Source organism: Molothrus ater, chromosome 4 (assembly GCF_012460135.2).
Source record: "Molothrus ater isolate BHLD 08-10-18 breed brown headed cowbird chromosome 4, BPBGC_Mater_1.1, whole genome shotgun sequence".
Classification (NCBI taxonomy): domain Eukaryota; kingdom Metazoa; phylum Chordata; class Aves; order Passeriformes; family Icteridae; genus Molothrus; species Molothrus ater.
In genome coordinates, this window is record NC_050481.2 from 45,586,486 (window position 1) to 45,658,574 (window position 72,089).

Sequence of the window (72,089 nt, forward strand, 5' to 3'; positions counted from 1 at the left end):
GTGGTGTCTGTCTGTGCAGGGCTACAGGATAAAGACTCCTTTCAGCAAGGACACACAAAGGAGACACAACCTACTGTAACCCATATCCAAGGCAAGGGCCCAGGATGCTGCAACCCATTTGAATGAGGAGGGGGATATGTTAGATGGAGAGTTCATCTCCCAGCAAGTTCCCAGCAGGAACAGTGACCACCCCAAGGACAGAAGGTTCCTAACCTACCTATTCACAGGGCATTCCCACAGCCAGCCTTGCCTGGCTCCCACTGGAAAACCAAGACAGCCTTTCGTGCAGGAAGTGCAGCTGCCAAGTTTAACTCTGATTTCAGGTTGAAATCTTGCAAATCTTCTCAAATTCACATTCAGTTACATATGCTGTGTAAAACTGATTCTGTGGGAGCACAGAACCATACTAAAACTTTAGTGTGATTCACAATGGTGGTGAGTTCAGCACAAGATCAGTGTTCAAAAACCCTGTAGCCAGGGGCCTCTCCTAAGTGTGGGCAGAGCAGCAGGCATCAACCCCCCAGCACACATGGTGCCAAGGCCAAGGGTTTCATGTTGGGCTGGGAGCCCAGTGCCCACCCACTCACCCACCCATACCTGCTGTGTTTTGGGCAATAATATGGCTGCCCACAGATGTCACTTGGTATCCTGGTCATTTGCTGCCAGCACTACCTCACTGTGGAAGAGCTCGGAGACAGGGTTGTCATTACTGATTGATGGCTTCACAGACAGCTCAAGGACCTCTTGAGGGAAAAAATCCCTGAGCAAGACTGATGCTTTTTAACCATCTTTCAATAAGTGAGTATAGACCCCTCACATATCCTTAAATTATATATCATTTATTGAAATATAAAGATCTTCATTTACAAGATTTTTTCAAAGACAAAATATCAACAGGGGCATTTTTGAAATACATTTTGTGCCTATCATCACTCAGGCCAGTTTGCCCTTCTTCAAACATTTCACAACAGCCATCATTTTGGAAACACTTCCTTTTTTATTATTCTAAAATATAACTTTTGGACATTCAAAGTGCAACAGTTAACGTGCCTGTGGAATATATCACAGTAAAAAAAATATAAACAAAGGCAGTGATATAGCTGTCATAAATGTTTTGGCAGTATTCTAGAAGTCTATATAAAAATACTTATATACATATTGATGTATAACATCATCATATCTCACGTCCTTCATCATGTAATAGGACCATTTTGTACAAGTTGCAGACCACGCTGTAAGGAATTGGTTGGCCATTCCAAATCAAAAGCTGCATTTTGTAGGATAACACTGATTGTCGTTATACAATTACTGTAGCAAAAGGTTTGGGAGTATCTCTTCCAGTGGCTTCTCAATAAGTAAGCCATAAAAAAAAAAAAAGTCTGTAATACTGATAATATTGTGAAACTAAACAATTCATTCTCATCCTTTCACACTTCTCCCTCTCTAGTAAATCCTTTCTCTTCCTCTTCTTCTCATTCCAGTTTCCAGGACAGCTTGTCTGATTCCAAGCCTGCCGTGAGCTGCGTTTGGCTAGACCCCTGCCAGGGATGCAATTGATCTGTACAATACTCATGACAAGATGGAGAATTAACATTACCATGTACCAGAAAGTGAGCCAGCTCTGGTTCATTGGCTGAGTCTAGCCTGAGATGCACTGTGAGATACAGAATGAGGCTGGTGAGGGGAAGGCAAAGCTGCACAAAAATGTCCTTAGATTCCAGTAACTGATATAATAAAACATGCTGGGGCTGATTTTCAAACCCTGAAGAACACTAGGCCATGTGCAAAAATGCAGGTGAAATTGCTTGCCTAATTTGAATGTGTAGTTGTAAAGACTACACATGCAAATTAAGGCACGTGTCATCTCAAGTGGCCATTCAGATATCTGGGATATCCATAGACAATTTGCGTTTCCTCAATTCATAGTTTGTAACTGGAGGGAGATTTCACACCATCCCATCTGTCCTGGCTGTATCAAGAGTCTATGTTTCACAGTTGTCCCCGTACAGAGCTCAGTGACATGTTTGGCAAAAGCATGGTCCCAGGAAGACACTTGTTCTTGATCTGTCGAATGCAAGAAGTAGAGGATGCACCATCAATCACCATTCCTTCTGATTGTCAGCTTCCATCGAGGTTGAAAATGTGGGGGCTCGCTTCAGGTCCTGTTTTCACATTTGCTGTGATCTTGTGCATGGCCTCTGCCAGGTGACAGCTTGAAACCCAGACCCAGAATGATTTGCCTGTGCAGTGTCCCACGCTGGAACACTGCCAAAATTGCATTTTCTTTTGTTTGATCTGTAGCTGTCCACAAGTGAAGTCAAGGGGACTTACGAAACTTTTTGTAGGGCTATTTGAAGGTAAACTGTAGTTTAACATGGGAGCATGTTCTGTCAGTCACTCTTTCACACTTCCTAGGAAACTACTTCAACACAGGAATGAGTTTGCACCACATTTGCATTGATTGTATCGTAACAGAGGCTGGGCATATCCTACGAGGTGCTCATTGCACTGAATTAAGGCAAAGTGTGAAAGCTGAGTACCAGAAAGGATGGGGCCCTTGGCAGTGACATAATTTTTTTACATGTAAGTCTTCCAAAGTATCATATCTCAATAACACATTGTATAGTGATAGCAGTAATCATAATACTTTGTTCATATAAGGGGTGTCAAAAATCAACAATTGCAGGCTGAAAGCAGATTCATTTTCATGCACTTTTTTCCAAAAAACACTCCTAGAAGTATTTACCTTTTGTAGTTACAGTCTGCAAAGATAGTAGATATTTCTGCTCCTGTTTAAACTTGAAAACTAAGACAAGAATATTTTCTGCATATTTATTTCTGCTTATTTGAAGTTGCATTTCAGGCTAGGAGAAATGTTTTTGTTTCTTGAACAGTTTAAATATCAAGTCAATTCTTCACAGCTAACCTCAGGATAAGATTTCTTTTGAGTACCATGAAACACTAATAATGGGGTATTGCTGGTGGTTTGTCATAATCTTCCATTCTCCAGCATCTTGGAAATCTGGTATAATTTTTTTAATTGAAATTTTTAGGACCTCACTTAATCAGAGGAAAACTAATTGCTTCTAGTACATCTGATTAGAAAAGCTACTCAGCTCATGAAAGAAAAAAATCTTAATTTTTTTCTCCATGTTAAAGTAGTTTTAGCTAACCAGAACAATTACCATTCTGTGTAGATCAAAAAAAAAATTCATAAAATTTTTTGGGCTGGAAATTTCTCCCCTGCACTTAAAAAAGTGTTTTGAAATTGTGCTTTTACTGAAGGACAATGGATTGTAAAATATACATTTAGTGTTACTGAAAACAGTAGTAGTATTATTTTGAAAACAGCTACCTTCTATAGTTAATAAAGACTTACTAGGTTTCTAACACCTATTATAGACTGAATTTTAATTATCATTATTATTATCATTATTATTCCCCTTTACTTGCATTAATGGTGGAAAGTAACATGTTTTATAGTACCGGTCAGTCCCTTGTGGTTTTAGACCTTTTTGGTCCAAAAGTGGTTTTTGCATGTTCTTCAATTCACATGATAGTTCAACAGCAGCTGACATTGAGATTGAGGGAGGAAGTACACAGAATTCATGAATGACCTCTTCTAAAATCCATGGCATTTGTTCAATGTGCACCTCAAAAGATCCTTGAGTAGTCAGTTATTTACATAATTACAATGGTGAAGTATTGCTGCAGTGGAAATATGATCCATCAAAGTCATATGAATGCCCTTGAAACACAAAACCGGTCTGTTTGTGGCCTTTCCCTTCATCCTCCTACCAGTTGGAATGGCAAACAACACTGAGATGCTACTGAAGTACTGCAAGAAGCAACACTAAAATATCCATCTTCAACATGTCTCTTTCATTTATACTCAGGCTGAGTCCTCTGCCCATTTCTGGGCGTTCCTTTCTACAAATCCACCTCCTCTTCACATCCTTGACGTTGCAATAAAGTGGTTTTCTCTGTGGAGCAGAAGTCTGTAGGCAGCTGGGGAAGCTTCCCTGTGTGCAGAGCTGGCAGGTGTCCGTGGCTTACAGGAAGCTGTCCTCCACCAGGTCTGAGGAGTCGATCCCAATGTCGTCCATCATGTCAATGTCCTCAATGGTCTCGTCCTCTCTCTTGATGAAGGTAGAGCTACTGGAACCAGTTTCAATGGCACTTTCTTCAGATGTCTGTGAACTGGAAGAGACAGATATTTCAGAGAGAAGGTATGTGGTGACTGTGGCTGGGTAAACACTCCAGTCTCTAGCAGAACTGAACGCTACCTCCCCAGATGCTTTCTGACCCACAGGGCAATCTTAGGTGACTATGACCACCAGTTTCTTAGGACATGACATATCTTGTATATCAAAAGTAGTGAACCACCTTGGAATTCAAAGGAGCGTGCTGGCACTCTCAGCCAGATACTTGTTGGAGAAGTAGTTTTATGACACTACTGTGACTACAGGTCACTTAGGTAAATCTGGGGAGGTCAGGTGAAAATAAGATGGTAATAACAGGCAGTAAGATAAGAATAACAGACAGAGATAATATGTCTTAATTTTTGGTAGTACTTTTAGGGACTTCTTTCTTCCCTCACTTGAATAAAGCACAAAAATACAAAAAAAAAAAAAAAAAAAAAAAAGAAAAAAGGCATTTCTAGGTTGCTGAACCTATACACTGTGAATTAAGGGCTGAATTAAACCTCCACCTATCACAATTAGGGTCAGGCAGTGCTGTGTTGTAGTGGCATTGGTCATGCAAATTGACAAGAAAGAAGTAAAAAGTTCTGGACACCCCACTTTCATAGAAAACCAGGAGATATATAGACATAGAACATAGAAGATATTATGAACAACTTCTCCCAGGTTTTAGAATTTGTCTCATACAAACAAATCAATCCTTTGAGATCTCATATGAAGCTCAAAGGAGGCAAGATGTGATGGAAATTCTGCCCACAGATCCACAAGACAACCACTGTGACTTGACCAAGCTATTAAAGGAGTCCCAAAAAACACACGGAAGCCCCCTACTAGCAGTCACCTTACCCTGGCAACCAGAAAACAGGCAAAATTAACTTCTTCCCATTGAGAACACTGTGGGCAGTCATACTACCATATTTATATGTGACTCCCCCAGTAAGTAGTTTGAACAGAGCTAAGGAAACCATTTGCAGAGTACTGTGCTGGAAAGTGGAAATGGACATTGCCAAACATGACCCCAAGTGGTGACTATGGGCTAAGGGATCTGTAAACTGCACCTACCTGTGTCTGTTTCTTTTGCCAAGCTCATCTTCAGAAACAGGGTCAATGTCAGGCAGGGGAATGATGTATCCACTGTCAGCACTCAGCCTCTGCTCGTCAAATCCACTCTCCCTGTCCTTTAGCTTGTCTTCATTCTTGTAAGTTACGCCAATGTAAGCATTGTCACAGTCCCCTCTCATGCGTGTGACAGCTGGGTGATCACTTTTCAGGAAGTCCAGATGAATCTTCTCATAGCTCTGAAAAAATTCATTTCAACCCTTCATTAGATGCTACTCACTAAGGCTGCCTTTCTTCAGATGGGCAGCTGTGATTCATTAGCCTAGCAAATATTCTGTCCTATGAGACAGCAATACTGGATAGAGAAGTCCAGAAGGTTCAATTGCTTTGAAGGGAGAAGTGACATGTAAGTTTTAGATGATGCAGGAGCAAAGATTTGTGGCAGCACAAAGCAGACACGTAGATGTGAAAGAAGGGTAAGGAAAAGGGAGTTAAGGTAGGTCGGAAAAATGAAACACTGAATGATGGGGAAGGCACAAATAGTCAAGAGCTATCAGAAGTGTGAGGGGAAAACTTGCTGGTGTCAGGATCGGAAGAAGGAGACAGGGTGATTATACACATGGGCCAAGAAGTCCCTTTTATATAATTATTTCACAGCCTACAAAATCCCATGAAAATATATAGAACTAGTTCTCCAGTAGAAAAATTGAGTTGTTAGGATTTAATTAGACGTAAAGGGCTCTGCTTCCCAGTTAATACTGCAGAACTGCTTCTGTCAGCAAGTTTGACTGAAGAAACCATGCAATGTCCCCGTGCTAATCACATAATTCACATAGCTTAGAATGTGCCAGTTCAGTGCTCATGGCTCTCATGGCTGGAACAATGCTTGTAATTCCCTCTGAAGCAGTATACAGAAAACACAGAGAAAATTACAAACCTTTTTGTACTCTCCAGGCAACAAGCTCTCCACAATTTCACTCAAATGGTAGAAAGAAGGTCTTTTCTCCGGTTCACTGTTCCAGCACTTCACCATAATCTCATACCTGCAGATAAGAAGGAAACCAGTTTAACCAGCTGGTAGAGGAACATAACAGATCAAACAGAAACTACAGCCAGAATTCTCTGGAGACTGGGCGGGTGTGGAAAAGCCAAATGCACACATACACTTCATTGGTGGCATGATCAGGTTTGGCCATTCGGTATCCACTCTTGATCTTATTGTAGAAAGTAGAATCAACCATCATGCCAGGATAAGGTGTGCCACCTGCAGAAAAAAGAGAAACAAAAGTACTACTCTATACTTAAATATCCATGCAGAGTTCCCAAATACTATCTTCTTGTTGATGTTAACACTACAATTTAACATGACATCAGAATGATTCTTTCCTAGCCAGTGTTTCACATCAGAGCTATTGTCTTGGTGATGTTAAACCCTAATGTGAAACACTGGGAAAGTTTGAAGTAGATGCTAGTTAGGAAAAAATACCTTTTCAGTGTTTATAGAATGTATTGGGGACAGAGACTGGATGATACCTGGATCAGGTCATCAGCCTGCTTTGGCATGGGTTGTCAAAAAGTTTGGGCTTGGCCCAAGCTAACACAGCTAACTGATAATTTGGGGCTGCAGCGCAGAGACATCATTGCCCTCATGCTCAGATGTTGCTGATGTGTAAAAGAGTAATTCAAGCTGAAGTCAACATGGTAGCAAGATATAATTGACCTTTTTAACAAACACTGCTGAGGATATATTTTGCTTTCCAAAAAGGAACAACTTTCTCAGATGGAGGAGGCGTACTATAATATTACTTCAAAAATCTCTGCCCTTTCAAAAGTAGGATTTTCACCTAAAAATGAGCTTCAGAACCTTCTTTACAGGTAGAGCAGTGAAGTTTAGTGCTTCAGTTCCTGAGCTGTCCAATGCCTCCCAGGGATATCAGGGAATGGCTATTTACAGGAGCCTGTGATGCCCAGAGATTACAGGAATCAATACCATAAATAGTGGTGCAACTGTTGTTTTCTGAGAAGCAGTTATGTGACAACTTGTTCTAGCAAATAACATTAGGCTTGGGGTTGCCGTGGGGCAGCAGTAGGCACCACACAGGCATGAGTAATTCTGCTGGCAGTAAATCTGGGCAATGCAGGCTCGCTGGAGCGGGCCATGCACCCGTCCAGGAGGCTAATTAATTAATGAGGCTGAGGAGAGAGCCAGGCTGCTCCCAGCTGGGAGCTGTGCATTGTCTGGAACTGCTATATATTGTCATAACCACTTTACACTGCCATAGACCAACTGTGTGAACAGTGTTGACCTGGAAATGAGAAATCAGTGTCCCAGAAGATTGACATTTATTTTCATTCTCTAATGGGACTAAGACAGCCTCTTTTCAAATGTGTATGAAGAGACTGTTCCAAAGCAGCTGCTGAGCTGGGCTGCAGCACCAGGCACTCCGTTGCAAAGGAGAAACATGTTCCTTCTCATATTAGACAGAAAATCAATCCTGTTGTGGCACACCAATATTTTTCCACAGAAGATTTTCACACAGTTCTTTTAGTTTTACAGCAAAAAAAGGTATATCTCAAAAACAAACAAACAAAACCAAAAAAGCAAAACCCTCAAACAAAGGAACAAAAAAAAATCCATACCAAAACTAAAGAGAACTTTGGGAGAGTATGGACATTTCACTTCACACTTAACACTGGAATCTGAAATGCCATACAGAAGAACAACTAACACTGGATTTCACGCATATATATTTTATATGCAGAATTTTAAATATTTCATGTAGAACAGTTTGAATTGAAAAAACTTAATCACTACATATAGGAAAATATTCACAGTACATACCAAGAGAAAATATTTCCCACAGCAGAATGCCGTAAGACCAGACATCACTTAATGTTGTGTACAGGTTGTCAAAAATACTTTCAGGTGCCATCCATTTTACTGGGAGGAAAGTCTGTAATAAAAAGAAAGAAAGCCCAAACACACAGATTAGTCATTAAATAAATTATTACTATTGCAATTGTTGTTTGATAGCCAGGAATAACATCTCTCTATAAGAAAATTTATGTTAACCTTGCTAGTGTTTATTTTTAATTCAATTTAATACAGAGGTACCAGGATTATAAGCAATGCTACTTGTTAGCTCCCCACAAAAACTAGTTAAACCATAGCTGTATTCATTTCAGTACTGGCAAATGAACAGGTAGTAAATGATTGAAAGTATGACGCAAAATCTGGCACTGCTGAACTAGGTCTGATATGTCATTGTTTGACAGTTCCTTAGTAATTTATCCAGTCACAAAACCTGCCAGTTAAAAATGTCAGACTGTGAAGTACTGAATGTGTACTTTTTCACTTTAAAACAGAGTTAGAAAAGTTACAGAAATTAATGATCTGAAGATAAATTGTTCTGAGGCACATTCATCCCAATGGTCAATTACTGTAACCAATACTGAATGGCAAGAACATGAAATAGCAGTTAAAACTGACAATTTTCATTTCAGTTATAGCAGAGCTCCAGAGATTAAGTACATACACTGCCCTTGGAGACATAGTTGGAATCATGCATGATGTCTCTAGCCAGCCCAAAGTCACAGATCTTCACAATTTTTCCTTGAGCCAGGAGGACATTACGAGCGGCCAAGTCACGGTGCACACACTGTGTGGAGAAAAATGAAGTTGTTCAAGGACATGCTTTTTCCATGAGGGCCACTGCCCTTACAAAAGGGTTGGCTTTCTAGGTGCAGTAGTAACAAGATCCTCTACTGAACAAGCACCTGCTAGCAGGGGCAGGGAGGCACCAGGCCTCAGGGCCGGCAAGGTCTCACATGGATGCATTTTAGGAGGGAGGAGGCAAAAGTGAGGTCACCCTTTCCCATTCTACCCCTCATGCACTAATGATACACCTGTGCTTCTCACCATGCTGATTTGTGACTGTATGGACCCTTCACCCAGACCCTGCTTTGATCCTCCACCATCTCTGGTACCCTGACTCCATCAATGTCACAGGATGAAGCAGGGGAAGACAAGTGACTGCTGCTTTGATTTTTTCCCACCATGGTGATCTCCATTTCCAGGTAAGTGAGAAAGCTATCTACATCTCCAAAAATAATACTATATTGTGTCATATGCTCAAAATCTAAATTTAAAACCATAGCTGCAGAAGACATTTTTACACCTTATTCCATTTCGCTTACTTTTTTATTTACTTACATTTTTAGAAGCCAAGAATTCCATTCCCCGTGCAACCTGGTAAGTGAAGCTCAGCAAATCCAATAGGCTGAGGCCTTCTGAACTGTCATCTGAAAGAAGGTTTTTGACTTCTGATTCTATCAAAAAAGAAGAAAGATGTGATTTTGCTGTGGAGTGTGAAAGTAGAATCCATCTTCCCCTACCTATCATGATTCCGAGCTGATAATTTTAGCAGAGTACCATGACCAAAACAGGCTTTTCATAGTAACTATTGCCACTTCTAATGTCTGCATCAGTCACTGACACATACTGCATTTTTAAAAACAGCCAGTATTAAAAAGCAGGTCAGGGTTTTCTCCTGTCTGTAATTTTTTTCCCCTGGGAACAGCAGGAAAAGTGAGAAAGAATTGTTGATGGGCATTACTGGACTGTCACACAGGTTGTTTACTCATTGTGTGGTACAGAAATATTTATTTAGAGGTGATGCCTTCATTAGGGTTTTGTGCATGCATGTACATTCTTATCCATTTACTTTTGCTGAGCACTGTTGTTTCCCAGGCAGTATTCACTGGGACTAATCCAATACCAGCAAAAAGGGTCAGGAATTCATGGCAACAGTTCTTATTTATTTTATGAAAAATGCCGGAAAAAACCCAGTCAAAATTCAGTGATTCATTTTCCCTGACTGTCCTGGAGCATGAGTACATAAGCCTGCCATGTAAATCTGGGACTGGATATGGTTCCATTTCTGAGGCCTGCAGGCAGAAGTGGCGGTGTCTGATTTTAAACAAAAGCATATTTGGGTTCTGAGAACAGGGACAGGGAATAGGATGCATTCATTATCTTCATTACATAATCCAGGAAAATATTTGGGAGTGTTCTGCATTTGGTAAGTGTCAGTTAATGTGAAATGTAAGTGGAAACAGTACAATATAAACTACTATTAGTATTGGTCATTGCTATTGCTCAAAATCCTTCAAACTACAAGACTGATAAAATCACTGCCTCCAAAGAGTGCCTACAGCCCCATTGCAGAGCACAACTGCCCAGTGCTTCAGCACAGAAACAAACACACAATGAGACCCCTTCTGCCCCAGCAACATGCTCTCCTGCCCCCAGAGCAGAATGGAAGAACACAACCACAAGCTTTTAGCTTACAGCTTATGCTCACACTCTTGCTGAACAGAGCTAAACAGTTTTTGTGCATTTAGAGGACAAAAATCAGATACCTGTTTACACAAGAGTGATTTGTATCAATGATACATGCAGAAGGGACAGTTACATTACCTGACATGGATTTCTTCTTGTACGAAGCAGGGCGATCATACACAGATCTCTGGATATCAGAGTATTTAGAGCCCTCCTTCCTTTCCAGCATTGGCACGTACTGAGTGGTATCAGCTTGTTTCATGTCCATGTATTCTCCAGTGTTTTCAAACGATAGTATCACATAGCTGAAATTGGGAAAAAACACAAGTGTATCAGGTAGTGACTTCCCTGTCAGAGCATGCGCATGTCTAATCATTCACTTAAGGTGTACTATTGTATTGAGGTGAAATTCAACAGCTGGCTTCTTGTTAGGAAATATACATATATAAAGATCATTACCAGATATCATATGTATTACATAACCATCACTTATTAGTACATGTTACTGTGTATTACTGTAGTCAAACACAAGCGCCCCAAACTTAGGCTTTTGCCAGCAGTCAGGTATGTAACCATGCTTATTTCCCAAAATCCCACTGAACTCAAGTATCGTTATCTAGGGCTTTTAACTCAAGGCATTCCAAATGATAGGTGTAATTTATTCACACAGACAGTTTGCATCAAATCCAGTCCTGCTTAACAAACCCATGCCCTGATGAATGGTACTGGCTTTACTCAGCTACCAAGGCAGTTGATCTACTTCTCTGAGTGATTTTTTGAATGAATCTCTGTTCACTTTTTAAATCCTAGCTCATTTTATGGCATTACATTATTGCTGAATATATGATGACAAGCTTCCTCAACCATCATCTGGAAAAAGTTCTGGGATGGGATGAACATTAACAATTAGGACACTATTGAGACTGGCTAAGCCATTGGAAGATTAAGGAGAGAACTTGAGTTTGGAGAACAAGCCCTGCCAGGTTGTTTGAAGGGAAGGAGTTTTAGACACTGGAAATTCCCCAAGCATAGAAACAAGGAGGCAGGTAGGTGCACTTGGATATCTATGGAGAAACCACCGGGGTCCTCAGACTGCAGGCATGTCTACATGCAGGAAACACAGATCTAGGACACATCAGGGAGATTGAATAGAAACTGTTGAAACCTTCCCAGACCTATGAAATGTGACAAATAAAAGTCTAACGAGAAAAATTAGGGAGGAGTTTAAACCAATGGATGAGAGTAATGCAATAAGGGTTTATAATGGCTTAAGTCCTTAAGTTGCAGGTCACTGATTTCTTTTTTTCATTTTTTTCCCACCTTCTTGTGCTTTCATCAGCGGGGTTCATCCCAAAGATATCCAAGTCTTTTTTAGGCTTTTCGGGGTGTCGGTTCAGGAAATTGTCCCTATTCTTATGCAGGTAGTTCACCAGATCACCATAAAAACAGTATTCAGTAATGATGTAAATAGGACCTGTTAAAATAAAGTAAAATTGTGCATTGATGAGTTGGGGTTTTGAAAAACAGAAACAAATACAAAAAGCCTCTAAAAGTATTAGAAAATAGAGTTGTGAGTTAATGCATTTTTATCTACTAAGTTATGACTGCAATTATTACCAAATACCAAGAGGTTTTCTGAAAACCTATATTTGGTTATATTTATTGGTAAGTCCTCTACTTGAAACCTGTGTCGATGCCTGAAAATAGAACACAAACTTTTCCAAATAACATAAGAATGATAATATAAAAACCTTCAAATACGCAGTATGGCAAAAAAAAAAAAGTGCTCAGAATAAAATTTGTACAGTTTTATAAAATAGGGCAATTAGAATATCTAGCCAATATTGTCCAATTTGAGGAGCAGTTGATTAGGTAACCTCCATCCTGGGTTCTGCCCCATTGGACCTCTCCCCCCAGTCTCCTACCCTATCTTTCTTGTGTCTATGATTCATGGTGCAAAATAAAAGGTCCTCAGTAAATTAACAGGCAAGACTAGATAAAATTGAAGGAATGCATCAATAAACATTTGTTCATTGCAGGAAGAAAGGCTGGAAAAGTACTAGAAGTTATACCTAGGCATTTAACAGTCTACAAAGCTACAAATATATGAAGATTACATAAAAATCTAAAAATCTTTAGGCACCAATGTGCTTGTTAAACACTGAATGATGATCCCACAGCAAACCTTTATTTTGTCAGCCAAACTCACCTGATTTTGTACAAGCTCCAAGCAGATTCACAATATTCAGGTGGGGGCCAAGATGTGTCATTATCTTCAATTCAGACATGAGTGCCTGTTTTTCACTGGATCTAGCTGTAGCTGTAGAGAAAAAACATATTAGTCACCTGGTGGGAGCAGTCACCTTTTTCATATTTACAAAAAAATTCTCCTTGCTTGCCTCATTGAAGCATTGCTGCCCCCATGTCCCTTACTTGATACATGTTTTTCTTAAGACTTGGAGAGGGCCACAAATGATTAGTAAGGGACTCCCTTGATGCAGCTCAGTAGCTGACTGAGTCTGTCCCTCTCCAGAGGGCAGTGGATTGCCACATGGCAAGAAGCACTCTACAAGCTGCTCATTCAACACAAGCAAGCTCCCCATGGCTCCTACAGAATCACTGCATCAGATTCTCAGTTCTCATGAAGCAGGAAATCTTCAGTGAATTTATACAAGACCTGCCTATTTCCCCTTGTAGTATAGCCCTCATTTGTTCACAGGTATTCATGGTTACTTTATCTTTCTCAGTATTTGTTGAGTTATTGTAGCTGTTCAGCTAAACCTAAACTTTGGATGTTTTCAAAAGCCTGGGTACCTTCAGGCTTGAAATGCCATCAAGCAATCTAACATATAATTTGAAAATCCCATCATTTCACCATTCATTTTCAACTTCAGATACAAAGAATTATAACAAGAAATGTTTGAATAACCCTGTGGGAACCTGTTATCTGGCTTGGGAAATGGAACCATGACAACTTACGTTTCAGCATTTTCACAGCTACTTTCATCACAGGTTGAGAGCGACTCAATCCATATGCAGTCCCTTCAACTACTTTTCCAAATGCACCCGAACCAAGGATCCGACCTGAACACAAGGGAGAGCATTATTAATTTCAGAAAGTAACAGCAATTCAGCTCCTTTCCTATCTCCATTCCTCTACAAGTTGATTCTTGTGTGGAAAGGGCACATTCCCTTCACCAGAGCACCGGTATTATTGCTATTATTGTTGTTTTAAGCAGAAAAAGCAGATATGAAGTGCTATATTAAGTACAATTCTTAAAAAGATGCCAGCAAACATCAAGAACACACCTGCACCTGGAAGCTCAGCTCATTCAAATTCACCCCTTCCTGTGCTCTGCCATCTTCACTTTATCCTCTCACATCATGGATTGTCCTAGGCTTAAGCTGACCTCTTTGCCTCAGCCAACCCCTGTTTAAAATACAGGTGTGTTCCTGACTTACAGATCTTAATTGGGTCCCTCAGCTGTAGTTTTGGTCTTTTATATAATGCTGGATACATCCAACATTAAAATGGACTAAAGCACATCAACAGCCCATTCAGAAACAGACAGGCAGCACCATTTCAGATCTGCAAGATGATGAAATACATGTTGATCACATATGAGGGGAAATTTCTCTGAAGTCTAATGTACAAGTGCGTTTCATCTGCTGGAATAAATTGTATCACAAATTTCCAAGTGCTGTAATAAAACAGCTAATGTTTATATACCCTTTTGCTACAAATCAATTTAGACAAAAATTTGGGATTAATATATCCTGTTTTCTAATATGGAAAGAGTCTCTAGAAGAATTTTGTACAGATAGAGATTTTAGAGAAATATGAACTGCACAAACATTCTCCAAAATGCTGTATTTCATAGCTCCTGCATTGAAAGCCAAGTTCATCAAGGGAACACTTAGTGAACAAACCTGTGTATGAGGTCCAGATGCCCGAATATAATCACATGCCTGACAAGCTGTTGCTTTGTTTTTTTGTTACTTTTTAACTTGAAGCACAGAAAGAATGAGTAGTAACTTTAACTATGGAGATACACAGCATTTTGTCTTTGACGTTTGTTTGCAGTTTGAACTTGTCACCTTTTACACTTCTGAAGGTGTTATCTGGCATGCAATGCCATATGTTTCTGTTATCCTCCAGCTACTGCCCCCACTTTTATTGTGCACATGCTTTCAAAAGAAAATATCCAACCAAACAATATCTACATCATTAACAAGCATAAGAAATGGTTAAAGAATGCTTAGCTGAGTTAACACTGGTGAACCTCTCCAAGATTATGACAGCATAGTTTGTCATGCACACAGAAGCTATGTGATTTCTTTTCAAGATTCCCGTGCTCCAAAGGTTATCCTTCCCAATCAGGATGTGAGAAAGCTTCACACTAAATTTTAGACTAATTCAAACAACCTGAGTTTGAAATTTGGCCCCTGAAACTTTTCAAGCTTAAGGTCTGGGAGCCATATGGCAGGATGCAGCCCTTCAGAATGTGATGGCATCTGCCGATGCTCCTTGATCTTCTTGTCTTCACAAGCCAATTCCTCCCCAAAACCATATTGTCAGCTGAGCACAAGGCACACATATCCCTCTCCATCACCTCTGCTGGGCTGGGGTGCATGTGGAGGCAGTGAGAGCACTTCCAGAATGGCAGGGAGCCACCACTGCTATTTCCCCTTCTCAACCCTCTCTGCAGATGTAGCCCAAGCCCCATGTCTTTTGCATTTGAAATTTGGAGCCAGGTGGGAGCTAACTGCCCAAGAACTGGGAGCATCTGTAATGCCATCATATTCTTGGTGAGTGCTTCATTGAGGCTCAAAATTACAGTGTGAGTTTACTTTTCACTATAAAGGCACTGCTGTGATCTGCTCACTGGAGGAGCAGTGCTGCTTCACCACCACAGAGGGACTGTGCAGACACAAGATTCCTCAAACTAGTGGAGGAACAGCAGCTAATTCAGCCTCTGTACCCATCCACAGAGCTTATCTGCTGTGCCTGCCAGAGAGGTGCTGCTTTTCTGCTCAGAGGATACAAGGGTGGGGTGTGTGAATTTGTTCCAGATGCAGCCATCTCAGCTGGATGCTTCTTTCTCTAAAATTGGCCTGGGATAATCAACCCACCCCAAATGAAACCATAAGTCTCTTGGGCTATATTAAAAGCCAAACAAGTGTCAAGCCTTATAATCTACACCCAGTTTCTAGACTCATTAAATTAGATACCACATCTCTGACTGTTGTGTGACCTGAATCTTAACTTGTCTTTTTCAAATAGGCAAGGGTCAGATTCTGTGTCAGACCAGCATTTCATTTAATTAAGGTCACCAGGACAAATAAGTGGCTTGCTGGGAAGTGATGAGAGCAATTCTGCTGTCTCTGTACAGCCGCCCTGGTATCCTGAGCAGCAGCACTCTGACCCCATGCCTCAAGAGGTGCTGCTCTCAGCACTGTCAGCCAGATGAGGAGGTCCAGGTCCTGCTGGGACCTCACCAGTTCTCAGAAGAGCCAGGAGATGGCAGTGGTGTTCAAACAGCTCGTGGCATTACTGCATTGTTCCTTCTGGTACACATCACCTGGACTTGCACTGGTTCAGGAGCCCTTTAAAGAGCAGTGCACTGCATATACTGTGGATCAGTGATTGCAAAGGGAAATGTGCAGTGTAACCCAAATTTATCAATTGAAGCTCCATCCAGCCAATGCTCAGAGTTGGCCTTTAACACAGCACTGCACTCCAGGCACTACTGGCTAGAAAAAAACAAATAAATGCCAGCTGGCTTACACAGCTAGGATGGAAAATGCTCATCTGGCAGGGCCAAAATGGGTTTGTGACCTGCTTCAGAGCCTCTCTGAACTAAAGGTATAATTGCTTTGCTGTCATCTCCCAGTTAGATAAGAGAAAATCCATACAAATCAGAATTGTCATCCCTAGAAACAAAAGAAGCTCCCCCCTCACCAGCAAGCATTTAATACCTCAAAAGCACCAGCAGGTGAATGTGCCAAGTAGAGCAGTTGTGCAACCCAGATTGACAAAAGGATATGGAGCACTGGGTTTGAAAGTTACTGACACCTCTGAACACACTTGTAAACAAGAAGGCATTGAAGCAGGCTGTGCTCATGAGTCAGAGGGAGACAAAGTCACAGTGGTGGTCTTTAGCAACTCAGATCTGACAAATCCTATTTAGGCATATAATTAAAGTCTGGGTTGTAATAAAATAATTCCATAAAACATTCACCCTCCTCTAGTCTTCAATTAGCAACATGAATTTAATTAAAGGATATTGTTCCTGAACTGGAAATTTTTCTCTTGCTTCTTTCAAGAATTAACTCTTTCTTAGTGATGGTGAAGAAGTACACCAGGGGAGTATGTTTGTTGAAATACATCAAACAAAAGACACATTTCATCTTCTTCTCCTGTGTTTTGCAATACAAATTTGGTTCACAGATATCTCCAAGAAAGGGAAGCCTTGTGTGTTTAAAGCACTATCTTGATTGAGCATTAAAATTTTCTATAGTCATTACACTTTCAATTGATATAAATGAGAGGTTGGGCCAGCCTTGAGGAAATAATTACGACTGAATTGTGCATGAATTCCAATGAGGAACAGCAAAGCAAGAAAGCAGAAGGGGAAGGAAGAAGAAAGAAGGACAGTAGCCACAAAAATATGCAGTTACTCAGCGCTGATATGTGCATGGCATAGATTAATAATTTTTAAAATATTTTTAATAAAACTACGTAACTAGTTGCAGATTTTCTTGGTCTCTGCACGTAACTATATAAATGTCTTGCAAACAAAAAATAATTATGTCCTTCTTGTGGATGCCTTAGCAGAAATGAGGGTTGAAAAGGGTGTTTAACACTGAGAGACTCCCCTAAGCCACATAAAGGTGGACACTGCACACAGGAGGAGAAAAGGAGTGCAGGCACAGGAGACACTAACACAGGTACCTCAGGGCTGATGCCACTGTAGAAGAGGATCAGGTAGGAGAACTGATGAGAAACAGACAGACAGAGACTCTGGACTTTGTGGCCATAACTTCCATTGCAAATCCTGCAGACACCTCAGAATGGTCACTGAATGTCTTTCTCCCCAAAGAAGGGTGGGGCCAGTCCCTCACAGAAAACTTACCAAGCACTAACCCATCTCGAGGAAACTCCCATCTGGAGTCATAAGGCAGTTGCATTGGGTCCACATAAATGTACTCGTGGCCATCAGGGCTGATAGACTCAATGACTCTCCATCTAATCTCATACCTGGGCTTCTGCAGAGCACATTGAATGCAAAACCAAGCATTAGTCCTGGACCTGACTTTAGAGCAGATCAAAACCCAGCAGGGCTCAGCACCCAAATTGAAATACTTCTCTACATACCTGTTTCCATATGATGACCAGGACAATCAGTGAAATTATCACAATCACTAACAGCACTAAGACAGCAGCAGCCACAGTTAGCTCTGATCTCAAGGCTGTGGAGTAAAAAGATAGACCATATTTTCTTCCTGAGCCATGAGGAACATCACACACATAAGACACCCACCTCCCCTCTCATTGCAGTTCCTGTGTGCTGCAGAAGTGGCAGGAGCAGTTCCTGAGGCTGGTGACTATAAAGTCTTTCCAAGCCCAGAGCTGCTCTGCCATCATGTTCCAAAACCAAATGCAGATTGTCTAGAAGAATGTCCCAAAGCCAGTACTAATAAAATGATAAAATGAATTATGGAACCACATAATAAGCAAAAAGCAGATGCACCATAAAGACCTGTAAAAGGCATCATCTTCAGAAATACTGGGGTGAAAAAAAAAAATCCTGTTTAATTTATTATCTACAACAATTCATATTTTTATCCATTAGGACTGAACTGGGGGGAGTTAGAGCAGGGCCAGACTGGCTGTTGTAATTGCACAGAAGGACAAAGCAAACTCACTGGGAGCCACAAGCTTCAGTTCTCGAGTAACGGCACCGAGGTCATTCCTTGCCACACATCGCACAGCCAGGGTTTCCTCTACCTTCTGGAAGGTCACCTGGCTTTCCACCATATTTTTCTCATCCAGGTGGGCTTCCATGTGTATATCAGAGATATTGTTAGTCAAAAGGGTCCATGAGGTGTCATTGTTGCACCTGCAGGGAAGAATAATGGAGGAAATGAGCACTGGGTGTACATATGGATAAATAAGAGTGAACAGAACAAGAATTACCTTTCCCTGCAAATTTCTTCTGGCAACAACATATTTAAGGGCCAGAAGGGTCTTTAGATTGCATCTCTGAAAAACCTGTACCTTTCTTCCTTCAAAATAAAAATACTCCCTGAATGGAGGGACAGCTACTTCTCAAAATCCTTACTCAAATCTGGACGGTGAAATCCTTACTGAACAGAAAGCTTTTATGAGAGAAAGCTGAATTGATGCATTGTTTTGTGTCCTGTACGATGTAAAAAGAAGGGCACTGACAACCTCTCTTGAAATACAAACAACATGCCTCTAAAAATAACTAAGAATTATCTGAAACTTACTGGCTCTTGATGAGCAAAACATGGTACAGTAACTAATTATGTTCAGATAATTGAGGATATAGGTCATATTTCAGGTAAGAAAACACCCACTCCTCTTACTTTTTAATGTCCTTGCAAACCAGCCATTCCACATCGGGAAGTGGGGTCCCCTCTGCCAAGCATCTCACAGTCTGCCCACCTGCAGAGCCATGGTGATCATCCACGAGGGCTGAGATCAGAGCTGGAACTGGGAACGAGTCAGGAGTTTGTTAAAATATTTGTCAGTGATTACAAAAAAAAACAGCTTCAAATTTCAAAGCAGGAGAGGTGTCGTTTGGCCAACACCTTAGCAATAGCTACAGACACAGACTCAAGCAGGAGGTGCTTATCTCCTGTAGCACGGAGGGGATTCTAGGCTAGAGCAATGAGAAGGAAGTGCTGCAGTTGTGCCACGTCTTCATGTCATGTTAAATGAGCTATCATCCTACTGTCAGCTGGAATCACTTAGCTGGGTGGATAAAGTTTCTTTCTGGCTCAAGGCCAGTGCAGAAGTGAAAGCCAGGATCAGGCTAGAGAAGCTCCAGAGACCAACACACACTCCTCTGCTCAGCCTGGTTCATGCCTTTCATGTATCCATGCTCCAGGCAATGCAGTGTGTCAGTGGATCAAGTCTTTGCTGTGTGCCAGGAGTTCTGGTGGGCAAGGCTTTGAGGCTGCTTACCTTGTATTAGCAATGAGAAGGTGTATCTTCTAATCTCGTCTTCATTTTCAGCAACCAAAGTATAGTATCCACTGTCTTCCTCCTTGGCCCGTATCAATTTTAAAATACTCTGAAACCTGCAGAAATGCAAGTTTTGTTTGTATTTTTAAAGCAGGCATAAAAAAAAATCATTTTGGGGCAACACATAATCTGGGTATATTGCAATTATAACATAGTGACATTTAGCATTTCTAGCATGCCTTTAACTAAGTCATTACTCAAGTGGTAAATAACTATCAACATACAACTGAGAAAGAAGTGGCCTTAGTTACTTTCTGCAGGGACCTGACAAAGCCCTGATTTTACTGGAAATAGCCAGAAATTATTGGTGTGGGACATGTTAAAGGGAGTGAAGAAGTTTCTTGCTCAAGAACCTCGAAGAAGTTGATTTTATGAAGATAGTAAAAAGAAGCAAATTAGGCATTGCCCTTTAGAACAGAAAACAAATAAACTATTTTTAAATGCCACTGAGGAAGAAGCAACAAACTGAGGTGTAAAGAGTGAGCAGGAGTAGTGCCCAGTTTCCTGGGGGAGGAACTCAAGTCAGCATGGCAAAGTAAGGGTCAGAAGGTTTTTTACCTTGTTTCCTGGACTCTTCCTGAAGTAGTAACAATCTCTGTAAGATTTTCAATCAGAGTCACATTATCCTTCAACCAGTACATTTTTGGTGCTGGGTAAGCCTGCACATCAACAACAAAGTTTTTGACTTCATGCAGATTGACAGCTTCCAGAGGGCTGAACTGAGGCTCCAGGTGAACAAAGCCTTTGTCTGCAAATGAAAAAGCCTTGTGTAAACAGCACTACGCAAGATTTTTCAAGAATGATGTTTTCCAATGTGTTGATAATTTTAGACACTGAAATCAGACCATACCATGAACTGTAATGGCTACTTTCTTATTTTCCTTAACCTCCTTGGTTGCATGCCGAGCAGTACATTCATAATCCCCTGTGTCTTTCACCGATGCCTCAGGAATGGTCAAGGTGTAAACCAGCTTCTGTGATGGCACTTTGATATCATCAAGTTTTATCTGACCTTTTTCTTTCTGTAGTTTGGAGAAGGAAAAAAACCTTGCTTAAGTAACTGAGTTGAAAGCACATTACCGAGGATCTTTGATTCCCCTGAAGTGAGAGCAAACATCTAAATCCTGTATGGCAGAAACTTGTTTATTCAGATAAGGATGCCTTTTTCAGCCACAACAGAAAAGCTGTGCCCATAAAAATACACCCTTTTGTGTTTTGAAAAAACACAAAAAACAAAATACCTTTGAAAATTTAGGTAAGCAACTTGACAGAGAAATTTACTCTTTATGCACTACCTTTTCCTCAGATGTAAAAGCCACTTGAGTCCCCTTTGCTCAATGTCCATGAATTAAGATTAATTTTTATCTCCTTCACCAGACAAAAAGTAACCAGTTAATAGATGCTATGTACTGCCTACTCTCAAAACAAGAATAATTTATTGACAAGGAGAAAACTCCTGGGAGTAAAGGGATGGTGAAAATGACACACCATGTTATCATGAGGGGCATGTTATCATGCTGGGGCTAGTTTTCAAAGGTGGCATATAGCAGAGACTATACTCATGTGTAAGATGGAAAACAAGAAAAAACTTGCTCATATAATTTTTCCTCTTGGGTTCTTAACTTACTTAAATAAAAAGTGGGATTTTGAGTAACAACTAGGTACACTTCAATTACATCATTCCTTCAGCAACAAGACTTTTTACATTGGATACTCTGAAATTGCCTGGGACTGGCCCTAGCCAAGTTCCACTGAATAAAAATTTTCACTGCAAAAGGATGTTAAACTAGTTTAAAAAAATTCAGGGTTCTACAAGATTTTCTCACTAGATGTTTCTCACTAGTAAATTCAGTGACTGTAAGAATCATTTCAGTTTACATCTGCACAATGAGGAACACTTAAGATTATAGACTTGATTCTTCATTGTTCTTTATTATCCCCAAGAACCAGGATTTAAGAGAGCTGTTTTAGAGGTTCAGACCTTCTGCAGCAGAGCTCTACTCAGATGCCCAACATACCTAGATCTTTCAGTTTTCACAACATTTCTTTTTGCAGCAGCAGCACAAAACCTGAGAGACAGCATTATTTCCTCAGCCATACCTCACCTTCTTCTCATGCTTTGCTTAGTTACTAACAGCAAATTTACCTTTTGGGTCTGACTTTCTTTTATGGTGACCTAAAATTAAAAGAAGTTACTTGGTTTTCTCTCCTCAGCAGCCCTCATTCAGATAAGAGAAGAATATTTTACTACCTCGCTTGCTTGCCTAATAAATAACTACAAATATTGCGGGAAAAAAAAAAAAAAGAAAGAAAAGAAAAGGAGATATTTACCACTTTCCCAGGGTAATTCCACTGTAAATTAACCACCTCATTGTCAAAGACCACACAAGTTACTACGATGGTCTCGCCTGTTTTGTAGACAGTTTTAAGAGCTTCAATTTCAACAGGCAGCTGTGAAGTAGCTAAGAGAAAGAGAGAGAGAGAGATCTCATTTAATTTTTAAAAGATTATAATTTTCACATGGTGCAGTTTGAGAGGAAGATTTCCATTTAAATTCCTCTACTGAGGAATCACCTTGAAAATTCATTAAAAGTACTGCTGATCTATACTGATATAAAAAATTTGTATTTAAAGCATGAACTGCACAGGCAGTTCAATCCCCCAAAGAAATGTTCCACAAATAAAATTTCAATTAGAGGTTCCTATCTCAAATCCCCCTGTAAAACGGCATTTGGTATAAAAGCAATTTCCCATTTTGCTAATCAGTCTGTCTTTGAGAATTCCTTGATGGCCAGGAAAAATATTTTCAAAATAATTAGATCAATATGTTTTTCAGGCTACCCAGAGTTCTACAGTTCAAAGCCACTGGGAAACGCCAGCCTTTTAAGTTGTGTTTCAGCAAATACATTCAAAATATATGGACTACAAAACATTTTTTGATTAAGTTAAGGACACCTTATTCTCATCAAAATTGTAAGTAAACTTGCAACTAAGTAACTGGCAGTACTGCCAGAGGAGCAAGGAGCTCATCATTGGAGAAATATCCTATATAATCCCATGATGCTGGTGCTCTTACAGTGTGATGAAAGAACACAAGCACTTTTTATTTTTTAAAAAATGAATAGAAATAAATACCTCTTATAATATAGATGAGGAACTCATCAGACTTGAACTCCACGCCTTTAACCATTGTTTTGCACGTGTATGAGCCCGCAAGAAAATTCCCTATGAAGCCTTGTTTGGTGTCATATAAAGCATGCACAGACTTGTCTAAACTGTTAACTAAAGTCACTTGAGCCTCTGGGTCACTTGTCCGACAAGGGATAACTGCAGGATCACCTTCTTCTACCAGGATGAACTGGTCTTCTGGTATAGAAGGAACAAAAGGCATGTCTGGGTCTGTAAAAAAACAAGAGGCAATCTTACACTGTCTGGTTTGCAGCAAGGGCATGTACAAGAATTGCACATCAGTGACCACTTATAAGTGAAACTTGCACAGTTCATTCTCCCTCTTTTTCAGATATTGCAGGTAAGGTTTGCTAATTTCATGTGGTATCTCATTTTAGCTACTTGATGTGATGTGTAATGAAACATTTCTCCTAAGGACAAAACAGGAAAGGGCTTAGGTTCCTTTGTGACAATTCAGGATGCAAAATGAAAAAGACAAAAGGTCCCCTCCCCAAAATGTTAAGTGTTATTATCCACAACTCATATGATTTTAAGTTAGATTTTTTTCACCTTTTTTTATTAGTAGCTGTCTGCTAACCAATATATAAGCAGGGGGTAAAATAAAAATAAAATAAAAATTCCAAACACTTTCCAAGTAAAAAAAAAACAAGTTGAAGTCAGTCTCATGTTGTTTATGTTGAACACCACTAAAGCCACATTTCATCAAAAATAGTTCAAGGTACTTATCTTCATGTATTTCTAACATGTCCAACATTACAGTTATGAGACATAGTTAATTACGGTCACAGCATGTGGTTTTCAAAATACAGTATTCAAGTAGGAAAAAAAGCAAACAAGAACCTGGTAGTTTTATTTCTTTTAAAGTCAACAAAACACATGCCAACTTTGCTACCCAGCCAATCCAAAGTCTGAGTTTAAAACATAATTGCATAACATTATGCATAAAAAGCATAGGCCTCAAATGGTCTCCATTTGGCCATTCAGAATAAACAAATAATCCCTGCTAGCCTGAAGCTTCTGTGCAAAGCTTTATAATAAAATTTAATAAATAGCAATCCAAATCCCTCCAACAATAGACTTTCTGCTGCACTGGCAGGCTCTTTGTAGCAATATTCCAAACACAGCGCTCCATCCCAAAAATGCTGCCAACTCCATGTATTCATTTTCCCACTGTAATTTAAAACAGAAACAAGATTCACCTAGTTTGGTTTCTATGTGCTGTTAGTGAAAATAGGATATTGTGTGAAGTCCCAACATAATCCTCCCTGGCTAAAGTGGGTTGCTGCCACCCATTGCCCTCCTAATTCATTGCAGGAAAAGCAATTGTAAAGACAAAGTTTATAGTGGAAACAGAGACATTCTCTGTAATTTGGAGAAAAGGATATGTTTCTGCCTTTATGACATCTTGATGGTTAGCAAGTGGAAAAAATTACAGGGTGTCTCTGCCCTGCAAATCTGGTAGGCTGATGTCTCGAGGCTTTCGAAAACCAAACCAAAAAGTCCTCTTGAAGAAATCTTCCAGCTCTTGCCTTTATATTCCTCCACTGGGTGAGTTGCATGACTGCTTAACATAAACAACATCTTCTGGCAATTTGGTTAGAGCTGCTTGGTTATTGAGATATATGTGCCAAAGCTGGCAGTATCCTGCTCTGCTGAAATATCTTGCTTCAAGAATGAAGGCAAACACTTTACATTTGTTGTGGCAAATGGAGAGAAAACCTTGGAAGGATCACTGTCCTTGAATCACACACTGTCAACAGCAGAAACTTAATGCCACTGCAAAATAGCCCTTAAAACAATTCCTTTTATTGCCTCCTGGCTTTTTGCTCTTCCAGAATCTTCCTTGCCATTGCAGACATCACTCCTTCAGAACACACTGCAGTTTCACAGGATGATCTGCAATCTCTTCTCCACTCTTTTGTTCCCTGTTCAATATATTTGCTGCAAATCCAGTGGCTTGACTCTTCTGGCCCTGCAGTTGTGACCCTCACCCCCTGAAGCCCTGCCAGTGCTGAGGAAACATCCAGACAGGGCTTTACAGGAGCAGTCAGTCGTGGCTCAGCCTTTGGTGCCTATCTCAGCTATGACAATAAAGATTCTCATCCCAGAGAGATTGTGGAAAGCCCTTAAGCTGATTTCCAGTCAGAACAAGGGGGTGGGAGGGTAAAGCTGGAAATAGGCACTTCCAAAAAGAAGGGATGCCATTTCTTCTGAGTCCAACAGTTTTTTCACCACTAAAGAGAAATGCAACGCAGGGCCTGGGAAGGCTCTGTTTGCTTTGAAAATTACAGGGCACTGCACAGTAGCACCATGTGTTTAATCTTGTGTCAGACTGGCCAGCAAGAACACTTCTTTCCCCTTCCTCTGACAGTCACCTCTAGGACGTCTCCAATGCTTTACACTTCCCAGGCCCTGTCCACACATGAGCTTTTTCCAGTTCTCAATTAAAGCCTAATTCAGGTCAAGAACAGGATATGGCCTTCCTCATCTGGCAGCAGCTTTAGTATCATACTTTGGTTTGGTCAGTACATACATTGGTTTTGTCAGTACACAAGATATCCCAAGATAGCCACCCAAGTGCCCCCTGAAAAGCCTGGAATTTCTGTTAATCCCCATATGGGAGCCAGGCAAGCCTGAAGGCTGGACATACTCCCACAGATGAGCTGACCTGTCCACCAAGGTCTGCTTTCCAGCCCCCTGGTGGTCAGAAGACCTCAGCTCTAAAGTTCATCACTCCTCGAGAACTCAAACTCTTATCAAAAAGTGAAGACCAATAGAAAGAAAGAAGAACATATCCATAGATTTACAGGGGCTGGCCTTGATTTATACATGATTTAACCCTGGGGTTATTTCTCTTCCTCGGACAGTAAATTGCCACCAGCAACACACCTCTTCTGAACATCCCTGGTTCACCTCTCCCACCCCAAGCCCCAGGCAGAGCTGTGGCATCCCCCGCTTACCAGGCACATAGATGTAGATGTCCTTGCCTTCCACCTCGCCATCCTCCACCTGTGTGTGGTTATAGTAGCAGACATACAGGCCCGTGTGGGCGGCCGAGGCATTCCCTACTTCCAGCACTGTCACGAAGAGGCCGCTGTTGTTCTCTTCGTGTCTGATGTCTATCCTGTGGTTTCCCTCGGTCACTGGGTACTGCCAGCTCACTTCGCTGTCTCCAGAGCACTTGAGTGTGAAATTGGAATACAGCTGTACCACCATTTCATTCCTATTGGGAACAATAGTTGGCAGAGGAAGCTGGCAAAATGTTAGGAATGGTCCTGCAAAAAGACACAAATAAACAGCACGTCAATACACAAAACAGCCTCAGCACAGGGAGGTGAAAGGAAGCAGAGAGGGTCAGAGCAGCTTTCTTTTCTGACTGCTTCAGACCTGCTGATGTCCCAGGAAATTTGCCCTTGTTAAAAGCCAAAGCTTTGCCCGAGGAATAGCAAATGGCTTTCCTTTGAAATGATAAGTGTTTGCTTGCTGACTTCTGTTTGTCAAATCAAGGGGTGAAAGACAGACAGAGGTGAAGTTAGAGATAGCTCCCAATCCACGCCACAGCTTTCCAGCCCTAAGCTGTACACAGCTCTGCTGCAGACCAGCGAATTCCACACCCTGGCTGCTGAGTCACAGGCATTTCACACCTTCTTACAGCCGTGGTCACGAAACCAGCAGTCCTGTCAGCTTTCAAGCAAGCTCATAGCTGAAATTTGGAAACCACTTCCCAAGACTAAAACCTGCATTTTACATCTGACTTCGGTTTCTACAAAGGGCCGGAGCAGGAGCTTGTACATCAGGTCTACCTCTAGCCAAAATGTACAGAAGGCTTGTAGCCAAATAAAACTGCAATTCACTGAACTAGATGTTGTAGATGGAACTGGTTTCCAGATGCAATCTCCAGTTACAGGCTCAGATTTGCAAGTCCAGCTAATTTGCAGGTGGGTTGGTGCAGGTCCAACTCTCAGAAGGAAAATTAGAGGATCCAAACCCTACAAAATGAGGAACTCACCAAGGAAATATGTTTGTGGTTTCAGTCTACCAAATGACCTGTACAATAAACAAGCACCTAGGCCCACTGAGTGAAGTTGGCACTCTCTGCAATAAACCGGCACCAGGAATCCAGACTGTCTTTGAAATCATTTTCCACGCCTGCCCAGAGTTACCTTGCTCTAGGGGCCCTTTCTATATTTGGCACCCTGTGGCACAGCCAGCCCTGCCCTGCCATCCCCGCTGGTGCAGCAAAGCCGAGATGCTGGGCGGGGGAGGATGCAGGGAGCCCACCCAGGCGGCCCGGCCGGGATCCCGGGGGCGGGCGGGGACAGCTGCAGGTGGGCAGCGCAGTGTGCTCGCACACCCGCACCGCTCGGTGGGAGGCTGCGGCAGCTCAGGAGAGGCAGAGCGGCCGACAGGGGCCGCTGAAAGTGCTGCCTTCTCAGAAGGTCTTGTCATAGCCTACCGGGGGGAAAAAGCAGAAAAACCAGCTGGCAAGCATGTGGCATTCGTTATTGTGGGCAGAATGAAAGCGAGTGTAAACATGGGTTTATGAAGAATTGGGATAGAGAAGCTTAGAGGATTGAGGAACATTACCTGTGAGAAAACAGCCCAGGATCAGGAACGCCTGTGGGTAAGTACCCATAGCTGCCAACAGCTGAAACAGAAAGGAGAAGGCAAGAGTGAGACAATTAATGGACTGACAAGTGTATAAGGCTTTAGCAGGACCCAAGTCTTCTGCAGCGCCCAAGTGCAGCTTCCCATCATTCCACACAGTGCCACGAAGAGGAGGGGCCCAGGGACCCCAGTTCACAGCCACAGCCCAGTGAGACTCATGCCACCTACTGCCACAAGGTGCGTGTGGCCACAGACTGATCACAGCCAGATGAGACACCACGACCCCTTCTGTCCTCTGGCAGTGTAAGGAACCAAGTCCTGGTGTAAGGAACCAAGTCCTGGTGTAAGGTGCCAAGGCCTGGTGCATCCCCTCTCCAACAGCCTGCAGGCAGCTCTGCTCCCACTGTAGCCTCTGGGACTGAGCCCACAGAAATGCCCCTGCACAGAGGCAGCAGCCTCACAAGCATCAAAGTTGTAACATCTTCATGCAGTAAGTTCTGACCTTTCAGCTGCAAGCAGCTTTTATGGGAAAAAAAGTACGTTTTTAAAGCCACTCTTATTACAAATAGTACAACCCTGAGTGATATTTTTGTTTTGCCATTGTACATATGTGTATATATAGCTTACAGAATACAATGTAATACAATAGTGCTTATTGCTTATTTAGCAGGAATTCCCTTGATCGAGAGACACGCTATTTAAAACACATGCTGAAATTTTCTAATGAAATAAATCCATTACAGACTGTACGCCAGCAGTGCCATTCATAGAACACTATTCTCCCTAACAGTGCAGAGAGTCATAGATCACATGCAATTATTTCAGCTTTCAAACATATAATCCTAAAGCATTTATCTTATAGAGGCAACAATAGCAATCAGCATCTATGTAATTTTTGTGCCTTGTAATGACATTTCTGCATAAAACCCTCTAGCAGCATGCTAGGTAATTTCTAAAGGAGAAGACCCTCAATCCCTGCTCCCATTGAAACCAACAGATGCTTTGTTGGTGACTTTTAACAGCAATTGGATTTGGCCCAAATCCAATATAGATTAAATAAACACTGCACAGAAGAGCCCCTAATTTGAAACACTGACCAAGGAGTAAAATAAAGGATGATGTGCCAAGACAGGGACTTTTTTTCAAAGGTTCTGGAGAGTTTCTATTCATCCTCTGGTATTCAGTTCCTGATGCTGAGATATGAAAGCACATAGGTGCATCTAGTTATTACAACTGTGGCAGTGCCATATGGGAACTAAATGCTTACAACATGCCAAGAAGTGTTTCTGATCTAGTCCTGCTTTTCTCCTGCAATGGGTGGAGCAGACAGCGCCTCTTTGCAGAGCAAAAGAACTTTATAGTCAAACATAAAGGTCTCAGAAGAAGGATTAGAAGACTACCTGCCTCAAAAACTTGTACAGACACCATCAGAAATCCAGCTAACAATGTTCCAGCAGAGACAAGGCATCTTGTCTGCTTCTTCAATTAGCAATAATAGCCACATGTTTATGTATCTCTCTCCCATCAATAACAGACTCTTGCATATCAAATAGTTCCCCCACTTTCAGCCTCTTTACTCATTTTTATCACATTTATACCCTGCATTTTTTTCTAATAAAGTAACCCTCTGTAACTCTGTAAAGACTTACCATGGTCTGCTTTATTGATCTGACTCCTGATCCCCCAAGATCCACATGACAATGTTACCCCACTTCTGCCAAGTTCCCTCCCTTTTCTGACTGAAAAGGCAACTCTCTCCCTGTCCTGTGTTGTTTTGCCAGACTATTCAGTGCAAGTGATGCAGCAAAGGAGGAGAAAAAACAAAGCTAGTTTATCTCTTGCACACCAGAAGCTGTGCTGAAGTGGACTTGTTGCAGAGCTGTGTGTGTAGGTGAGGACTGAAGCCCAACGATGGAAATACAGGTGATGGCATTTCCAAAGTGCTGCTTTGAACTTGCTGTCTTGGCTGGGCTGACACTGAAATCAATGAGTGTCTCATTGTAGCATTGCAGTTTAAAAACACAAGGACTTAACTAAATTTGCTTTCTCCATCTGGCTCTTCTTTCGAAACCCAGAGCTTTGATCTTTCCCCAGTGACCCGTTAATCTCATCAAGACCAGAGCAACACTTCTTCGCTGTGAAAGACAGGATAATGTACTAAGGATTCACATCACTCGTGTTCAAAACCTGTTTGAATTCAGTTACATCACGCATTTGACTTGAGAATGCCGGGACCATCACCAGCATACCCTCACACATCCATGCCGGGCTCGAGGTTTAACACAGGCACCATTTCACACTTACGGGCACGAGATTTTACTCATTCCCCCAACACCAAGCAGGTACACCTATCCTGGGTTTCTATATTTACATTTTTAGCTCCTTTACCTTCCTAATGGCAGACCAGTTGTCTTTGTCCCCAGCTATCCAAATCTCAAATGGATAAATACCTCAGGTTCAGTTCCTAACACTGGCCTATCAATCCATAACTTGGTGTAGCCTTGCTGAAGCCAGTAGGTTTATGCAAGCTGAAATCCAGTATTAGCACAACATATACAATGTGAGTTTGAGCAAACCTTGTTTTCTTGCATACTTAGGACATTGCTAGCTAAAACAGAAATGTGGGTGTGTATAGTAAAAGCAAGGTAATGCACTGGCAGATTTGCCAAACTCTTTGCAGGTGTTTGCCCCGGGTTGGACAGTCATTGAATTTACACAGATTTTGAAAGGTTCTGGGAAAAAAAAAAAAAAAGAAAAAAAAAAAGTTAGAAAGCTAATTCTAAAGAGCTGTTATCAGTCAGGAGTCAATTTTCCAAACACTAACTGCCAAGCACTGGCTTCCTATAAAGAAAGGTTTCATTGACTGTGCCACAAAAGACAAGGTAAAATCAGGGTTCAGAAACTCAATGGAAATTGCATGCTTAGAAAATTACGATATTCCTAGGTGAGTGCTCTGCGTGACCTAAAGAGAAAGAGCGGAGGGGGACCGAGAAGAGCCAAGGGTAAATGCTATTTTCATACTGCTGTGAATCAACCGAAGACCTCTTTCAAGGCAGAGAACAGCCCATCTCCCGAGCGCCGGGGACTGCTGGGCTGATTCCCGCCCAGCCACTGAAGTTCGCGGTGGCGGCCGCAGGATGGCAATGTTGATCCGCACTAACCAGACACATCTCGTCCTGCAAAAGGCAGCGCTGGTCTCCAACGGAGCCGCCTAAACTGGCTCTCCCGTATCAACTTAAAATTCAAAATTCCTACATTTTGAATTTCATGTGATTAAAGAAACGAAACGAAACGAAACAAAACCAACAAAACAAAAAATCCAGCAACAACATCCAAAAACAAAAAACGCAACCTAAACCCCAAAAAAAACCAAACAAAAAACCAACAAAAAAATCCAAACCCCAACAACACAGCAACCCTGGTCCCATTTTCTCTGTATTTACTTAAGTGATAGGAGAGTATTTGGATTGTAAATCTTGGCACGTAATGATATGATTATCCTTGTTGTGAGAGGGCTGGGTAATTTCAGTCGTGATTTTGTCAGAGTGGCAGTCTGTCCTTCTGGGAAAGCTGATCTTTTCCAGGAAGAGCTAAGGCCAGCCCAAGAAAAGACGTTTCTTTCTTGTGGTATATGTCACCAGCTGAATGTAAATGTTCAGACAGGACCTTCTGAAACATTTCTTGGTCCTCAGTTGCCAAACTGCAAACTCAACTCTCCACAAGAGCAGCGCTGCCCTGCAGCGCTAACATGTGGGTCTGATGGTTTTGCTGGGGAAAGGCTCAAAGCTCTTCAGTGAAAAAGACTGGCATAAATATTCTCCCAAAATGAGGCTTGTTCCATGGCCCTTTACAAATACTTGAATCCAGCATAGCCTGTACATCGGAAAACCATGCATCAAGAAAAACCCAAGGAATAGCCATGCATCAAGGGTAGCCCAGTGCTGGTCTCCTGCTGAGTACTTTGTGCTCTGCAGGACACAGTGAGGCTGCCTCCCAAGGAGCCTTCTAGTCAGTCCCAATTCTTCAGCCTAACCCTCCAGGACAGAGTCCCTCAGTCTAGGAGTTAAGGGTGGTGGGGGAATTGCAAAGCCGAAATTTTCCCACTTGATCCAAGGAGGGTTTTCCAGACTGTCCCTGAAAACAGGCGGATAAAGAAAAAAACAAACCAGCTGGCACTTCCAAGTAATATATCTTCCTATCTCCCTTAGGTTCTCAGAATCAAATCAAAAAACACCTCAGATCCCAACTCAAGTGCTGAGAAGCACTGTGTGGAAAAAATATCCATCTCAGTTGACCACAAGAGCTAGGAAGCCTAGCTATTGCAAACTTTTCCCTTGGGCACCCACACAAAGCTTCATAGGCTTGAAAGAGATGAGTCAAGCAGGAGAGCAAGGCATAAGGGAGAGAAAGGATCATTTGCTTTCTTGCTTTTGTTTTGGTTTTTTTTTTTTTTTTAATTATAGGCAATTCTCACTGCGACCAGGAAAAATCACCTCTCAGAAGTCATTCCTTTGTCTTTAAGTCTTCAAAGGTAAAAAAGGAAACATCTTCTATTAAAAATTTTAGAGTTCATGTACAAAAGTAGGTGCGATTGTAGTCATGATGAAATAAAGAAGCAAGCAAGGCAAGGATTTTGTAAAGTTACAGATTTCAGCCTCCTTTTTAGACCAATAGGTATAGCTGGAAATAATCTGTGAGGTCTGGGCTATGCAAGGCTTTCTGTCTATATATACTTTACTTCAATCCTAGCCCAATGCTGTAGTAGAGTGGTATTTTATTAAAATATTTATTACTTCCTGCTTTCTTGAAACCTAATACCTATGTATTACCCTCAGAGCCACATGAAGATTTCCCATACATCAACAAACTAGTAACAGCAAAGATGGCCCCAGTACCCGACGGCAGCTGGACTGGCACACCTCCTGCCCCTCGGTGCCTGAAGAGGACTACCAGAACAAGGAATCTCATTTAAAAGCAGCAGCAGACTGCCTGCAGGCTGAGAGAGCTGGTTTGCTCGTGGACTCCTAAATCCCAGTGTTTTGTGAGGTCTCATTTTTCTGCAAACTTTTTTTCCCCAAGCTTTGAGGTTGGCTAAACCACTGTTTTGCTGAGGGCCGTTCTAAAACACTCATTGTTAACTAGAAGCTAAAACCGGAGTCCCTTGCTGGGAGATCTTTTCCTAGCGTTTCTACACACAGAGTTAAAAGTCGGATCTCCACAGCTCAGATTTTGATAAGACGATGAGAGAGAAATCTTTGATGCCTGTCTCCTTGCTTTGATCCCGTGTCTTGTCCCATCTAAGGACACAGAGCTTAGTCAGCCGAGCTGGGACTCCAGCTGGGCTCTACATCGGCCCTGGGAGACGCCGAGAGCGCAGCAAGCCATCCCGCTTCCCCCGGTGCGTCCCGTCGGGGAGACAGCGGCCGCCTGCAGCCGGTCGGGACTGTCGTGTGGATGATGCGGGGAAGTTCCCTTCACACCCTCCAGCCCCCATCAGGCTGCAGGCGCCCGACAGACCCTGCGGGCCCGTGGGGAGCCTGGGCGCAGCCCCCGGGGAGCGGGACAGCGGCGCTGCCGCGGCTCCCCTCGGTCCGCCCATCCCCGGCGCAGCCCGACGGCCGGAGCCGCTGCACATCAAAGGCTGCCCGGGACACCGAGCAAACCTAGCGGAGGTGGCAGCTCCCAGCCACTTCACTGTTTGTCTGGGAAACAATAGGAAAGCTTTTGCCAAGCTGGAGAGACTACTTTTTTTTCTTAATGCGGGGTGGCCGGGGAAAAGAAAAAGCGGGACAGGGGAGACGGACAGGAGCAGCGCACAGACGTGTTTCCCTAGGGAGCTGGTGCTACGACCCGACGCTTCTTCTCCGGCCCCCTCCGTCAGGCGAAGCACGAAGCCCCGGGGCGCGGGGTCTGGAGAGGGGCGGGAGTCCCGGCGGGGGACAGAGGCTGTGCCCCCCGGGAGCCGCTGGACCAAGAGGGAGCCATGCGCCCGCAGCCCCGGGAATGGGTTCGTAGGTTCCCATCAGGGCCGAGGCGATGCGCTGCCTTCTCCGGGCGTGCAGACTTGGGCCCCGCAGGAGCGCTAGGGAGCTCAAACACTGGCAAGAGACGCGCCGAGAACACCGTCGAGGGGCGCTGGGAACGTGCCCCCGGCACTGGTGGGGGCCACGGCATCGCTCCCGCCTCTGGTCCGCAGCCGCCTCCCCGACGGGGTGCGGACGAGCCCTGGGGGCTGGCGGCTGTGCCCTGGGACTGCTGCTGCTGCCTTGCTAGATCTGTCGCTGCTGGCTCCAGAAAAAGCTGTCCAAGTCCTGTTCTCTGGAACGGTTCCTGAGCTATGGGATCCGCGTCCAAAAATGTTGAGCAATGCCGCGGACAGCCAAAAAGCCATTTCCTACTTGCTCCTAGGACTTTTCCAGGGGACTCCAGCCTGGCAGAGGCTGGCAAGTTTGCAACTCTGCGCTTGACAAAATCCAAAAGGTGGCCGCGAAGACTTTGCCCTTCCCGGGGTAGGAGGCAGTGGGGTCCAGCAGTTCGGCAGGGCATACGGCAGGACTGGCATTCCCGTCGAGAGAGGGGCTGCAGGCTGGAAAGGCTCCAGGTACCAGCCCTGTCTAAATTCAGCATCTTCCCTTTCACCGAGACACTTAAATAAAAAAAAAAAAGACGGGGCGCGCAAGGATGGAGGTCGGGTCGCCTTTCGGGGGTTGTGTGTGTGCCTCCGCTCGGGATCCCGGGGCATTTTAGGCTACCGGGTCAGGGGGAGCGAGGTGAGAAAGGGGATCTAAAGGAGGGAAGGTGGTGAAAAACAAAGGGTGGGGGAAGGGACGGGAGAGCAGCGGGGTGAAGGAAGCGAGGGATGCGAGAAGAGACGGAGCCGCTTACTCGGTCGGTGCGCGTCCCCGCTTTCCCCCCTGGGGCGGGCACTGCCGCTGCCCGCGGAACCCCGGCGGGTCGCTCCCGCCCCCGCGGCAGGAATGCGGCGCGGTGGCCGCCGCCGTCCCAATGTGTTTGTCATTAGCGCTGCCCGCGCTGCTCGCCGCCGCACCCCGACGGCCGGCGCGGCGCAGCGCAGCGCTGCTCCCCCGCTCCCCTCCGCGGGGTCACCAGCGCCCGCCGCCTGCGCCCCGCGACAGGAACCCCTCCGCTCGGCTCAGAGCATCGGGGGAAAAGAAAAAAAAAGAAAGAAAGAAACAAAAAAAAAACCAAGGGAAAAAAAAAAAAAAAAGAAACCCCCAACAAATAAATAAAGAAAACCTGATTAAATAAACGAGGAAAAAAACGCGGGAGAAAAGGTGCAAAAAAAAAGAGAAAAAGGTGGGGAAAATGCCCCGCACCTCTTACCTTCTCCTTTACAACCCGCAGCCCCAATCCTGCAGATTGTAAAACATCCAAAATATGTCCACGTCTTTTGTGACTTTCCCTGCTCAGCCGCGCTCTTTCCCTCTCGCTCGCCCTCTCTCCCGATCCGACTGTAATGGTCTCACAAACCGCGTCCCGTAATTGATTCAATGTTATAGACCATCCTTCCAAAACTAATCATTTGCTTTAAGTAAATAGCTGTCAGGAAATGAAGCCCCCCTCCGCTCCCTTCAGAATAAGAGCTGCTGGCTCGCCCGGCGCCCCCAGCCCCGCGGCCGGAGGCGGGCGCGCCGGCGGGAGGCTCTTACGCAGGCAGGGGGGCCAGTCTCTGCCTCCAGATTTCAGGAGCCTCGCAGGGGAGGGGGAGGCTGGCCATATGGCAGGGGCGAGGGGGAGGAAAGGGGGAAGCGGGGAGTTTTGCACGGCAGGGGGAGAAAATAAAAAAAAAAAAAAAGAAAGGAAAAAAAAAGACCCAAAAAACTTTCATGAAAACTCAGAGTGCTCCCAAATTTCATGAATGAGTCTTCCCTCCTTATTCCCTCCTTAGACCCTCCAGGACGGTGGCTCGGGCGCCGGGCTCGATGTCCACGCTTACAGCGTGAGTTTATGGATGGGGAGTTTGATTTGGAAACGAATTCGCGGCTTCCTCGTGTCCTTTGTACACCGCTGCGCTGGGGTTCGGGCTAGAAAGCTGGACGGACGGCCGTGAGCCAGCCAGGACCAGGAGGCACAGAGAGACGGGGGGAGAGACGAATCACTAGCATTTATGAATGAAAGACACAACGAAAGGTAACCTTCGCCAGGAGTCAGCCTCCCCAAAACCCGCAGCTCCGACGGGACCGAGAACACTCTTCTCTTCGTCTCTGCCTTCGCTTTGCCCTGCTCAAACAGAGCCCAGTAATAACCAAGGCAGGGACACGGCCAGGGCCGGAGGTGCCGGCGGAGGCGCGGGCAGCGCACGTCCGAGCCCGTCCTGTTTGAACAGCTCCAGACGGAGCTTTGATCCCCACCGGGGAACCAGCGCTGGCTATCTCTGCTTTGTTGGCCGTCGCTATCGCGGGCGATAAGGGGTGGCCGAGGGGCTGCCGGGGAGCTGCCCTCGCCGCCCTTTGGCTGCAGGCTTCGTGCGGAGCGCGGCGAGCGCGGCCGGCGGGGCGCGGCGATGCGGCGGCCGCGGGAGAGGGGGCACTGCAGCCCCAGGAACGGAGCCGAGCCGAGCCGAGCGGGTCCCTGCCCGCCGCCTGCCTTCTGGGCAGGGCACGGACCCCCAGCTGCCCCTGGGCCGGGGCTTCTCCCTTTTTTTCCTTCCCTTCCCCAGCCCAGCACCACCACCACCCGCACCTCTTTCTCCCATTTAATATTAAACAAAAGTTCGTTCTCGAAGTTAAGAGCCAGGACCCAGTGGTTTTTCTCTTTCCTAAGAGAGGGAGAGTTCAGCCTCTGAAACGAAGATGCCCCGAAGAGAACAGAGGCAGAAAGGAGAACCACCTCCCAGGGATGCGCGCTCAGGGCTGAGGTAGCCCTGCCTGGGCTCTCAGGGCGCTCCCGGCCCTTTGCACACCCTCCTCTAGCGCGTCCTCGGCTCGGGTGAGTGCACAACCCCGCTATTGCTTCCACATGTTCCTCCAGGAAATCATCGGAGTCAGATCTATGAGCAGCCCCTGGTCGGAATGCTAACAGGATACCGTAATGCTTGTGAATAAACAACAGGCTCCCAGCGAGTCAAAAAAACATGGAGAAAAAAAAAAAAAAAAAAGAAAAAAAGCTAAACCAAACCAACAACACAGGAGAAAAAAACCCCACACCGCACCCTGGAACTCTCCATCTGAGAGGGCGAGCGCACCCAGCATCCTGAACCCCTTAATCTGCGGAGGGAAATGCTTTATCATGACTTGGATCAGAGCTGCGGGCTCTCGCAAATTTAAACCCCTCGAAGATGAGCATTAGCTGCCTAAGGGCCGGGGCGATCCTGCAGGGCTCTGGCCGCGATGTACTGGCGTGAGCGTGTGTGGTTCGACGTGCGGGGTGATTCCTGGCGAAATATCATCAGGATGGGATGTAATGCGAGAATTACTCTTTTGAAAAGAAAGGAGCAAAAGGAAAGGGGAGGAGGTGCCTTCTGGTTGCAATTACCTGCCTCATTTGAATAATGCCTTTGTCACGATCATTATCGAGAGGTCGTTAACGGCTTCCACTTGGGATCTCACAAGATCCAGCCAAAAATAAAAATTGTGAACTGGGCGACTGGTGAGGCTGCCTGCTAGGCCAGTCTGGCCCGTCTGGCGGGGGCCCGACGGCTCTGTGGAGACAGGGTCGGAGGTGTTCCGTCGCTCAGGGACCCTTGTGGGAACGGTGACGCTTTCCCCGACGTAGCTTTCCCTTGCCCACACTAAGGGTCCGAGCACCGAGCCGGCGGGAGCTGGGGTCTGCCCGCTCTGGGCCGATCCCTCTGCGCTGTGCCTATGGATTGCTCCCGCGCAGAGGAGGTGGTAGTTAAAATAAACCCTCCAGGCCGGCTGCTGAGCTCTGCCTCCCGCCCCGTGTGGTGCAGGGGGGTCCCGTCCAGGGAGGCGAGGGGGACGTGGGGTTAGCGAGAGGACAGGCTGGGGGTGGGGGGATTTTTTACCTCTCCCCTGTCCTCCCGCCTTCCCCTCCCCTGAAGGGCTGCAGCATAAAGCATCCCGTTAGCTGTGTTTATGTGGTAACAGATGCAAGCTGCACGTCTCAAACAAAGTGCGGCGCCCGGGCTAGAGCCGCTCTGGCCTGTTTGTGCTGCCAGCCTGCCCCCCGGGCTGGGCGGGGGTGTGTGTCCCCCTGCCCGGGCCCGCGGCGCCGGCAGAGCGCGGGCAGCGGGAGCACCGACGGCTCGCGTTCTTGCGGGGCGGGTCTCTCCGCTCTCAGACGCTTCCAGGGGGGCTGGGAGCCTTCGAGGCCCCTTCACCCCCTGCCCCGCTCAGCATCCCCCTCCCTGGGGAAATCACAATTTGTTTCAAGTAATAAATCCTTTCCTGCGGCTCTCTCCCAAGGGTGAGCCGGGGAGCGCTTAACTGGATAAGCCTATTGAACGAGCTAATAGGTGGCTTGTGTGGCCACCGGCGGGACCGGGCAGGCTCGGGAGAGGGGGTGCCCCGGCCCGGGCTCCGCGGGAGCCCCCGCTGAGGGGCCGCAGCCTTTTTACTGGATGGGAAGGCTTGTCTGGGTTTGATTATCGTTACCCACGTTCTGCGATGCACGGAGCAGTAGTCACCCCTTTTTACATTTTAGAGCAGGAACCCCTGCGTGAGGAGCAGCTACAGCCCGGAGCAGAGACCCCTCAAACCCCTGAGAGAAGGAGAAAGCACAGCGGCCTCACATCTGTGCTCACATCCATCGCCTAGGGAGGGAATCCAGCGGTGAGGGCTGCCTCACCTGGAAAGAGCTAAGCACAGGAACTCCAAGGGCCAGAGCCCCTCTGGGAAAAGCGTTGTGGCGGCGGGAGGGTCTTGTGTACACTTACAGTCCTACCAGATTTTTAGATTTTTCTTTCTTTCCATCTTTCCACGAGTACAGATTCCCTCATTTTGTTTGTTCAACAGAATTTGGCTCGGAATTGCAGGGATCCCGTGTCACTGGGAGGACAGGCAGCCAGACAAAAGAAATTAACTTTGCCCAGCCTGCCCTCCCTAGCCTTTATTTTTATTCGCCACATGGCTGTTTGAGGTAGTTCCCCGCGCCCGTCGTTTTCCTTCCCCATGCCCGTCGTTTTCCCACCGAGGCCGCTGCTGCCACGACGTCGAGCTGTTTTGCTTTCATTGTTGCGTTTGGCTCTCGACATTAGAAGATGCCAAAACAGCCGTGGAAGCCTTACTCTTTGAAAAAACAGACTTTGTTTTTCCTTTTGCTCCCGCCCTGACTTTTTTGACTGCGACAGAATAAACAGCCCGCTCTGGTCCAGAAGCAGGCTGAACGAAATTTAGGGGCGAGGCAAAGCAAGGGGGAAAGGGGCTGTTCCCCGCCTGGCCCCTCGCTGCCTCCTGGCTCCGCGCTCCGCACCCGGGCCCCGGGCGGGGAGCCCCGGCCCCGCCGCGGCACCGACGGGCGGGGGGCAGCGCCGCCGCACCGCGGGCACCTCCGGGGCGCCGGCCGAGGGCGCCGGGCAGTGCCACCGCCCCCGCGACACTAGAGGGCACCGGAGCCCGCGGGAGCGGCTCCGAGCCCGGCAGGGGCACCGCGGCTGCCTCTGGGCTCCATCAGAGACCGGCCGGCTCCGGAGAATATGGCCCAGAGGGGCCGTCCGGGAACCCAATGGCTCCGGCCCCGCAGGTCCAGCCCGCACCCGGCTCAGCAGCTCGGGGAATGTGGCGTGTTGCGAGCAAAGCAGAGATCCTCCCGTGCCACAAATGATAAGTTTTCCCTCTGAAATCAAAGGATCGTCTGCTGATTCAGCCCAGGTTTGACTTCGGTTCGTAACTCCCGAGACCATTATCGCTGCCTTTGTTCTTTCGAGCTGCAGCAATTAATGGATTACAGCAGGACAAAACCACAGCCAGACCAAGCTGCTTTCGTTCTGCAGCTATTCGCTATTAGTACCAGCTTTGCTCCCCTCGGGCTACTGTGCTTGGGAGCCCAGCCCTGAGTTCTGCACGGGGGGCTGGATGGTGTGGAGGCCACCCTGGATGTCGCGGCCGTGCTCGCTGTGACACGGTGGGCATGTGCCAGCATCTGTGTCAGTGTCGGTCCCCACGTACTCGTGGGCTGATCATGTCCACCATACATTCCTACCCCAGATAGGCTGAGCATCATAAAATGTCAGACTCGGGAGAGAAATATATCTGTTTACCGACTACCCAGAATTGCCCATGCTCCAGGCAAGGGATGACATTTTTCTGCTTCACCCCACAACAGATTTTCTTCTGACACTTAGTGATTAACACACACCTTTAGGGTGATTTCCTGTGGAAATACTGGAGCAACAGCCAAGGTTTATTAATCATAATTAGGTTTCTAAAAGGATCCCTCTCCTCACCCAATCGTTCATGCTCCAAAATACCCCTGCAAACAAAACATTGTCCCTCTATTTCTGTGGCATGGACTGTTTCTGAACTTGGATCTGCCCCATCCCAAGGATTGAGAAGATGGAAATGCATTAATGCTTCCTAAGAGCTTGCAGAATTGGAGTTTGTGTGGAGCCACCACTAGGAGTTGCAAGAGCTGCAAGGAGTAGTCACAGTCAGCAAAATGTTCCTGGAAATGAAAGCAGCCATTCCTCTTAGTCATTGAATTAGTTCACTCATTTTACTCATATTTCCCAAGATTATGCTGGAGGTATGTCAGCAGGAGGCACGAATCACGTGTTCATTCTCCTTGCAGCACTGCATATCTCCTGTACTCAAGGTTCTACGGCCCTAATCAGTGATGGAAGAAATCAAGCAGGCACCAATCATACCTCAAGCCATTCCAAGAAGTGGCCAATGCCCATGTCCTCATTTTCTTTTTTTTAGTTCAGGCACAGGAGAGACTGAAACATTGAAATGTCAAGGGAAACAGTTCCTCTCTTTTTTTACTTCTCCAAAAGACTATTTGGCCTTTTTCTCTGAGATCACCTTGTTTTAGTCTGTACCTCATGTAATTCTGCAGAGAGCACTTTCTGCCTCAGTTACATGATCACTTGCCTGTTTGTTGTTGACAATCCTTCAGAGAACTCAGTTATATGCACTTCTCTTGAGCAAGGTGGTTGTGGAGAGAGAAATGAGAGAGTGAGATGAGAGGAAAATGCAGATAAAGGTTCCTGTAGCCATGCATGTGAAGCTACAGTTCAGACTTTGATAGGAAAGCTCTGATGTGGCTCAAGAACAGAGGATACAGCAGTATTTTAGTTACATTATGATCCTTAGACTGCTGGCTTTTTTTTAGTCAGATATTTTGCTTTTTAATCTACATTCTCTTTTGAGAAAGAGTCTAATGTGGAAACTGGGCCAGATTCTGCTTTGTGTAAACCTGGTGTAACTGTAACTTCAAGGGAAATATTCCAGATTGAATCTGGTATAATTAAGATTAAAAATTGGCTCTGGAAGTCTTTTCTTTGGCAATAAAGTTAGAGAAGTTCTGCAAAGAAAAATAATTAAAACCAGGACTTTATTTCAGTGCTCTTTTAAATAACATATGCTATAGACACTTTGAAGGCATTTGTTCTCTATGACAGCAGTATTTTAAAACTTTCACTTAGGTTCCACTGACCAAGTTAACCCTTGAAAAGCAACTGTGCTTAAAATGTTATGTACAGAAACTTTTAATTTTGCAGGACATTGTCCAAACAAAAACCAAATTCCATTAAAAGGATACAAATGCTGCTGTGGCAGTTGCAAGCTTCTGCTTGCTGTTGAAGTAATGAATTTCACTGCTCTAGCCACAGCACAAGCACTGAAATAACTCTGAATTTATACTTATATCAACATGGGTTTTTTATGGTGCAAACCTTGTTATCTGACTGCTAAACTCAACACATTGAGAAGGAGCAATTGTCTAGTTCCTTAGTATCCTTGGAAAGCTACCTCTGCAAGGAGTTCCTAGAGAAGTGCTGAAATACTATAAATTGCTACACAATTTTCTGTAAGAAAATGAGATGACATTTAACAGTTTCTATGTTCACTGTCACTGTATTTGTTAGGTCCATGCCCATGGTAGAAAATATGTCACCATAATTTGATTGCAATTGGTGAGAAGGTGCTGATCAATTTTTGTTAGGTCTGGCTTTCAGCCCCAATGAAATCACAAGGATATTTGTCATTCTCTTGACCGGCCCCAGATTTTAATCATGGATTAATCAGATCTCTCTTTGGGGTATGTAGGAAAAGAAGGGGTGAAGGGGAAAGAGTAATTTATCTTTGATTCCTTCTTGTGGGGTATGAAGAATATGTATTTGGAAAATGTATTTTGCTCTTTTTAAGTGGGGTTGGCGTGTAGGAGGAGTCAAATCTATTTTGTTATTTCAGAAGTACATGAGTGTCAAGCTTTGCCAGCCTTCTTTTTTGACTCCTTGCTGAATCAGTGAACAAAGACACCATGGTGAAGCTGACTCTTTCACAGAGCAATCTTTTAATCTCTGTAGAATTAGGAAGCACCCTAACACATCTCACAGCCTCCTGTAGCAGTGAGCTTATCCACCATCCTTCTCTGCCATGCATGGGTGCCTTGGGAGGCTGCAGGAAGCAAACACAGGAGGAGAACCCAGACTGCAGCTTTGAAAGAACATGCACTGAAAGAGCCAGGAAGATGGAGCCCATTCTGATTTTACACATTTGAGATTTCTTTCAGAGAAAGGGAAGTGTGGGGTAATCCCTCACCAACCTGGCCCCTATTCCCATCCATATTTTGCTTCCTTTGTCCCTTGTTAACAGGCTAAGTGCTGAAGGAATAGCAGTAAGGATACAAAGAAATGCCAGGTTCAGAACAGTTCTCTTTGTCCATCAGTCATGGACACCAAGAAGAAGGAATAGACAAAGGTCACTTCGTCTCTGTTTTTTATTTCATAGTCAAAGGAAATACAAGCATGTTCCTCTTATTGTCAAGAGAGCACAGAATATTCTCTCCCTCTCTTTGCAATAGGAGAAAACATTTGTAAAGCCAACATAAATCCAAATAAATTCTTGCTATTCCTTTCCATCACTTCCATCACTAAACTTATATTTTTCTTTTCTTAGTTATTTTTGTCCCAATGCATTATACACTACTGTAGGAAAAAGGTATTATTGAAGTCCACAACTCCATGAAACTTGGTTGGGAATCTCTTGCTGAGCAAGCTTCAAGCAGAATCTCTGGTAAGCTGAAAGAATCTATGAAGCCTGTTCAGATTATCCCTTTCCAAAACACTGTAGGATTTAGTCAACTTGACAAGATGAAGGGTTGAGGAAATGCTTTACTCCAGAAACATTAGCAGCTGTACAGCTGGGGGCTGATCAGAACAGCACTCAGAAGTATAACCATAGCCTCTGCATTAACAGGGATGCTGGAGGCATGCAGCTCTGTTTAGGGGAGGTTAAAATATATAGGTAGTTAGACAGTTGGAGTGGACAGAAGCCATTGTAAATATCTGAGCAGTCTAGTGCTTTTTTTTGTGGGAGACAAATGGTCCCCCAGCCCACTTAGCACCTGCCAGTGTCCCTCTGCTGCCCTTTGCCCTGTGAGGCTGCTTGTTCTGACGGCTTCTGCAGCTCTCCTGGCTTCAAATTCTTTCTCCGTGTGTTGGTCTTTTTCATTGCCGCTTATCCTAATATTGACTTAGGGAAGGAGGAGAGTTAAAATAGCTGGCTCCCCTACTGTCTACAGACCTTCTGCCTAGCTTTGCTTTAGGCCTGTGAATCACAAACATTGGTTTAAACCATCATTAGCATCTGAATGAAGATAAAGGGACAAGAGGAGCTAGGGTAGGCAGTCACCTTGTGTAAGTATCACTCCTCAATTATTTTGAAGAGCAGGAGAGAAGCAGGATCACAGTGGAGGACGTTTGCTTCCCATTTCAGCAGTGAGGATTATTTGGAATTAAGGGTGTAACAAACTGTCTTTCAAAAAACCATGTTGGATCCCTCAAAGCATCCACAGGAGCCTGAGTAAAACCTGCTGTCATTCTTGGGTAGCTTTGTTTCCTCCCTTCTCTCTGCCATCATTGTTTCTAAACTGCTCTGCCTGCCCAACCCCAGGAGAAGCAAGGGTGAAGCCGCAGGTCACAGGGGTGTGCAGCGTGAAGGGGAATGTGTGTGACAGGGAGGAGGCTGTCATGCTGCAGTGGGTGGCACAGTTTTATGAAGGTCAGTAAACCTCTGCTCCATCAGACCACCAGAGAGAGTGGGTTTCCCAGCTGGAATCACTCAAACATGTGGCCCTGCACTGAAAAACACCCTCGCTCCAGTCTCCAGGAATGCATCTCTGCCATGGTTAGTAAAAGTGTCCCAGAATATCTCAGCGTCACAGTGTTACACAAGAAGAGAGCCAGACTCTGAGAAAGACACATTCAAATTGGGATTGAAACCAACTGCTGGCTTCCCACCCAGAAGCAAAAATAAAATTAGCATAGTCTGTAAGCACAGGCACCATGGGCTCCCTCCACCCAGCTCCATGGCTTCGCCAGCTCTGCAACTCCTACAGCATCTCCAGAAACCACAACAGAAAGGACACACCACAAAAGTCAAACCCAAAAGTAGTCTTGTGGTGAGGTGTCCTTTCAGGGAGAAAACCTTTCAGATCTCTACAGAGGTTAAAAATTGCCAGGGTTGATGGTTTTGAACCTGTTTGGATTAAAAAATAACCCTTTCATTATGAGAGCAGGTAATGAATTCAAAATATGGCAGCACTGTGGTTTTGGTAAGGAGTCAGTGCTGAGGAAGAGGATGTCATCCTGATGTCAGTTTGGATGTGTCTCATTGGTATGGCAACGTAATGAGTAACTCCACATCTGAGCCCATAGATGTGGCCAGAGGGACAGGAGAGTAACAAACTGGAGGGCAGGCTTTCTGTTGGAAAAGACCTGGATGCAGTCTGTGGTCTCCTGAGGTCAGGGGTTATGCTGAGACCTGGAATCAGAACAAGGACTACAGTGCAAGAGGGTACAGCCACATGCAGAGGGTACAGGCAGGTACCTGCTGGTATTTAAGGTGCTGGTCTCCAGGCATATTGAAATGCATTGGTGCCACTCCTCAAATCCTCCATTCGGATGGAGAGTGGTTTTGCTGATGATTGGATGATTAGGTCCACATTAGTGGCACGAGTATGTCTCCAGCAGGGAAAATCCAGGGCAGACAGAGCAGCTGAGCCTGTGGAGAAAGCATAGGCAGAGGCCTGTGCCCTCATGCTGGCATTTATGTTAATTATCCACTTAGCATTCACTAAAGCTGCTACAAGGCTACGAAGGTGAAAGTTCAGACCACCCACTATTTCTGGTCATATTAGCTCAGAAAACTTTGGGCCCATGTGTACCAACACATGGAATACCCTTTGGAGTTATAGTCCAGAAGATTGGGTTCAACCAAGTAAATGAAATGGATCAACTCATGTTAGTGCTAGTTGTACAGGGAGAAAAACCAGTCACTTCACACTGATTACAGTAACTTCACTAATGTAAAAGAGGGATAATGGTTGAAATCCACAAGTTACAGTGAGAAAAGAATGGGACCAAGAGGATGTCTTTTTTCTTTGAATTCATAGTGATCCTCCACGATGTTTTTCACTTTTAGAAAACTGAAATGGTAAATGAGAAAATCTGTAAGGACATCTTATGTAACAGGCTGTACCTACAGGGATCTGTTAGATGTCTCTCAGAAAAATCAGCATATTGGTGGTGGGGTTCTAGGAAAAGTTTTTAGTGTTTCTGTCAGGAATATCACCAAAAGGACTTTGTTTTGGAAACAATAAAAACCAGAGCCAACTTTCCACTTCCAGCATCTCCCATTCAGAAGGAATGTGCAGAAGACCTTGATATGATGTGAATTAAAAGGATTCTGCCTTTGCCAGCCCTAAATTCCAGGAAGTGAGACACAGCATCCTCATGTGCTCTTGCAGGCAACATTTGTTTTTACTCTAGCCTAAATACCAGACTATTTCCTAAACCTCAATAAGCTGACCGTTCACTTAGATTCCTCAGGCTCCCACAGCGGAGGAGCAGGCTCTGCACAGGCATTGCAGGCGCTCTTGCATGCCATCCAACATTGACTCCTGCCCCTGGGGATTCAGAGGTGCCTCTGGAAGAAGCACAACAGGATTCCAGTGTGTGCAGAGCTGGTGGGACAGAAGGGCCCCAAGGCCCCGTGGTGGCAGTGCACAGAGTGATGGGGCTTCCATCAGGATCTCCTTTCCTATCTGCAGCCAGACCAACACAACAGCTCATGACCCTGCAGGGGAGTAGATTTCACAAAGTAGATTCAGAGTGTTTTGGTTTTTTTTTTTAATCATTCCATAGCCCTGTAAGGACTGCTTTCAGATTTTGCTTTTTTCCCTCCTTTTCATAGCATCTTTCATTATTCTACTTTCTGTTCACAGGCAGCAGACACCCTACTTGCTTTGCACACATACTCCCAAAAATGTGCAAAAATTCTCTGGCTCTGGCTTCTGACCTGGCAGACATTTCCCAGCCAGTCCTTCACTCCCTGCACATCAGCTGGGCTGGTGCTCTCTGGGTTTGAAGTGCACTCTGCTAGCAACATCTGACTCTCTTCAAAGAGGCTGTGCACTGCATCTGGTGGAGTCACTGATCTGCTGCTATCATGTAGAGGAAGGATGCAGATAAAGAGGCTTCTGTAGCCACCAGACAGCTACTAAAATTTAGAGGTCCTGATCCTGAGGACAACATAGTCAATAAAAGTCTTAAATTTGTTGGGATGCCTATGCCTGCTATAGACAGGTAAACCACCACCCTCCTCTTCCCTCTCCTCTCACAAAGTAGTGCCCACTCTGGTATAAAGTAGTTTAAAAAAATGTAAAACATGCGCTGTAGCATACTGAATATTTTACTAAATACTTTCTGAAGTTGCTGAGGGATTTAAGTAATGAAAAACATTACTCAGAGGTAGTATAGTAGCTTTTCATCTTGAAATGTAATTTATTAGATACAACAGAATATTTTTGCAAGTGTTGCTCTTTCCCTAACATAAAAAATATATTGTTATAATAACTACATAAGAACCAATCAGGGACTCAATAACCCATACCTCTGCATATCATATGTAAAAAGTCTTTCTGCTTGGCCATACTACATGAAGCCTGAGTTAAGGTCAGGGTTCCTAAAACTTACTATAAGGTGGTTAAAAAACCTCAACAAGCTGTACCAATATGTACATCCCATCATATCAGGGACTCTTTTTCAGTATCAGTATGGCAGGAACTCAGAACGTTGAATGTAGCTTGTCAGGACAGGATAGATATTCTACCATCAAGTAGGATATCTTCCATCCCAAGTCCCTCTCTGTCAAACAGTGCAAAATCACTCCTCCAAATGGGCTTCTGGCAGTTGTTAACACAAATGAAAAAGCTTCAATAAGCCAAAACAGGTCACTGCTTTTTGCTGGAAATTTTTAATAGACTCTCATGGAAGTTTTTTCTTTTTCTCCGAGAAATCTCTTCATTTTAGACAAAATTAAAAAGATCCAAATCATAGCCTAGGGAAAAAAAACAAACCTATTTAAAACACTACCAGGTTCCCATCTTCCATATTTTTTTGAGTTTCCTTTTATTTCCTCTCAAAGAATATAGAAAAAAAAACAGAGAGAGAAAGAGAGACAAGAATGGGAAACATCCCTGTGGCATGGTGACTCTCCCCAGCTTGAGAGCTGACACTGAACATTGGGGTTATCTCAGCTCCATACTCCAGTTGAGCTTGTTTACTCCTTTGTGCAATGATGAAGTTTTGCTGGCTCACTTTCAAGCTCTTGCAACAGTCACATCCTGAGACTCTTCCTCCATCTGTCTGTCTTCAGACTGTAGCACATTCCCACTTATTGCACCAGGGACAGAGAAAAACTGGGTCAGGAGAAAGACAGGTCAGTGCTTGCTCCTGTGGCCAAGCCAGCGCCAAGGCTTGGAGCTGTGCCTGTGGCACAGGCAGAGGAGATTATTGCTGCAGTTCTGGACTGAGGCAGCAGAGAGATACCAGAGAGGGAAGGGGATTCTACCTGGGGATGCAAGGCTTCTCTGAATAATTTTGAGAACTGAGAGTGGCGAAAAACAGGAACAAGATCAAAAAAAATGCACACATTTCCTTTCCAGCTTCTTCTGCCTCCAGTATTATCTGCTTGGAGTTGATGTGGTTCACTATGGCTTGAACAGGCAGGGTGATTGCAATCCTAAGTCCTCCTATGGTACACAAAAAGACAGGAAATGTTGAAAAAATACATAGTTTTATGAAAATACTGATAAGTGTTTGGTATGAGATATGCAGCACTTTCAGCAACGCAGATAATATTAGTACAGGAAAAAATTAGGAAGTATGACTGCATATAACATTTAGGCTATTATTTACTTTATTTGACAACTACTTTGAAGGGAAAATAGCATTTGAGAAAGATTTTTCAATTCCTATACTCATATAAAAAGGATTTTGAGGTGCAAAGGTCACTTATTTTTTCTGAAGGGCGTGGTGACAGATCAAAAAGTGATATCATGGCATTACATTTTCTTCATTACAAACTTTGATCACTATTGGGTTGTTATGATTCTTATTGGAGAAACCTTTGAAAAAATCAAGTCCCACTAGCACAGTTTTGAAATGCTATCTCAAGCATCTCTTTTGAAATTCCTTTGAAATATTTTTGTCACGTTATTTGCTCATACTAGTTTGTTTTTCTAATCTTTGAGTTTTATATTTTCACAAGGAACCTTTTATCTAAAAAAAAAATAATTAATCACTCCCTCATAAAAGAAAAAGATATGCCAAGGTTGCTAAGTATATTGTATATTACTTGCCACTTTGATGTTACCTACTATGCAGACATGGGCATAATTTCAAGTTGGTAGTGTTACCTTATATTTTGAATTCAAGAATGCAGTTTTATTTACATGACCTGACATATTCCCATAAACTAGCAAAGTTGTGCAATTCTTCTCCTGTGTTTTCATCTCTTAGCACAGATATGTAAGTTTCAGAAGAAAAGGATATTGCACCATTTCTGGATCAATGTAGATAAATTCATAAGTCATCTCTTCTAGTGAAAGATTAGAAAAAATCTATTATTTGCTATTCTAACAAACAGAGAAACTGCCAAAACCAGCTTCACTACTGTCTAGAGGGAAGAACTGAAAAAATAAAACATAGGGAACCATATGAATAAACCGTATGTCGGGAGCAATTTATTATTGCAGCCTTCCATGTGCTCATATATGCAAGCATACTTTTATCCATCAACTTTCCTATTTATCTACATTTTCCCTTCACACCTGGGTTTGTTTTCAGCAGTGGCTTGTTTGGGAGTTTTTTTGCAGAATGTAATCAGTCAAGTTTAGTAACCTGCCATAAAAGATGCTTTTTATACACATGAATATCTATAAATGGATACATGTAAATATAGGTGAGCCTGTCCCGGAGTCTGCAGTCACGTGGCTGAGAGGCCAAGTGTGACAGTCCTGAGCTCCTGTGTCCCAGCTGTGCCAGTGGCAGTCTGCAGAGCTGAGGAGCCATGCAGCACCGCAGCTGCTCTGGCCTGGCCCCAGGTGAGAGGGAGGTGCTGTGGAGCAGTGGGGGCTGCTGCACTGCGGGCATCAGGGCTCTGTGCAGGAGGTGATGCTGGTGCTGCACCCTCCAGACACCCTGGGGTTCACCAGGGGACATTTCAGTTAAACACAAAGCTTCTCACATTGGTAAAGTTTAAAGGAAATCAGAAAAGGAAAAGTCCAGGATTTGTGGTAAAGACTGTCCACAAGAACAGCTGTACTGAGCCAGACCACAGGCCCATGGTCAATAGTGACACAGAAATAGAGGCAACTGCAGAAGGAGGCATTTAATATTTTATGTTTAATAATTCCCAGTGCCCATCATTTTTTTTCAGTTGCACTTTTTACCCCCGCCCAGAGTCTTAGCCCCTGCACATCCAGCATCAAGGGGTTCCTTGGAAAGAACCATCATTAGAGGCTCAGGAGAGGTGAGTACCACACAACGATACAGAAACTGGCAGGGTTGGAAAGACTCAAAGTCAAAATGTGAAATCAGTTTTTTGAGAGCCTAATAAAGAAAACATAAATTAAAGCCAGCAAATATTAGGCAGAAAATTAATAGGAAGTTTCATCATAAATTTCATAAAGAAAAGCATGAAAATGTTTAAAACAAACAGTAAGGTATTCCTTACCTGTGTCGGAAGGAAGATCTTGAAGAAAGAACATGAGGTTTTCTGGGTCACTAAGGATAAAAGGCAAAACTTAAAATAGACGCAATTGTCAAGAAGCTAGGTGATTTCCTTCCATTTATATTTATCATCAGAAATATGGAAAGGTGTCTGCACTGAAGTTCGTCACTTCCTTTAAGAACCATTAGGCCATCCTGTAGATGGAAAGTCAGAAACAGAATTTACAGTGCAGTAAGTTTCCAGTCCCAGATGTTGTATATATGTAAAGGTTGTGATGAAGCTCAAGGCTGGATTTGGTGAGCAGCCAGTAACAACATACTGTATCCATAGCGGCTCTGCCAGGAGGCCAAGGACTGCAAAGGCCACAGCTGCTCTTCAAAAACCATTCTAGAGCAGTACAGCAAGGGAGAGTCTGCCAGCATAGTCTATTGGCATCAAGCTGGGAAGAATAACTGGTAGGCAAAAAGACCAGGACAGTGGGCAAAAAAGAAGTTATGGACTGAAGTGAGAGAAGAAAGCTGAAATCTGGCATAAGGAAGTGCAAGATCATCCACCAATGGAATATGAACAGCTTTTGCTGTGGATATAAGAAAGGCTTGTAGACTGATGGGATCATTTTGATCTCCTACAGACATAATGGTCAAAATAAATAAATAAATAAATAAAAACAGATAACAGGACATATCAGGATAGAAATTATCATCAGAGAGATGGAAGAACAAATGCTATTCTACAAGGCACTGGGTTGACTTTGTTCAGCTTCATTCAAGAACACCCATGAAAGGGAAATCCTAGGTACAGGAGAAGAGCTACCTTGAAAGTGGGAGGACACGTGGAGAGCTTGGCTACCTCAGTCTGTCAAACTGAAAAATGAAGAGTATAAATGTCTTGAAAATCACAACAGAGTAAAAACCAGAAGGGAGAATACTCTTCAAAAAAAAAAAAAAAAGGGTGAAAGAAATGTGTGCTTAAATACACTGGTAAATAAAACATCAGTAATGAAGTAAATATTGATGATGCACATGTTTAGGATGATAAATAAAGTGCTTCCATTTTGTCCTCCAAAATGGTGAGCTGGTCACCAGGAGCACTGCAGCAGTCTGAGAGGTCTCTCATGGCCCTAGCCTCAGACTCCATGTAATCCTGATGAGCATCTGTTTTGCCAGAAGGAAGGGACAGCAAAGGTAAGTGGGCATCAAAAGTGTTGTATCCCATTCCCAGCTTGGAGAACCAAGCTATGAAGCAATGGCTTCTCTTATGAGGAGGAGGCATCTCCCTCACCCATACCCTCTGCTATTTATGCACCAATTCATCCCTTGCTGGTGGCTGCAGTAGCTGCAGTCTGATTTTCCAGAGCTTTAAGAAGAGGCAGAGATTTGCTCATGCTAAGAGTTAGTGCTGAATTATGACACTTCACAAACCCCTGCAGTGCAAAGAGGTACATATCTCTTTATCAAGATTTTTAAAGGTCCTAAATAAAAGGAAACCATTAATTGCACTGATGGTTCATTGACTGGCTTGTTGGAAGTTCACTATTTGCTCATGATTTCCTAGATTACTGGGCAGGTCATCAGGAAGATTACACCTTTCTGAAGCTTGCAGTAATTAGCTGCTAGCTAGGATTAGTCCTCAGTATTGAATCAAACTGCTGGGGCTGCAGGCAAGAAAAAGACCAGGAATGGAACAAAAGCTGCAACCTGCTAACTTCACTGGTAGCTGGTACTCTCCTCTGAGGGCAGCTCAGCACATTGTTAGTGCATCAGCTTGTGAAGGCTCCATCTCAGCACACAGCCCTTCAAAAGTGGTGTGGATGGGCCAGCATTTCACTAAATATACCTCAGCCATGTGCTGAATCATCTTGTTACACCACCATGAGTAAAGGAATGCTATTAAATCAGGCAAAACTGGAAGCTGTATTTGCAGAATGATCTGGACCTCATGTTATTTATATCTGTAAAACAATTAGCCCTTGCACTCTTCTTTCAACACTCAATTCTATCTTCTTTTTGAAACGATAAAGGGAATTAAGTTTGTGGGTATTTCTTAAGTAACTCTGAACACAGTGCTATCAGTGTGGTCTCAAGGATTTCTCTCTCCTTTTCAGCACTCACCCTCTAAGTTCCTTCAAATCATTTTATATATGGGCTGGTGCTGTGCCAACCTCTTCTCATTTGCTTACACTTGTTGCCTCTTTGCTGCTGACAGACAGAAAACTGAGATTTTCCCATGTTCTGCTTGCTCAGGTTCACATGGTAAATGCCACCTTTACTTCGTGAGTTTCTTTGTCATTTCTCTATCTCCCTTTCTTCTCTTCTGCTTCCAGAGGCAGAAATAGTTTGTCTTGAAATAAGTTTTCTGCATGCCACTAGCTATTTTTGTGAATGATGTATAGGCAAATACCTGCTTTTCATTACTCTAGCAACCAGCCAGAATTTTTTTCTTTTCTCAAAGCTTTGGGAATACTTAGCTGAACAGGGATGCTGATTCACCTCTGTGGGTGTGACTCACCCTTCTCCTCTGGGGACATCACCTGCAGCTCAGGGAGCAGAGATCTGTAATTTGAAGCTGAAGGGCAATACTTCTGTTTCTATGCTCACAACTCATTGAGTTTTAGGAATAATTTGTGTCAGCCCCTGAGTCTGTGCCTCAACTCCATTAACATACCCACAAAATCTATTAGAAAAATACACAGTTTGATTGCATTGAATGAAAATGCTGCATGTTTCCTACATAAAGTGACAAATTCCAGCATTAACCAGTGGAAAATGAGGTCTCTGTATCAGCACACATGAAGGCAGAAGGGGATTAGAATCCTTTCAATAATTAAAAATGTATAAAGTTGAGGCTTGACTCAAAGCCTGAATCACAACCCATTGAACTTTCTGGAGTAATTCCAGAGGCTGCAGTAGGCTTTGGATCAGTTCCAGACTCCAAAAAAAAGTAGGTGAAATTTAATAACCTGAGATATACGTGAGCCCACTTCAGACAAACTAATAATCTCATTTTGGGCTTCGACTCCATGCATCTTGTCAAGTCTGAGGCATTTTTAGCCTCTTAGAAACAGCTGTGGCATGAATGGTCTGAAGAAAACACAAAGTAGATGTCTACACTACACAGCAGGGCATTCTACAGAGACCCCAGAGCCACTGCTGGCTGCACATTGTCCCCTCAGCTGCGTGGCACCATGCCCAGGCTAATGAAACCTGCTGAGGGACATTGTTTGTTAACATCATAGCAGCTTGGCCCTTGGAGCTTCCCAGCTCCTCTGCTCCTTGCACCCATCCCCACAGGAAACTCCACCAGTCTCTGTCCTGTCCACAGCTGCTCAGAGGATTGCTCCCTGATAGGTTTCTCCTAAAATGGCTCAGGTTAGCCAAAATCACCTTGTTAGGCAAATTAAGTTTACCTGGTCCATCTCTGTTGACTATGAAAGAAAGGAATGGCTTTATGGGAGGTGCTCCATGGGCAGATGCAAGTGGGGTGAAGCTGCTTGGAGTGTAAAATGGCTGTGTTAGAACACCTGTCACCCAGCTGCCACCAAGGAGTTTACCCCAGAAATGTTGCCTTGGTCTGTCATCTAAAAGTCTCTGTGTCTTTTTCTCCCTTAAAAACAGTGCAGCAAGTCCTAAACATCTTATTCCAGGCAATGTTTGCAGCCTTCTATACTGGTATAACTGCTTTGTTCTGAAGCAAAGCTGTAGATCAGCTTGTGGTCAGGAATTTGGGATTCAACTTCGTACTGATAAAAAGGCATCAATTGCAAGTAGAGCAATTTAAAATAAAACTTGGAAAAGTCCTTTACTGACTTCTTTTGTCACATTTCAGTTCTTACAGGAGAGAAGACAAGTGTAAAAGTGCTCCATCTGCTATGGGTTTCTAAGCAGAAAAAATTCCTGCCATCTTCAACACACCAACATCAATATGTTAGGGTGCATATATTTGTATTGTATATATATTTATAGGGTATATATTTCTTCCCCAGCTTTGGTTTTGTCAAGTCATATTCCTTCCTGAGACTGTTGATTATGTTTCTATGTGAGAAGAAAGTCTATGATTGCAGGTTTCTCACTAGTGTTGCACATTCTAAATATTAAAAAGGCAGCAGTGGCAATTTTGCTCAGAGTTGTGGTATGAAACCTTTTCCCACCTTGCTTTAAAGTTGCTTTTAAAGTGGAGTGAATCAGCACTGTTTTACAAATTCCAGGAAGAGGCTATAACTCTTAAGACCTCTAGAGGAATGGAAATAACAGTTGGTCATTTTACTGCAAAAAGCAATATTGCTCTAATGCATCATTTGAAACCTTCACACAGTTCATTATAACATATTTTAAATCAAGCTGTAAGGGAGTTAACTCCATAAATCTGAAAATGGTCTTCTGGAAATGACAATACTTTCTTGACAGGCCAGTTTTTGCACCACTGAAATGAAGAAAGATTTTTACTTTCCTGGGAAAAGATAACAAACATTCGTGTTGTCAAAGTTCAGCTGACTATTTTAAAGGACAGCAACACCAACTGAACATATTGAGTGCTGTATTACAGGCATTTTCTCTCATCGGTCAAAATATTTTCCTGAGCAGTTCAACAAAATGTTCATCAGCTCAGCATAAAAAGATCCCACTCTTGCCTGTGTGGTCCAAATCAGGAGGAATTCCATTGAAATAACACCACAGCTGCACCGCTGATATATGAAAGGAGAATCAGGTAAGAGAATAAAGCAGGTGTACATTACCTGTCATTTTATATAAACTACTCCAGGAAATCACCTGAGAGACTTCCCAAACTAAGCACCTGTTAAAACCATTATTTATTTGCATTATGTGTAGTTGAAAAAGAAATCTTTATACACAAGTGTTTGTATTTTAAAATGTAGATTTCTTTTCCATTAAAAAGGTGTCATTCTTTCTTGCCCATCACAAGAAAGTTTCTTTCAACATGCCAGGTCCAATTACTGGTGTACAACATGGGTTTCCCAGATTTGTGGTACTGCAGAAGTGCTTCGTGAATTAGCAGTGTCTAAGAAAAGGAAGCAGAGAATACCAAGAAATCCTCCCAGTCTGGACAATATACATGCAGTGTAAATCTAGGCCCCAGTACAAAAACTTACAAAGATGACCTGAAACTGAGGTCAACATCAAAATGAAGAAGTAATGTCATTAATAAAAACAAATGTAATATTGTATCCTGTATGTGCTTTTTCCATCTGTAACTACTCTAATATCATGTGCAAAGGTGCTTCGAACTAAAACTTCACAGAAGTTAATGTATTAGATAAATATGGTACTACCCTCTCTTTTTGTTTTCTTTTAAAGTTGTCAAAAAGCACAATAGATACCACTCAGGCTTCTCAGGCTTTTGCCCAGTCTTTGCCTCTTTGCCAAGTCTGTATGAGCAGTGTTGGCTCAATAGCTCTTAACTTCATGATGGTGAGACCAGAAAATCCCAATCCCTGTTCTTTTTTTGACATACATGCAATACAGCAACCAGAGTGAACTGCTCTGATGAGCTCACTCTGAAGCACACCCCACACTCTGACAGTCATGGTACAGGTTGGATGGGGATGGAGGAATTGGGAGGAGTGAGGGGCTTGACCTCACTTATTCCATGTTTTCTGGCCAGTGGGTTTAATTTCTTGCCTACCAAATGACTAATATCTAATCAGTACACCTAACTGACGACGCATCTGCCTATAACTGCTATTCCTAAGTCAATTTCAGATTTCTACTGTTAGATCACCTGATCAAAACAAAACCCCTTTGAGATGCTACTACTCACTCTAAACCTTCCACAGGAAGATCCATTAAAAGTTCACAGAGATGAATATATGGAATGCAGACAGGGCAGGACTGGAAAATAGACCTCCCACCCACATAAAAACCCCCTACACTCTTTCAACATCACTACCCTGTGCCCAAAAAATGGGAAAAATGTAGGAAAATCTCATCATAATTTCTGAGCTGGCAAGGAATACATCCACAATTACTTTTCTCCCAAACATTAAGGGTTAACATTTAGTGGTAAGAAAGCAAGTGGGAGGGTCAGACAAGCTTGTGAGCAGAAGACACCCGCTTCTGCAGCCTTCAGAGCTATTGCATAATGAGCAGCAGAATTTGCCCAAGGGAGGGTAAAGCCAATTTGAATAAGGTTTTTATGACACCAGATAGATCTGAAGACACTGCCTGATGGAACTTGATATATGTGATCTGGAAATGAAAAGGAGGTCTAGCCTCCTTTGACAGTCATATCCACCAAGAAGGAACTTAAGAGTAGCCAGCTCTGGCCTTCTATATGCAGGTACACAAGCTGAGCTGGTTGTCTCTGCATTCATGGAAAGAGAGAGGTGTCTCCAGAGAGTGATTCAGGAAAGCACTTAATCACATACTTAACCTCTGAAGTGTGCTCACACAATATTGAATTCTCTAATTAAAAGGGAACGTTTCCAGTGTATAGCCGTAGTGATAAGTAGTGCAAAGGACATTAAATGATAAGAGCATCAATCCCCTGCTCCCTCTAGTCAGAAACTGCTCTCAGGATTTCTCTTTAGAGCCCATGCCTTTAGCTGACCTACTGCTAAACCAGGACCAGGTCAGTAAAGAAATCACCAAATGAGAAAGTATTCTGATTCAAAGGCCTGTTGGACTTGGCTCCCAAGGGGAAATCCCTGTGCACTTACACTGATGAGTGGGATTAACAATAGCACTGTCAACTCATCTTGTAAATCCACTACAGCACCTCTAAAATGGTTCACTTGAAACACTATTAACAAGCCAGCTTTTGTGTTCACAGTGACAGAAATGTTTGCTTACAGTGAAGTCTGTCTCTCTCTAACACTCTTTCAGTATTTCAAGCTGAAACCCTCTACGCAGTATAAGGACTGTTTTCCAAAGAATTTGAATACACTGCTGAATATTTAAGGCATGTTAAAAGTAAAAATATTCCCCTTGACAATGTTTTATACTCTATTTCACCAAATTTTATTTCACCAAATATTCAACAAAAAAAAAAAAGAATGATGCGTGGAAATGCTGAGGCATAGTTACAACATTTTATAATCATTATTTAGAGCAGAGGGTGGGTGGTTGTCTTAGTTTTGACAGTTCTCACATTTTTGCAGTCTGGGGAGATGTGGAATAACAGGCAGCTCTGACACCCTGTAAAATATATAGATCACCAATTCTTGCGTTTTGTTTTTTTCTTCCTGCCAGTGAGGGTTCATTTTGTCTCGCTTCAAGCATCCAGTCTAAGAGTTTATTCAAGCAGGCTTGAATACAGTCCAGGAAGGAAAATAAGCATGCTGAAATGGGCCAAACCTATGCTTTTTACATGTTATTTTATTTTTTCTTGGGTTGTTGTGCTTAAGAGAAAATTGGTTTCAGGTGTGTGCTTAAATTGTAACCATTCAATATTAACAGAAAATAACCTGTGTACACATTTCCACTTGAAAGAAAAAAAACAAAACCCGAAAAAAATTGTATTTCCACCAAAGGTGTCTTACTGTATGTAACATTATTTTGTATTTGTATTTTCTGGGGTTTTTTGGATGAATGGGCACTTGTTATAGTGCCTCACCATCTTCAGAGCAAAGGCTGCAAGTTTTCACACTGCATGCCAGAAATACAGATATCTTCCAAAAATTTGCAGTAAAGCTTAGTAGAATACCTGGATCTCAAAGTCAACAGTCTGTTGCCCACAAAATGGTAGTAAAATCTAGTCTGCACAATAATTCAATGTAAAAATTCTCTCCATGAGCATTTAGTAAAGCACATTCTTTTTTGTTGTTGTTGTTTGAAAATGTAGGGGTTGGAGGAGTAGTGTATGACAGTGCATTGAAGGATATCATAGGAACAGCTCCTGTGTGACATTACAATCTGGGGTTTTTATGCTCAAAGTTCTCAAAGTTCTTACAGAGTCAGTATTATCTTAGAAACTGACCCTGCAGTCAATGAAATCAAAGAGTACTTTGTCACTGATTTCAGAGGAACATGCTCTAAGGGAGCAGGCATTCCTCAAAGTGAAACACTTCCTTATTCCAAAACTTTAAGGTAACCTATAGGAAGACATAGAATACTGGAATGACAACCTGTTGAATGCAAAAGGGCAGGTGGCTCAAGGGTATAAACAAATGCATCAGCAGCCACCAGCACTCCCTCATACTGGGCTGATCTTGAGCAGTGAACAACACAGAAAACAGCATTTGCAGAACTTGGTCTCTGGTCTTGTCTCTCATCATCTGTACTTGGTGATGCTTTATTTTCATCCTCCTCACTCACCATAAGAACAAGAAATGTCAGCAAGTGTTCTCTAAGACACAGAGTGGGGGAAGCGCCAACAAACAATACTTTCTGCAAGAAACTGAGAAACTTAAATAAATGAATAAATAAAATCAACTACAGCAGTGTAAAAGCAGCGACAGATTTCCATACAATTTTAGCAGAGAACTGTTTTGAATCAAGGGAAAGTTTGCTCTGCATAGCAAATGCAGCAAAGTAGTTTGGTTCCTTGAGGCTTAATGTTGGACTAATGGAACCTTAAAAGAATAGAAAAAGAAAGCTGATAGAAATTATCCTGTACTGCTGTTATTTCTGGGCTGCCAACAGCACTGCTGACAATGCCACTGCTGCATCAAAGCATTAGCTCCTTTCCTGTGGATATCTACAATACAAGCATCAATACAAGTCTCTTCAGGTTTGCATTTGAATGTAAACCTTCAGAGAGAATACATTTCACTTAGACAACACATTGGCCACTCCTGCTATTTCATAACCTGCATATCTGGAAAATTATTTTGCCCTCATGTTGCTGATATGCACAAATGCTTTGTGATCCATTCAAATAAACACTTGCACTTATTTCGTTGCATACCACTTCCAGTCTTCTCTTGTGCTTCAAAACCTATTCCTTTGACTCAGAATACTGATAATAAATTTAACATGAGAGCAGTGGCTATATACACATGGTGGGAAACTTTCAAATTCCACAAAAGCAGAAGGGCAATATGGGTCCTAAAAAAGGAGCATTTTTAGATTATTAAGTACCACAAAGTATTGGAAAATGCAAATTAGGAAAAATAAGTAATTCCTCTGACATGAATAATTAAAACAGAAGTATACAAATACTTTCTGTGTTAGATGGAAGACCTGAGGCCTAAAAGTGAAGTCATGACCCATCCCATCTCCTTATCTGTAGTACATATCTTTCTTTAAAAAATGCAATTTACATTATAGAATTAACCCAGGTATATTTCCCCCATAAGTAGCCCTTAAAATTGTCATTTATTTGCTAAAGGATGTATAATGCTGAGATTTCTGAGTGTTCTGATAATATGCTAAAGTGTATATAGAGAGATACAGAGAGAGATACATAAATATCTGTAATAGCCACAAAATCTTTCAATCAGTTTTTATCAAATTCTGTTAACAAATTCAAATGGTCTACAAAAAATATACCATGAAATTTAGAGAACCACCTAACTGGAGAGACTTGGTTTTCACCTTGGCCCACACTTAACTCTGTCCTGCTCCAAATCTGGCTTTAAGATTTAGCACTTCTCTAACAGTCAACAGCTCTCTAACAGTCGTCCCCAGGAGACTTTCATAAGGATATGTTTGACCCTCACTGTAATTTACTCCTGAATCCCTGCCCCACTTTTCTTCTAGCTGTATAAGAATCCACCAAGCTGTGCCTACAAACCAGCAAAGACTTCTCAGCACTTTCCCAAGAGGGTGGGAAATGGCCAACAGCGTGAAGTGGCCCAGGCAAATATCACCATCCTGCTTCACTTTCTAAAATGATGAAAGCCAAACTTTCCTGCTGCTTTCTGCTCCAGCTAGTTAGTGGATGTGAGCAAACTCCCATTCACGTGTACATCCTGCTTTGCTTGTGCAAACTTATGTTTGCATGGACACTTCAAGGTTTGTTTGTAACTCCTGTTGTGTTTGCACATATCTGAGCCAGGCTCAGGGTTTGAAATGCTTGTCCCTTGACCTTTTTTGCTGAGAATACATTCATCTTAGCAAAAACATCCCATTTCTGAAGTGCTCTAAGTGGATGGAGTAGGCTGATACCAAAAGTATTTCTTTAGTCACTGTAACTACTTTCACGATGCTTTAGAACAGTTAAAATATATTTCTTGATTAGCATTAATGTAATTACAATGGAAACTTCTGTTTTCCAAAGATGAAAATGTATTTGCTAATTCACTGCTCCAGGGCTACGAGCATGCAGTCATTCTAGCAAAGAAACCAGCGAATTGCACAAAATAGGGAGCCAAAGGGTGTTAGGACCACACAAGTGTACCTTGTTAGGACTGGAAAGGGTTACCTTTGTGCCATTCCCTTTCTCATTTACAATCATTGCCCCTAGAATGGATTCATGTTGTGCCATTTTCTCTTCTAGCTACAATAACAATGAAGTTTTCAAATCCCCATCCCCTCTTTGATTTGATGGTCATTCCTGCTCCCTCTTTTATACAGTCTGGCAGCCTGAACAGTAAAATCACCAATGAATCAAAATACTCCTTTTCTTAGGGAAAACTTTTGTTCTCCACTTTTTTTCAACTTTCACCTTTTGCTTTCACCATACCTTCCAAAGAGAGCCCAGGGGGGAACTACCCAGCTCCCCTGAACCGACCCTGAACTTCCATCTTTTCCTCTGCCGCAGTGATTCCCACTCTCCATTAGGTGGCATTAGTTCAAGTTCTATCTTGGAGCAAATTGGTCCCATGACAGTTTCCCATTAAAGACTTTCCCCGAGTTGGCTGGACCATGTCTTCTTTCACTCCTTGTTTCAGAGCTAGATGTTGCCCATCTGTAGAGCTGTTAATTCTGTAGGTTTGCCGGCATCCCCTGCCAAAAAATGTCTTTGCAAATGTATATAATTTTGATTAATAAATAATCTTTTCAAATACAAAATTTCCTGTTAGTTTCTATAGTTTTTTTCAGCAAGTAGAAAGAACTGTGCATGCATATGTGTAATAGAACATATGTGTATAAAACCAACAAAAGAACGATAAACCATTGCCCAACATTATTCCCCTGGTTTCCAAAGAGTAAAGATCTTAAAAGGTGAAAGAGAAACATTTCCTTATCTCATTTCTAAATAACCTCAAAAAAAGAGGGAATAGAAACAAATCCAGCAAAACCAGTTGTTTCTGTGTTGTTAATTCTGTGAAAGACAGCATTATATACTAGACAGGCTGGGCTATAATACACCCTGCTTTCCTATGAAAATTTTAATTACTGCAAAATTGGACCTAGAAGATTCACATGTTCCCTCAAGATAAGTTGAAACCTGAATAAGATCAATGGGAAAACCAAGGTGAAGATACAGGGAGAGACATTCTGGCTGGGGACTGCAGCTTGCTTCAGAGGCTGGGGAAGTTGAAGCTGGCCCTTCTAAATTAGGGTAAGACAGAAATAGTTTTCAGACATCTCTATCTCCTGTTTACCTTTTACACAAAAATATAGTCTTTAATTTCAAATATCAAATTTCTTCAAATGCCCCAGGCTTTGCCTTGGTGGGAAGGACATTGGAGAGAACACTAATGTGAAGGGAAAACTAGTGAATCTCTTCCATTTCTCTTTAGAGTATGGGAAGAATTAAACACAAGACTAACAAGAGGAAAAAAACAGTTATGAAAACAACAACAGATCAGTGCTGTCCTTTGCTCTAAATATGCACTATGTTTACTCTCTCCTCTTCCTGTAATTTTATGCAAGTCTTTTCTTTTTAAGTCAAAACCCCCTAGTTCTTATAGGCAAAGGACCACCAAAGTATGTCATCTTTATGGCTTCAGGCAGACCATGGTTCCTGCTGATATTCCTGTATCTCAAACACAGCAGAGGTCTTCCTCTGGAAAAAACTCTTTCAAAGCCTGCATTTACACTGAAGGTTTCATTTAAACCATCTCAACTTTGACCTAACAGCTACAGGAGTGCAGGTTCTGGCAGCAGATGACACTGTAAATCTCATATTCTAAAGAGTCTAAATTTATAACAGTGATCTGTCTGAACCTTCATCTGTCTGTCTCTCAAGCTCATCCCACCCACTCAGCCCCCTGTAATTTTGGGATCTATTAGCCAATGTCAATTAGAAAAGTGTAGAAGTCATACAGATGTACTGATGCCCTCTCCTTCCATGTAGGTGCAGGACTGTAAACAGGATGACCTGATCACGTCCTCTGATTTTGTATATTTCTCAAGAAATGGAATAAAGGCAAGGGCAGAAGTTTCCACAGAAAAGAAAAAAGAGCAAAACATGGGACAGTCCAGAGAATTGTGAATGACCAGAGGCAAAGGCCATTTTTTTGGCAACAACACTGTTCTCTGTCATGAGATTCCAGCATAAACAAGGCTGACACACATCGTTCTGGCAGCCTGCACTTCTCAGCATTCACTTTCATTCACTTGTACAGGATTTCCTCAATGCAAAAAGCAGCACCACCCCCTTTGCTTGCCTGATAGGCACAATGCCTGTACCCTCAGGATGGTGAGCTCCAGCACTGCTGCTCCAATCTCAGCAGCACCAAGTGGCTCAGGTCGGCTCTGTGGCAGGGGACACATGTCCTCCCACCCTATGGAGACACCTCAGGTCAGCTCTGTGGCAGGGGACACGTGTCCTCCCACCCTATGGAGACACCTCCAATAACTGCTGGCCCTATTATCTGTGCTGATAGTACAGACAATAAAGACACCCTCCAAGTACGAAGGTGATGATCTCAGTCTTGTTCCTGAATATTTCCACAAATCAAGGTGTTTGAAGGACTCAGTGCCTGTTTGGGAAAAGATCTTTAGCTGGGGGTTTCTTTCTTCTCAAGCTCAGCTATAATGGCAGCTCACCTGCAAGGTCTGAATTCCACCCCTAAATCAAATTTCTAGCTTAAACTCTTTCTGATAATTAGTTCTGAAGACAAAAAGGTCTGCTCATTTTATCACAAACTGGGAGGCTGTCTCAAGAAGCAATCCATTGCTAAGGCAGACTGGTGTGGAGTAATATGCATTGGGAACTCAGTACATTTCACATTTGTGTAAGAAAAAATAAAAAAGCTTGAGAGATACCTTCTGTGCATGCAAGCACTTACTCATAATTAATAGCAATTGAAAAGAGAAAAAAATTTTACAACTTTACTGCAATTCAACAACTTTTGCTAAAAATCCAGTGCATTGAACTGCCACAATCTATTAAATTGTACATTGCCCAAATCCACTCTGTCCAGCGTTAATTACAAAAGTCAAATTAGATCTTGAAAAATGTTTTAGCAAGAGAGAATAGACAATATCAAAACACGCAAAAACTCTTGTGATCTTTTCTTAATGGCAGCAGCATTTCAATAATGATTTTAAACTGGTAATATGAAACTGGCAGGTCATGCTAAACATGCTAACATGCTAACAACACAAACAAACAGAAAACAACCCCTCCTTATGGCTTTTCATTTGACTATAAAAAAATGTAATTTCAAAACAAAACTATTGGAGTGGGTGAAAATAATGACAGCAAAATTAAAACTGATCTTAATGGCATCAAGTAGTGATTTTTTCTGTTACTTTTTCAGCTCCCCTCAGGGTTATTGCAGATTTTAAACAGGCAAGATTGACTGACCTACACTGTTCTCCTGTATTTGGTGGAGACAATCAGACAATCACGTCTAATTGTGACAAATGTCTAAGACACATTGTGGTGCCTTTATGATTACTAGTTCAAACCAAGTCAGCATAGATCACTGTCTATCCACTCCAGAAGATGTATCAAAAGCCAGGACTGGCGTTTCAAGGGAATGGAAATAAAAAAAGAAATGTCTCTCTCCTTCACAGTACCTGAACTGGAGATGTCTACTTGCTTTTCCGTAGCAACACTGAGGATATGAGGTCATGACTACTCTGAAAACTGTTCTAGAAAATACAATAAGGGTGGTAGGTTAGTTAAAATCTAAATATACTGGGGAAAAAAAAAAGGAATACCAAGTTTTGTTCAAATGCATTTTACATGTCTTACGCTCCTTGGCTTAATGCTATTTACATCTTCTGCATGTGTTGTTAACCACATTCTGGCTTAAGCTTCATGGTATTTTAAGAAGACTGGGAGCATAGAAAGATGGAATTTTCTCTGTCATGTTATACTCCTACAGAAGAAAAGGGAGTGATCTGTGCTCATATGTATGCATTGGTGGTCAGGGCTGAAGACTCTGTGGTCCCAAACACAGTTCTGTGTGCAGAGGCTCATAGTTCTGAGCTAAAATTCCTCTGCTATTATAGGAGTCAGATTTTTTTTAGGGTAAGATGACTGCAACATGTAAGCTATTTCTCAGACACTTTGGGAAATTGTGTTTTACATATCAACTACAGCTATGCATATATTATGTCCTGTTGGCTCGGGAAGGTAGAACTGGAAAGCAAAAGAATAAATGAATTGTCTGGGTCAATCTTAGTGTTAGATCTACAGTATTTTGTCTGGATGGCCTTCAGTCCACCCTGGGGTTTCATGCCCCTCAGTCTGTGAAAGCCCCTTGGCAGCTCACAGCTGACCCCCGTTGAGTGACAATTAAGAGAGAGAGAGAGAGAGAATTCTAACAGAAAACCGACAGCTTTGCTAGTGTACTAATCGCCAGTTTCACAGCGCTGTCCTGCAGCCTGGCGGGCAGCTTTCCTTGCTCCTCTTTGCAGGAGGATGCTCCTGACGCTGTGAGCGAGACCCGGCCCGCTGGGGGCTCCGTGGGCCGGGACTTGTGAGCCCCGGGCAGCGCCCACCCCGCCCCTCCTCCTCCTCCCACCCCTGCCACCAAATTACATGTATAGATAACGGGAACGACACACAAAACACCAAACAAACATACCCAACACCCAACCCGACCCGCGGTTGTTGGTACTTTTCACCGCCCCTTCGCATAATGAATATATTCGCGTTTCCTCCCACTCTCCCAATGGGCTACCAGCTGCAGAAGTCCTGAATAGCGAGTTTAATTGGGCTTTGTCATGCAGAATACCTCCATTTTCTATAGCAGGTTACAAAGGGGCCCCTGGCAGACGTGGCGGGCTCCTCTGGCGACGGCGGGTCCTGCCTGGCTGCGCCCAACACCTCCGCACACCGCGCAGGTAGCGCCTCCGCCACCGCCCCCGGCGCGGGGCCACCTGCAGCACGGGGTCACCTGCAGCACGGGGTCACCTGCAGCACGGGTCACCTGCAGCCCACCGCCCCCAGCACAGGGTCACCTGCAGCACGGGTCACCTGCAGCACGGGTCACCTGCAGCACGGGTCACCTGCAGCCCACCGCCCCCAGCACGGGGTCACCTGCAGCCCACCGCCCCCAGCACGGGTCACCTTGAGCCCACCGCCCCCAGCACGGGGTCACCTGCAGCACGGGTCACCTGCAGCCCACCGCCCCCAGCACAGGGTCACCTGCAGCACGGGTCACCTGCAGCCCACCGCCCCCAGCACAGGGTCACCTGCAGCCAACCCCTCCCAGCACGGGTCACTTTGAGCCCACCGCCCCCAGCACAGGGTCATCTGCAGCATGGGTCACCTGCAGCCCACCGCCCCCAGCACAGGGTCACCTGCAGCACGGGTCACCTGCAGCCCACCGCCCCCAGCACAGGGTCACCTGCAGCCAACCCCTCCCAGCACGGGTCACTTTGAGCCCACCGCCCCCAGCACAGGGTCACCTGCAGCACGGGGTCACCTGCAGCCCACCGCTCCCAGCACGGGGTCACCTGCAGCCCACCGCCTCCAGCACAGGGTCACCCTGAGCCCACCGCCCCCGGCGCAGGGTCACCTGCAGCCCTCCCCTCCCAATACAGGGTCACCTCCAACCCACCGCCCCCGGCGCAGGGTCACCCCCAGCCCACCGCTGTCCGAAGCTGCCCGGTGCAGGATCACAGCTGCTTTTCCGCTGCTCCCTGGGCTGCTCCCAAACGCCTCCGGGACGCGCCGGATCCCGCCGGATCCCTTTTCCTTGGCGAACACGACAAGAATGTTAGACAGAGTTTATTTCCGACACGACCTTTTATTAAAACTCGGACCTTGCGACCAAGTGTTCCGGTTTCATAGCAAATTGGTGCTGTGGGGATCAATGGGCAAACCTCGGACTCAAAAGAGATTTGCCATTATGGGCTAATCATATATTCTCTATTTGATATAAATGGTGTAGAGTACGGAGTGTCAATATTCACCGTGAATTACAGCTAACTGCCATTTGGAATCCAAGCTACTACTTCTGCCCACTGATTGGGATTGTTTTCTTCAGACTTATCTTTCCCCCCCCTCTTGTTTCGTGTTTTGACAGTTTAAATCCAGGTCTATATGACATAGAAAGCTAATAAAATTCTCATTTCATTGTTAATCTGATTTCATCGCAGTATAGGTTTTACCCTCACACCTGCGTAGCAGGGTGTAATTCCATTAATAATAATGATAAAAAAAAAACCCTAAATCAACATATTCACTGCATGTCTTTTCTCTGATGATATATTGTGAGCAGTGAGAGTTGAAAAAGAGCCATTTATTCTCACCGTGAATGAGTCTGCCTGGAACTGAAGACTTCACCTGCCTCCTCAGTCAATTAGGAATGTATCGAAAATTCTACCAGAAAACGAGTTAAATTAACCGTTAGCTAATTTCCTTGTGTCCCTCCTACATAATCCCCCCTTTTCAGCTTGCCCCAGAAATTACCACATGTTACAAGGTTCAAATAGTGCCTAATGAAACAGTGACTAAATGGTTCTCTCAAACCCACAGTGAAGCCCTTTCGCTGTGCCTTCAAAGTCTGGGGGGGCTGCAGCGGTCGGGGGTCCTCATCTTAAAAAACATTTTCCATCTATATATGTATAAAATAATTATCGAGTTTGGCAGTAAAGTCTCCCCCGGCAGGGCTGCGACGTCTCTCCCTTCCCACCGCACACAGTCCGGAGCTGCGGCACTGGCTGCCCCCGGCCAGAGGGAAGGAATCGCCCCACTGAACACGGCGGGAAGGGCCGGGGACCTGAGGGGACACGGCGGGAAGGGCCGGGGACCTGAGGGGACACGGCCACGGAGGGAGGGCGCGCACACGCCGGACCGTGCCCGGCGTGCGTGGGAACACGCGTGGGCTGCCTGGGGGAGCCCACACAACTTTATTCCAACACGCTCTGTCGGTGCCTCCTCCGAGGCTGTAGAAACTGGTTTGGAAAGACCGCCCCCGTATTGCTGGGCTCTGTCGGGAGGCAGCGTTTGTCGCCGTCGTGTCGAGGTCTCCCTTTCGCTTTCTTTACATTCACACGGAGGCGGAGCGTTTTTCCCTATTTCATACAGCCGTTCCGCGTAAATTGTAAACCTCGGTTTTACCGAGGTTCCTTAATTTGGGGACGGGAAGAAAAAAAGCCCTGGTCGGCAATCTTCTGGGTAAAACCCTCCCGAAGAGAAGATTTGCCCCGCAGTTACGAGCTCTCATTTCTGTCTAAAGCGGCTTCACTGAAGTGTCATCTACTAAAACTCGGTGAATTCCGCAAAGAGAGTAGAGTCACTTATTTGAAACGGTAAGGCTAATACAAAGTCATCAAAGCACTATGGTTCTTGTCTTTAAGTGACAACCCTCTTTATTGAACTGTTTGAAATACGCCTCCTGCTTTTCAATGTCTCTCTATCCATCTTTGTCTGCTCTTCAGAAAAGCAGACAATATAAAGCAAAGCCTGGCGAGCTCCCCACGCTCTGGCTTGGGCAGTGCCAACGTTAGCCTTGAAATTGTCACTCCTTCATTAATCTGAAACTAGTTATTTTTCCAGAGCACACAGCACACGCTTCCGATCTCTTTGGGTTCGCTTCCAACAGCTTAAATCCCCCCGGACACGCCGGCTGGGGTCGGGGCAGGGGGAGGCGTGGAGGGGCCGAGGCCGGTTCATCGCCTTCAGCGGGGCCGGCTGGGAAGCGCGCAGGGGGGCGGAGAGGGGCGCGGAGCAGATCCTGCGTGAAATCGGCCCTTTCACGGCGAGCCTGAGCTCGCTGCAGCGCGGACACACGCCCCGAGGTTTTCCGAGTGGCACAGTGGGTTCGGGCTGTTTGTTATTCCGCTGTCATGCGGGACTCCCCGGCAGCTGCCCGGCGCACGGCGCTCCGCCACCGGCGGGGGCCCGGCGGAGCGAGGGCGCCTTCCCAGCGCCGGGGTCCCAGCCAGGACCCCCGGGCCCGGGCTGCCAACCTTACCCGGGCTTTCTCGCCCCGACCGAGACCCGGTTCAGCCGACGGAGGTGCGCAGAGGCTGCGGGGCGCGCTTCCCGCTATCGTAGTTAACAGGCTTTTCGGGCATCCGCGAAAATCTATTTAAAAAAAAAAAAAAAAAAGTTTTTTTGGCCGCGTTTCTTTCCCGAAGGACTGCATGAGGTCATCTTTAGGCTCCGGATCCAGAATGGGAGTGCTCCCCGCCCTGCCCACGTCCTCCGAGCTGGTGTCAGGACGCTCGCCAGGGTCCCAGAGCGGTGATAATAGGACTCGCCCCTTCCTGCCCATCTTATCCCTGTGGGCACCGCAGAAACTCCCGAGTGATCCTTTCTGGCCGTGGCGTCGTCCTGCGGCCGTGCCGTCGACTGAACCGTGCAAGAGGGAAAGGGAGCCCCGGGCAGCAGCGGAGCCGCCGAGCAGCGCTGCCGCCGATCCGGCTGCCCCTGCCCGCAAGGGCAGCACTGGGAGGCACTGGGGAGCCGCACCCGAGGCCCTGTCCCATGGGGGTTAGGTCAGCAGGAGGGGCGGGAGTAGGAAATTAGGATAAACTAGAGGTGAGTGCAGCAGCATTAAATAGACTGTCCCCTCTCTGCCCCAGCTCCAAACGGAGGTACTGAGGAAGGAGAGTTTCACCTGCAGTTCCCTGGCCTGGATCCCTGCACTGTGAGCTCTCCTCTCCATTGACTGCTGAGGCCCAGCCTGCCCCATATCCCCCAGGGAGGATGTGCAGCCGGCCAGAACACTGAGCCCCTCAGTCTGGGAATCTCTGGAGTGTACCTGTCACTGTGTCCCAGCTACACCACGTGTGGAAGCAAGGAGCTGACCCAAGGGCCTCCACTTCCCCAAGTCTGGGGGAGAAGTGCGAGATGCTGGCCATAGACATTGTGGCAAGAGCTCAGACAGCAGGGAAAGGCTTCAGCAGCACCTATGGGGATTTCAGGGCAGGGCTGGAAAGAGCAGCCCAGGGAGCATCATGTCTTCAGCACTGCCAAGTTCCAGCAGCCCACGGCCAATGCTGCCTGAAGGCTAACACATCTGATCAGGACATGGGAGCAGGTTCAGTCAGGGAGTCCACAACCAGAGAAGGCAGAGCCATGAGTCTGACCTCAGCCATGCAGACCAGGGCCAGAGAAACTCCTCAAGATGGATGTTTTCTTCTTCTGATTTTTTTTTAATTGAAAAGAGTTAAGTAGAACTACAGTTAGTAAATAAATATCTCAATTGGAAACCTTTTCTGGAGGGATGCTAACGCAACAGGTTACAGAAGGTCACTCACACAAACACGACTCACATCACTTGTGCTAATGCTCTTGCTTTAGTTGTGTGACCGTCCCCTTGCTGGGGGGGCTAGGACACCCGGAGGGTCATTAGGAGCTGTTCCACACCTGAAATCCACCCATGACAAAGGCAACTCCTCTGCCACCAAGTTATGCCAGGAGTGGCTCCATCAGGAGCTGAACACTGCCTGTCTTAGGCACTGGATGAGTGAGGGGGAAAAATTGCACTTCACACTTTGTGGGAGGGGAAAAAAAAGGATAGAAAGAAGAAGGGGGGGAGGGTGGAGGGAAGGAAAAACCCAACACCAACACATTTTAATGTAAATTTGCCTAAATTTCAGAATATTGAATGCTGGATGTGGAAACCCTCTAAAACATTTCCTGCAAATTACAGTGCATTCAACTTCCGGTGGTGCTTCTGTCACACCGACTTTATCATTCATCTTTTCCAAAGTTTTTTACATGAAATATTTACTTTGAAATAAAATGAAATATTGTCTCAACTGTCCAAATGACAGTTTGTATGTGATGATGATTATGATGATAATGATGATGATGATGATAATATGCCACAATTACCTCCCAACCCTTGAAAGACACATGCAAGCATTGATTACTGCAAGATCAACTAACTTCATTTTCCTATTTTTTTAAGGAATTGCTAAATACTGTAATGAAGAGAACTCTCACTGCTTATCTTCTAGAAATCGAGGGAAATACTAATTTATTCACTGAGGTGCGTATTTCCACAGAGTTATGCTGAGAACATATACACTCTATCAAGTGTATCTTTGCAGTTTTAAATTATTTTTGAGTTTTGCAGTCTTAGATTTCAGAGACTGTGATGCTTTTTCTCAGCCAGGCTGCTGCAGGCCTGTTGACTCCCTCCTGTTACAGTATGGGATGACATTGCTGAGAGGGTGGGCAGTACTTTCTGTGGAACTAACGCCCTCCTCCCAGAGCTTCAAGGTTGGAGAAGACCCACTGTGATTTATAGAAGCAAGTTAGCAAGGTGAACTGGAGCAGAGAATCAGCAGTTTCCAGATTCCACCTCAGCAGATTTTAGGGGAAGAGGAGACAATCGCCTCAGCCATACCCTCCATGAAGTCCCCTGGTAAGGAGTCACAAGGACCTCAAGACTTTGGCTCTTTGGTCTCCCCAGCCTGCCAAGTGAGAGGACTGCAAGTGGGGTAACCAACATCCCCAGCCACCCAGCTGGCACGCGGGCTGCTGGCCTCTGTAGTGAGCTCAGGCAGTGAAATGGTATGGATCAGTGGTATGGACCAGTGAGATTTTGTATTTGTTTTCCAAGTCCAGGCCAGAAACGTCAGTCCTGCCCTTCCCTTCCTGTTAGATGTGGGTGTGCTGACTCTGCCTCTGCCCCAAGCCCTGAAGTTGGTCCAGACTGTAGGGCAGTACCCATACCAGGCTCTCTCCATCCTACCCCAGCCCTGCCCATGCACCTGGCCTCTCCTCCAGACAGGCAAGCAGTGCAAGTGTCACTGTGCTGGGGCTGCCTCTCTCTTCAGCAGCCAGGGAGATTGCAGGCCAGTCAAACTGGAGACCTACCTCTGAGCTGAAGCTCCGAAGTTAGGGATAAATGTAAGGATTGCTTCGGAGGTTGTGTATATTGGATTAGTGGAAAATCCATCCAAGGAAAAGGTGAGAGAAATAGCATAATGTGCAAAAGGCAATTCTGACTTGCTTATATTGCTTGCTGTACATAGACAGATTTGCTGTCTGCCAGTACTGCAGGAACTAGGAAAAATGTTGTAAAGGGGCTCGTTTGGGACTGACTACCTCCAGGTCCATCCCACTCTCATCAGCCGCCTGTAACTCTCCTGCAAGGAGCTGAGGATGGGCTCCCCAAGGCAGAGGCAGGACGGGACCCGTGGCTGAGTGCTGCCCGACGCAGATTGCAGAGAGCTTCAACCATGTCTCAGCCTAGCGGGTTGGCACTCAGATCTTCTCCCTAAGCCTGGTCAAGGCGCCTAATGAAATCAACACTGAAAAGAGCTAACGCTGTTCCGGCACCCGAGGGAAAAAAAAAAAAAAATCCCTGATCTCTGCTTAACATCGACCCGTAAAATAACAAGCAGACTTTCAGCCTGGTGAAGGGTGGCCGTGCGCAGCCAGCCCCCTGGGTGAGGGAAGAGCCGGAGCTCCCAGGCCGGCGGGGCGGGGGCTGTGTGCGGGATCCCAGCCCTTCGCTCCGGCCCCGCGCCGCGATCGGCGGCCCTGGGCCAGCGGCAGCCGCCTGTCCCCAGCGCGGTGCCTTCGGGCCAGCAGACGGGAGAAAGCTGTCAGTCGCCAGGAGGGCGTGCTCTGGCTCCGGCTGGGAAGGAACACAAGGCTGCTGGACTCAGAGGACCGGCTGTATTTGCATTCCGGCCGGAGCGGAGTCCCCCCCTTCTCCGCCCCCCAGCCGTCCCGAGTCACAGGGGAACAGAAAACATGTTCGTGTTAGTAGCCGATGGCTTTTATTTTCACTCTTTACGCAGGTCTGACACATATACAGCGATGCTTTCACCCTACGAAGGACAAGGACTGCAAAGGAAAGCACCTTCGCTGCTGCGACTAGGCTGGCACTTCATGGGAGGAAGGGGGAGTCGGGGGGGGGGGGGATAAGAAGAAAAAAGTTAAATTCTCGTCTGATTTCATTTATTTAAATAAATATAAATATAATTTTTATATAAAACTATTCACAGACAAACAGCCGTCCCAACCCCAAACGGGCGATCGTTATGTCTTTTCTTATTTTTGTTAAGAAGTCCGTCCAGTAGGTTCTCTACAGG

At 44.4% G+C, this 72,089-nt stretch overlaps 1 protein-coding gene across 1 annotated transcript; it reads right to left on the reverse strand.

Annotated features, from left to right (window-relative positions):
• Positions 1-818: 818 nt before the first annotated feature.
• Positions 819-35,222, reverse strand: PDGFRA (platelet derived growth factor receptor alpha). The gene is made up of 23 exons (XM_036382486.1): positions 35,018-35,222; positions 27,653-27,713; positions 26,026-26,340; positions 23,012-23,275; positions 22,208-22,338; positions 20,727-20,898; positions 20,435-20,624; positions 19,817-19,932; positions 19,216-19,342; positions 18,532-18,725; positions 17,981-18,075; positions 17,739-17,871; positions 13,582-13,686; positions 12,812-12,922; positions 11,923-12,076; positions 10,741-10,907; positions 9,475-9,590; positions 8,798-8,920; positions 8,104-8,215; positions 6,426-6,525; positions 6,199-6,304; positions 5,265-5,500; positions 819-4,200 (listed from the first exon to the last, which is right to left on the reverse strand). Exons 2-23 carry the CDS (start codon positions 27,699-27,701, stop codon positions 4,053-4,055), a joined length of 3,264 nt encoding a protein of 1,087 aa, XP_036238379.1. The 5' UTR covers positions 27,702-27,713; positions 35,018-35,222; the 3' UTR covers positions 819-4,052.
• Between the last annotated feature and the right edge of the window lie 36,867 nt (positions 35,223-72,089).

Bases quoted from the DNA above. Each gene is read 5' to 3' on its own strand.
- PDGFRA (XM_036382486.1), bottom strand. From the start codon at position 27,701: ATGGGTACTTACCCACAGGCGTTCCTGATCCTGGGCTGTTTTCTCACA. The intron at 9,591-10,740 runs GTAATGTAACTG...CTTTTTTGATAG, and splicing joins CAAGAAGAAATCCATGTCAG to AATCAGAAGTCAAAAACCTT. The intron at 5,501-6,198 runs GTTTGTAATTTT...GAATTTTTTCAG, and splicing joins TGCCTGGAGAGTACAAAAAG to AGCTATGAGAAGATTCATCT.